Raw genomic sequence first — 52785 nt, forward strand, 5'->3', positions numbered from 1 at the left:
GCAATCAGCTGCAATGTTTCAAAAGTATTCATTGTCTCATTTTAGAAAAGATAGATGAAGAGTACAAACGTCTTGCTTCACTGCAGCAACAATAACTCAAAGAAAGTTTGGTCGTTCTGCGGATGTAAGAGACGATTGAACTCTTTTGCACATCCAGAGTTAGTAACAAGCCAGATGCCCAGAACCCTCTGTGCTCCACCTCGTTGCCTCAGAAGCCTGTGAGCAGCTCTGCAGGGGCAGCTTGATCGACTGCTTTCTGTCTCACTGTCTGTGTCTGAGCACACAGCCAGGCGTTAAGCTAACAGTGCAGATCTGGCTCTCATTAACACAGTCTTGTCTGTGTGCTCCTCCTCTCCCTGCCACAGCGGCGGGACGTATGGATTAGCGCTCAGACGAGCCCCTCAGGAGAGCAGTCATGCTGTCATGTGTAAAAATGTTACGAGACGTCGGGCATTGTTTCATAAGGTGTCGGGTTCTCAGACGTCCCTCACTTTGTCGTGCTCATTGTCAGGTTGCTATCAGGTAATTGTTTCGCCATGTTGATTCATAAGAGTTGAGAAGAGAGGGAGAGGATGATTGGAAAGATCATCCTCTGCCACAAACGAGCTGGATTCTACATTGTAGTGATGAACTGATATGTTTGCCATAAGGTCGGCTCTGTGATAATGAGAACGTGATACGGCTGATAGTGAGAGGTGTAGCAGGCCCTCTCCAAGTTCACTTTAACAGAGTTCTTGGACAAGCTTCTTCGACCTCGTGGGGTCTTTGGGTTTAACCTTAACAAAAACCTCTCTTTCCTTTCTCTTCACGCTACCTTCCTTATTCTGGGCAGGAAGTCAAGCTGTCTCCTCAAAGTCACCGATTTCAATCATCACTTAGAAAGACACTGAGTCAGGTCACATTTTTCTTCAAGTTAAAAATGCTTCAGGGTGCTGGTTTATCTAACCCTAACCCTACAGTCCTCTACGCAATGATCGCAGGTTCAACTCCCGGTCTGCCAATCATTTGGTGCATGTCATCCCCCAGTCTCTACTCCCCATATTTCCTGTCTCTCTTTAGCTGTTCCATAAATAAAGGCAAAAAGCCAAAACAATGAGTGCTTCTCCAATGCTTTTCCTCTGCAGATGCAGGGCGTCAGGAGGGGCTGCAAACCAAGCTGCCACGAGCTAAGCGTTCATGGTTACAAGGTTTTACCTGGAGCCAGTTGCCCTCCTCTGCAAGACAAACAGACCTGGTAATTAAAACGTATAAAAACCCTTGATAAAAAGTTTCACGTTTAAAATCAGTGTCTACAAGATGCCTACGAGCCAGGCTTCCACTAACATTACTCAATCGCTGACTAAATTCTTTCATCTGCTTCAGTGATATATAGATAAAAACAACTTTGAACAATTGAATAATAGTCGTCTGGAAATTTTAATGTCCTGCAGACAGCCAGCAGTAAAAAACACCTCTAATAAATGTGCGTCTTGCGGGAAAATTATGAGACAAACGAAGGTGGAAATCGGTCCATCAGTGAATGGTCCAGGCTTCGTATCTAACAGCCAAATTCAATTGAACTGACAAAATTCGGGTACAAACCGAACGAACTGACCCCGAGGATCCTGAAGGTCTGCAGCCTGTTTCACTGTTTACACTCTGAGGTGAGGTAGAGGAAAATGCCCCTTTGCTCCTGCTCCGCACTTCCTTTAAAGTCAGCCAAAGCCGAGCTCTGGCCTCTCTTAGGTTACCCTCTGAGCACCAGAAGGCTGTGAGGTAATGACCGGCATGGCCAGAACTGATGGCTCTGTCACTGCAGGTGGAAACACTTTGATTATGTGGAACCTCGTGTTTACATTGTTGCACCCGTTTACATTTAGACCCTTTGACATTTCGTCAGGCGCTGGCAGCTTCCAGTTTCAGGACTGTGATCTGTTTTGAGCTGTGTGACCTGCTGCAGGCCTCTGTGTCCTTTGGGTTACAGAGAAGTCAGTCAACCCCTCCTTTCTCTTGACTCCATCTGACAATCCTTGAACCTTCCTGTGTGGGCCTGGCTGTAGTATTTTTATATTCAATAATATTCCAGCAAAGGAGACTACCTGGATGGTCAAAGTGTTGAATGTACAGTAAAAACATCTTTGGGAACAGGAGTTGCCACACACAGCAGCTTACCTACATCCTTAGAAGCACCAGGCCTGTACTTGTACCCATCAATCATACCTGGCCCCCTTAACTTAATAAGAACTGGCCCCAGGTACGCAGGAAACCTCTCTCCTTGTTTGGTGTGAACCTCTGGCCTTGGATTCATGTAAGTCAATTCAGCTAGTAATAGAGCTGTAATTGAGTTTCCTTGTATTTGATACTCTGTCAATCTAATTTAAAGCTAAATGATTGTATTGTAACCCACCCTTGTTATTTTCAAAAACATGGCGACCTGTGTACAGACCCCTAAAGAAAGCAGGAGACAAGGACTCCTCACCCGCGAAGAGAAAACTCGTCTCGCAGTGGGGGTTGCTTTCATCCAGGCCTCGGGTTACTGGGGCAATAAGCAATAAGGGCCGCGGACAGGCCGACAGCGCGGGCGCTGCAAGATGTAGAAACAAAAATGGAAGGATGAGTTACCTCATTCATCATCCCACCACCCACACATACCCTTGTTCGAGGTGCCCCCCGGGCCTCACACCGCCTCTCCTTCTCGGATGTCGTCATTCAGTGTGTCAGGACGTCCACCCGGATCTCACTCATGCTGCCGCGACAACATGGAAGCAAATACCCATGTACTCCGGCCATCAGCTTCTATAATAAACTAATCACTCTGTATCAACACGGGCCGGGTGTAAGCTTTCCACATGCCTCAAACATTTACATGGACTCGACGCATGCTTCTGCTGCAGAGAAAAAAGACAAGAATCCACATTAATAAACTCCCCTCTGGGTGAGATGATTGGCATGTATAGAAACAAATTCATTATTTTGTATAAATAATCGAGCCCCTGTGTTGTAATTGTGCTGCTTGTTTTTCTTTGCCAAGCTGATCTCAGTTTTGGGGTTGGACCAGAGAATTTGTTGCAAACCACCAAGACTAAAGACCCCAAATTTCACTGACTTTGAAGAGACAAGGAGGTCTGGAAGGCCCTGGAAGATCTGCTGTTTCTCCATTGAAGCTGTTTTTCCACCAGCCAAGACCTCAACTTGGCCGGCTTGACGAGCAGAGTTCAAACTTTTTAGCACTTGTCGGGTCTCGAAGATTGAGGCCTTAACCTTGTTACAGGTCCACATCGCTGTGTTTTTTTCCCTGACCGTTTGCAGTCCGTTGCGCCTCAGATGTAACCCGAGTTTAGGTTTATTACTGCAAACCACAGGAAGCTCGGGCTCTTTGACTGTATAGTGGACGATTGAATTTGAAAACACACAGCCAACCTCCACCTCTCCCACCTTCCCACCAGCGGGCTAAAGTCAAATAAAGCTCCCTCCGAGGAAATCGTACCCAGGTCACACAAACAGGAGATACTTCACATGTCTGTGGGTTTCATTTGATTCAGACTGTGTGTATCCACTCTCCGCTTTGTTTCAGGATTACCTTTCAATCAGATTATGTGAAATAACAGAGGCGTGACAAGTGTTTTGTAATCACATAGCTTGCAAGAGTCATTTAGCAGGGTTCAAGCACCGGTACTTCTGTCTGTGTCATGGCCTGAAAGAGGACATTTGTTTGATCTCTGGTTACTTTAAGTTACTCAAAGATCAAGAAACAAGGAAGCAGGTGTCTAAGTGGAGATGTGTCAGACTTATCTCAGGCCTAAAATACTTCGGCATTGTTGTCATGTTCTGAAGAAATTAAAGTTGGTACTGTCCACTGCTGTGTGTTGGACTTGGAGGTAGTTGTCTTGTTTGGTATATTGTTATATTCCTCACAACATACACATCACATGTTATACAAGGTTTGGTCAGGGCTTGGCATGCCCCTGGCTAATGTGTTTAGTTTCGACCTCCTGCTGTTTTTTGCTTTGGGCAACACAACAGCTCTCAGAGGTTGACGGACAGAGACATCCTGGACACAGCAAGAGAGAGAGCGGGGACCCATTTTTGTACGGGTCTGTACTTGTTTTTTTTAGGAAATGACTAGTCATATAGGCCTTAATCCACAATGTAACACCTCTTAGAGTTTTAAACAGCTTTGGTCTGGACTTTCTGACTGAACTCCGAAAGTCCCATTCGTTTGGACAGGTGAAAACACGCATTCGAACTCTGGCCCGAATACCGGACCACGGTCCGGTTCGATTCAGGTGAGAACATAAACGCACTTAAAGTAGGAGCTAATTTAGGAAGCAAACCAAAACACTGTGCACGGAGACAGCCACACAGCCAGGCTCTCTTCTTGTTCTCTCTTTTTGTTTACTTTAAGGAATTTTCCCACGTGGAAATTCTGACTGACGCATCCAAACTTCTGGTCCGCAGCTAAAAGCTGCTGAGTGAACACACCAAACTCGGGGCAAAATGCAGCATTGTAACAATTTGGTCTTTGATTTGGATCAAAGAAACAGAGTTTAGCTGTGAAAGCACCCTACATGCATTACATTAAAATCCACAAGAGCCAGATGGTTAGATAGTAGTTACTGTTACTCTACTAAGCTAGGCTAACTTTTAAGAATTACTTTCATCATGATTGAGTTAGCTTCAGCCTCCATGGTGTAGGATACCAAAATGATTTACTGGCAGATGATGAAAATTACATTTTGAATTACAGGAACATGTTGTTTGGACAAGGATCAAGGATTGTTGTTCTATTGTTTGAGTTTTAAATGCCAGAATGTCTGAATCTGATTGAAAGTCACTTTTGACTAAATATTCTGTGTTTTGGTTTTGAAGGGAAATTCTTGGAATTTAGGGACAAACTGTTTCAGATTGTTTGTGTCAGATGTCGGAGGAAACTGACACCTTCAGATGCCTCACACTTGCTAACCAGATGTGCATGCATGTGGGCATTCCTTTATGCCTGCCTGCATGCGATGTCTTTGTGATGCTGTCTGTGTGTGAGAGAACTGGGGTGTACTGGTAGCTACAGAACCGGGGCGACTATTTTGTCTACACATCATCACCTCCAGTTTCAATATGGCTCATGTTATTACCCTGCTGGGCTCCAGCTTGTTTAACGCAGAGCAGCAGCGACTACACACCTCTCTTCTTGCCTTTCTTGCTTTACCTCCTCTTTCACAAACATGGTGCCCAGAGTGGGCTTGTAATGAAAGACCAAACCCACATCACCGCTGCTTTGTGCCCCCCTAGGGGTGTGGACAGATAGTGTAACAGTGTTGTGTGGGTGTAGCGTGATTAGGCTTCCCCACAGTTTCAACCTTGGTTTCTCGCTCGCACGGCCCGGAGCAGCTTCTAAATTCACTTACGGTGCTGGATGCCTGGGCTTGGCTTCCCAGCAGGCAAAAGTGCTGCTCTCAAATATTTACATTCATTGGATCAAGCTGCAGACAACACTGATAAGTTTCAGTGAGGTCACGAGCTAACATCCCTTACCACCTCCAATGTGTGGAAATCAAAGACTATCTCCTCTCTCCATTTTAGACCAGATTTGGAGGTGAAGTCAGACTACAGAGGATGTTCCTCTGCTTAACTTTGTTTCTTGGCGTTGTGCTTCGAAATTGAGAAAAAAAACACTAATTAATTCCCTCTTTAAGAAAAAATGTGTACGTCTTTCTTGTAGAGTAAATATGGAGCTACAGCAATGGTTAGCTTAGCTCAGGATAAAGGCTAGTAAAAGTGGAAAGCTATCCTGGCTTTGTGGAAAGGTAAAAAAATGTCCACACCACTCTCACATCAAAGTTCTTTTAAAGCTATTTCACTGTCAGATATATTTTTAAAGTTTTGCTTTTAGTAATTACCCCGAAGAGTTTCATGTAAATAAATGTCTGTTAAGTCTGTGGTGACTTTCGCGGAAAAAAATTACAAGCGGCGCCCAGTTAGTGACGTGTTTCCCATCAGCCAGCAGTGGTTGGTCTGCCAGAGAGGGTAGGCGGAGCTAAGCGGCCGCTTTTCCGCTCTCTGCAAGTGTTGCGAGTAAACAGTAATCTACTATGGCTGAACAAACAAAGAAAAGATGGATGACTACAGATACAACTTCAACAAGAAGTGAAAATCCAAAGAAAAAGAAACAAAGTCGACGCTCAGATGAAGCAAACAGTCTGAAAAGGAAAGCGACTGTCAGCCAGGAAAATCAAGAGTTACAACCGGAGCCAACCGTGGACGTCACACATGCAGCACTGTCTGGATATCTGGGAAGGGTGCTCCTGCAATTACCGTTTATCGCCAAAGATCTTCGAGATTATTTCTTTAAGCCTTTGGTGTAAAGTGGCCACAAAAAGTCTTTTCTCCTCTTAACCCTCTAATAAATCAAACATGTTTATTACTATTGGTAGTTTTAAGTCTCAGCTAATGCAAATAGTGAAGCTTAATGAACATTGGAAACATAAGAGCTGCTGCCAGCATGTCTAATCTGAATGAGGCGCGATAATTGCACGCTTGCTACCTGCTGAGACATGGTGTTAGCATGGCAGCAATTAGCTCTGGTGAAATGTTGAAAGGTGTAAGAAGGGAGCAAGTAAAATCCTTGTTAGCAGCCTGCTAGCTTGTAATGCTAACCCAGCTGAAGTTATGGCCTCTATTACCTCAAATGAAACAAAGCACTGTACAAAGGCAGCTGTGTCAGTTGTTGTTGAGTTAGTAGTGACCTTGCAAGATATCCAGTCTTTGTCAAATCTGAAGTTGTAGATCTGAGAGGGTGTCAGATTTTAGTCTTTAAAGTTTTCTAGCGTGCATGAGGCTCACTGATTTAGGATGTTAAAGACCCCCTCCACTGAAAATCAAGTGTTTAACCTTTTCAACATCTCTATGTGGTGTTCTTCATGTGCTACAAGACATATCAGGGACAACATCAGCATCATCTCCATGGCTGGGCCTGTCTGCTATTAAACTGCAGTGTACCAAGGACAGGCTGAACAACACGTTTTCAGATTGGCAGGTTTGAGACGTCACAAACCTAAGGAGCCAATCCCGTTAATGGACAGGGTGACGCTATGCCTATCATTATGTGTAACCTATGGCAACCACTTCCGTGAGCCAGCTGTAACTGTCATTGTAATTTTTGCAAACTCACTACTGACTGCTAATGTTAATGTTACTACTGCTGATTACTACATTTTAAGCTAGCTAAGTTTCAACAAGTTGCCGCTAAACGATGGCACAGACGTGTTTTGTTTTTTGAGACGGAGGGGGGTGGTTGGAAATGTGCATAGTGGGCGGGGCCTGTGCAGATTCTGGAATTTTTAATGAGGCAGAAGGAGGAGATGCTTTGGGAGGATTTAGAGGTAATTAAACGTATTTTGCAGAAAAAGACATATCAGACAATTTATTATTCAACTAGAGCATTTTATATGTCTTCAAACACGACTGGAGCTGCTCTTTAAATCTTCTTTTATATCTGTTTAAAGATCTTTATGCTAAGCTAAGCTGGCTAACTGCCTGTTTTTGCCTTACATTTGATGCATGGACATGAAAGTGGTATCAATGTTCTTATCTAACGCAGGGCAACAAAGAACAGATATATATTCTACTGAAGGATGCAGCATCTCATGCTAATGTGAGTTGGGTCAGAAAGTCACACTTACAGAGTAAACATATTATTGCCTCAGTGCTCGATGTACTCCCTCTTGTTTCAGACACATTTTTGTCTCAGACCAGAACTTCTGACTGAACTGATCCGTCTCCATAAATACAAACCAAATGGGCCATTAGGCTGTCGAACAGTTGCTATATCTCACTGCTCTTCACACTAACTGCGGCTGAGCCAAGCTGCCGCGGGTGCAAAAATTACGACAGCTGTCTCAGGTAAATGGTGTAATATTTACTTTCGTCATGGCAACACTGACACGTTCTCAGTTGAGTATCGTGTTGGTTTGATGCTTCAGGATGTGACCTGATACAGCTGGAACAAGATGCAACTTCATGCAGTTTCTTGGACTTATTAAACACTTATTTCTGTCACATATGAGAGACAAATCACACTTTGGACACTTTCTGCTGTCCTATGAATCAAAGCTAACATGCCATCTCTGTGTGTTAGTAATGCTGGTTCTCATAATGGCCTCCTCTGCGTCAGCCCTACATTGAAGCCTACGTTGGTCACAGCCAGGCGACTCTGAATAAAAAGGATTCTGTATGCGACCATATATGTCCTCATGAGGTGGTCCCACAGACATCTGCACCCAGAAATGGTATAAAGTGTGCTGATTGAGCTTAGAGGAAGAATTCAGGGTGTTGCACAGTGTGTGCTCTGTAGGCAGTGAAAGGACCGTATTATCCGAAGGCTTCGGGAGGTCCGGTGTGGTCCTTGCCAAACGGTGCTAAAGTCCCGCTGTGGGCTGTAAAACGTTACTGTACACATGGCTGTGGTACAACTGAAGATGAGGCTGCTGTGTCTCCAACAAGAGGATACTGAGACCACTCCACAAACTGGACTGGGAATGTAAGTGTCTGGTTCAGTGCTCACGATCAACATGAGTATTGAATACTTTGGGAGGAATTTATGATATTTTTTAATGTATTTTTTCCTTCCTAATATCCAATGACGAAGCAACTAATACAAGTACAAAACAAGCATTCTTACCTGCATTGTTTACACAATTTACAATATATGAAATTATCTTTCAGAATCAGCTTTATTGGTCGGGTTTGTGTACACAATGGAGGATTTTCACTTCAGTTTGCAAACACAGATAAACATGCAGCTTAAAACGTGGACAAAGAGCTCAAACTGGTCACACAAGCTTTAAACTAATACGTACAGAAGTAAATAATCTGTATTGTGTTTGACAATAAGACAACCAGCGAGTGTGGCTGAAATAAATATGTTCATGTAAGTTATGTAACTGGTTGCACTATATAATAAAGGCAAGTATTTTTTTCATGAGATGTATATATATATATATATATATATATATACTTTCATATTTTTTACTTATAATTATTACACTTTTTTCTTTTTATATAATAATAATAATAATAATAATAATAATAATAATAATGATGATGATGGTGATGCTTTAACATATATAGCACTTTTAAAAACATGATGAATCTGCAAACAACTTTTACATCATACGGAAGGTGACACCTTTAAATAAAATGTATTATTAGTATTATTATTATTATTATTATTAAAAAGCAGAATACCAAGAATGCAATGCATCAACAGGAGGCCAGCAATGGGGCTACGTAAAACAAAACAATACTGTTGAGATGAAGTTAAAGCAAGAATAAAAACGTTAAAATGCATGGTGAGCGCACAGAAGGATGATGAAAGACCTCAATATAAATGAGAAACATACACATTTGTAAAAATAAATACATTTAAAAAAGGGGTTGCACGGTGGTGCAGTGGTTAGTCGCCTCAAAGCTAGAAGGTTCCTAGTTCCAATCCCAGTTCATGGCTTCCTCCTACAGTCCAAAGACATGCTCGTTAGGTTCAGTGGATACTTTAAATTGCCCGTAGGTGTGAATGTGAGTGTGACAGGTTCTCTGTCTCTGTGTCAGCCCTGTGATTGACTGGCGACCAGTCCAGGGGGTACACTACGAAGCAGGGTTTACAGTTATCGAGCTGCTCCGGAGCAGGTTATGTGCAAGATCAACCTGAACCACCTACTGACCAATCAGGTCTCTCGATTTAGGAGCTCTATGAGCCGATCATGAAAGGGAGGAGGGAGAGAGAGCAGTAAAACACTTCCGCTTTACCGTATGACTTTTTAAAGATATGTTCATGAAAGATATTCATCATGCTTTACTGATCTATCTATAACAGAGACTGGTAAAAACTATAAAGACTGAAGAACTATTGTGCATATAAAAATACATCTGTGCAACGTATTAATCTAATGTAACACACATAAATATATGGTGCCCTAATGAGGGAGCAGTGATATTATTATATTTGCACATTTACAGCCGAGTGGATTTTAGTCTGGATTATGTGTAAAGTCTTCATATCTTTCTAAAATCTCTGCTCTTAGTTTGTAAAATATGCCGACCAGCTGACGGCAGACTTGCCTGTGTTTTGATTTGTCATTTGCTCCAAATAACGCCCCTTTAATGTGAACGCACTCATAGAAACCCTTGGTTGACTTATCGAGTTGATAACCAGCGTCGTGTGACCGTTTAATGCGATCTCCTTTGTCAGGTTAAGTGAAGCCAGATCAGGAAAAGAGACCCTGGTGATGTTGGGTGTAACCCCGCCTCTCGCCCGATGACAGCTGGGATAGGCTCCAGTCCCCTCTCGACCCTGAACAGGACACGCGGTAAAGATAATGGATGGGAAAATGGATACAACTATAAAAATAAAAAAGCAATTAAAAGATGTGTTTAAAATATACAAATGAAGTTGTCACTTGTTTACATCTTTGTAGAGAATGATTTGTAAAGTTAATGTCTACAGACAGAGACAATAAAACATGCAACACAGACTGTTTTTATCCTATTTTATCCTATAAATACTCCTCCACCTTGTTTCTATCACACAAAAAGGGTTTCATTACGTCATTATTAAGCACTAACATCTGACTGAGCTTCTGATCAGAAACAGTTGTTTTCCATTATGGTTTATGTGTGACTAATAGTTCTCTTCAAATCATTTAAAAGTGCATGAGATTGGGGTAATTTTTCAAATTAAAACCAGTGCTTAAAGATACATTCGTTACATGGAGGCAGCGTAAATAAAGATGAGACAAAGAGGAATATTTTCTCCTGCAGCGGCATCATTTGAATCCTCGCAACATTTACGGGCTGTGCATCGCAAAGGATTGAGTGTTTGATGCAGTATGCGGTCAAACCAACCCTCCTAACTTATCTTTACCCACCAGCTCCTTCATCACCAACTGTACAGAGTTATAGCAGAGTGGTTGCAGCGAGCGCAGACGTAATCTGACATCATCAAACGAATCACCCGTGACGAGATCGTCAATCCAGACAGCTCCTAAATTTTACGCCTAACATGTGTGTATGTTTATCTGATGGCGGGAGTAGAAAAATAAAAATAAGACTTCTATAACTAACATCTGGAGGACCGTGTTGGCCGCGTGTGCCCATTTGATTCGGGATTTATGGTAACATTACAGTTTTGGCTGCGTCCGTGTGCTCGAGCAATGTGAGGCCTGTTTATTTGCTGGCCTTCACAACTGGCTGCCACACTGATGCCATGCTGCCTGCCAGGTCTGCAGCCCCTCTCTCTGTCTGCGTCCTTAAACCTCCCTGTGTGTTTAAACGTCACAATATGCTCTTATAAAATGTGTGTGTGGTTCTGTGTTTAATGCCATTCTTTTCAAATATGTCCTGGGAGTTTCACTAAATCTGCTTTATGTGGGATTTTTTCCATGTGACGATAAAAGAGACAGGACCCACCACCCTCTCCTTTACCCACACACACACTGACACAGGCATATATGAGATTGAATCCCACTCAGTCCATCAACAATGTATCTTTGTGTTCCCAAACACAAAGCGTTAACGTGAAAGGACCTTCCCGTCTCTCTCCAGGCCGCGCTCGCTGCCAAACCGCATTCCTCCGGCAGCTGCCATTTCTTACATCTGCTGCATTGACGTGGTTTCACTTCACTGTAGTGAGGAATTTATTTAGGTTTTCTGTGATGAAATATTACACAGAGACACCCGGGCCTGCTCTCCTCCATGTCTTATTTGTGATCCCCCGGCTGTCATTATGTTATGAGTGGTTGTGGCTTCTGTTTTACTCTGCTGTCTGCCTGCTGCTGCTACGACTAACACTGCTGCTGGAAATACTCTCTGCCCTCGTAACATTTCCAGCAGCGTCCTGATGTGGACATTGGCTCCAAAATACTGTGAAAACAGATCAATCAGAGAGAAATTAAACTATGCACTGTAACCCCCCAGCATCAGCATTTATAGGTGATTAAGTTTTTCTGTCAACCAATAATTTAACGAGATAATAGTTCATAATAATTAAGTTTCAAACAGCCATAAATCAAATGATTAAAAACATCAGGTGAAGCTGCTCTTGTACATATTTGTGTATTTACAAAAGAAAAGGTTATCACCCATTTCTGCAGACTCCCAATCAGAGAGATTTAGCTTCTTTATGCTCTTTTGTTTCTTATAGATTTTTTGGTCTGATCACAGACTTTGATATTTTGGATCATGAAAGTGTCAAAATGTTTTTGAAGTTGTAACCATGGACGATATAAGAGTGTAAAAAAGTGTACGTAGCCTCTTGATTTCTGAGGTGAAGCCAGCACAGAAGTCTCTTAAACCTGCACTCTGTCTAATGACTGTGATGAGTTATTATTGTTTAGTTTTGTATCTTATTTATATTGTTGCGCAGATATCATCTCCTGTTTTACTTTTTCACTTTGTATTGAAATTGCCATACTATACTAGCAGTACGCACTGATTTGGCCAAAGTGTAGTATGTAGTATGCAAACAAAAGCAAAATGTGCAGTATGCCAAAAATACCCGGATGTCGTACTGAGTCGGAGAAAATCTCCAGTATGCATCGGATCAGTCTACCTCACCTGCTGTATCCCACAATGCAAAGCGCTGGAACGTCACAGCTGCAGTTGAAATGAGGGACAGCAGCAGCATTCCAGCAGAAGGGGGCGCTATAGCTAAAGAAGCGCAACTATTGTTTACTTCCGCCTGGCGTAGCATACTGAATTTGAAAAGCTCCTCCATACTACATACTACCACCCAACACAGTATGCAGTATATAGTACGTAGTATATAATAAGCAGTATATAGCATGTAGTATATAGTTCATTGTATATAGTATGTAAACACAGCCCTCATCTCCTGTGTTGATCCACTCTCTGCCTTTGTGTGTTTTCCCACTTGTTTGATTATGTGCTCTGCCCTTATTGTTTTCACCTGCTCCTTGATTGTCTCACCTGTGTGTGATTACCGTCACCTCCTCAGCGTATTTAATCCATCTTCCCCTAAACTCTATTTACAGATTCTATATAGAAATGTGGAATCTGTAGGCAGAGACGTGGATTTTAGGGATGGCAAGTGTTCTGTTTGTACGTTTGTCACGTATCAGCAGGCTGCGGCGTATGCAGGAAAAACAGTCCGTGAGGAGAGCAAAAACAGGCGGAACGTAATGTGCCGTAATGACATCCCAGCTCCCATCAGCGCCATCTGACAATGTTTTACCTTCTTATTAATCTCTATAAACAGACATCTGCATGCTAACAGCCAACAATCCGTTTTACTAAAATTTAACTAGAGATAAATTCCTTGACGCTGTGTCACGAAAGTCGTTCAGATTTCCCTACTTCCTCGAATGCATCAGAGATGATCGATCGGACATCCATTCAGCAAACGAGCATTTTAAAAGTCGTTTTCTTCTCCTTTTGAGGACAGACCTGACGAAGCTTCATTTTTACTTTTTACTAATCTGCATCATGATGTTGAAATTTTGTCAAAGGTGAGACCCGTTAATTACAGTCAATCACGAGAAAAACAATGCAGCACGCGAAAAAGGAAGTCGCTTACCGCATGCCTGAAATGTTCACCGTTGTCCCCAAAGGCTGTATCGTCGTCAGACTATAGCCAATGGGATCCGAGGTTCATTAATAATGTTGTGCAGATATAATTTCTGTTCCTGTTTTACTTTGTCACTCGTGTTGATACACTTCCTGCCTATGTATTTGATTATGTGCTCTGCCCTTATTGTTTTCACCTGCTCCTTGATTGACTCACCTGTGACTGATTAACCTCCCCAGTGTATTTAGTCTTCCCGTCTCTGTGCCAGTTCGTCTGTCTTCAACTTTCCGCTTCCTGCTCCAAGTGTGGATTGTTCCTTGTGGCTCTCCTTGTGTTTTCACCTGTTTTGTTTGGATTTTAAGTTGGAAATTTTTTGGGACATTTGATTCCCCAGACAATTAACTGTAAGCCTTTTGTTCTGCTTTTTTGTTTCCTTTTGTTACAATAAATCTTAGTCTGCGTCTTGGTCCTCTCCCTTTGTTAGTTTACCAAACGTGACAAATAACCAGCAAAGGGGCGACTCTGCTGGTTGCTAGTTCAACCGATGGAAGTCTAGCAGAAAATGAGCCTTCTTCACACTTAAGTTATTACTCAGAAAACATTTCCTGAGGTGTTTATGGTCTCAATTGCTTATTTTAAGTCAGCAAAACATGTATTCAGTATATTATGGTCCCATTAAAAGAAAAACAGACAATAAAACAGGGTATTCTCTAAGGTACCTGTGACTGACAAGTTGCTATCGTGTCGACCAGTCTTGCCGATTGGCATTAGCCAAATAAACTGATCTGATGATATTCAGTTATTCATGTTTCTGTGCTGCTCCAAAATGAAAAAAGTACAGGTGTGGGGTAAAAGTAAATCATATAGGGCGCTGGTTTAGCTCAGCGGTTAAAATCGGCGACAATATACAGAGGCTTTAGTCCTTGATGCGGCGGCCCCGGGCTCAACTTCTGCCCTCGGCCCTTTCCCACGTGTCATCCCCACTCTCTCTTCCCTCATGTCCGGCACTATCCACTGTCCTCTCTCTAATAAAGGCATAAAAAGCCAAAAAAGTCAAACATATAGCAAGATTTATAACAATTAGTATTATAAACATGAAGTAGTCTGTTCTAATTATTATTAGGTTATATTACTTACACATACTCAAATAGGTTTAATGGTTTCAGTGTGTGTAAAAGTAGGTATGTAATCATGATACAAGAGATACATGGAAAACTGTAAAAAACATACTAGGTGGACCTTAAATTGACATTATTTCATCACAAATGCTCATCCTGAGGTCAGGATGAACTTCCTCACCCACGTGATGTTATCAAGCTCTTACTGCCCGCTTGAACACCACGTATAAAAGCCTCACGGGGACATTGAGCTGCTTCTTCTGTCTGAGGTAAAAATCCAAGAATTTCTTCAAGCTGTCCTTGTGAACGTGGAGGGATGATACACCGACCTCAATGAGGCACTGTCTGTGCAAATTGCACACCGTGCAAGATCCCACTTTTCCTTAACAGCGCCATCCATCAGGCTGAACCCAACATTTCAGTGCCTGGTTGAAGGCAAACCTCACACACAACGGCCGGCCTATCAGCTGTGGAGGATGAACTCTGGAGGGCAAAGTGGCTCTACTGGTGACACCACAGAATGCGAAAACAGCAATCATGCAATCATGGCATATGGTGCTGCCATGAGTGGTATTTTAGAATTATGCTGCCTCTGCGACTGGCAACACCCAATCTTCATTCATGGTAGCTGAAATAAGACTGCAATGAGAGGGTTCCTCCATGCAAAAATAATACCTTTTTGAAAAGAAATATATTTGAAACATTATGATCATGACCTTCATCTGTACACCAAGACTCTAGATCCTCCGTGTCCCAATATAATTCTTCTGTACTGAAGCCTTTGTGTCTTAAAGCCACTTCTTTTTGGATCTCCTCATCACTGGTAAATATTTTAACTTCAATCATCTTGTGACCCTTTGACCCAGAATTTGGAAAGCGCTGCCCTAGACTTAACACCTGGCTCAGACCAAACACAATATGTCAGGGCTTAGCTTATTTAAAACATTGGCAGGAAAGAGTAAAACATTGTTTACTAGTAATTGTTGAATCTGAATGAAAGATTGGGGAGAGAAAAGGAGCCAAGTGCGCTCTGATCCGAGGTAGCATTTCAAATCTGAGTCACTGACGTTCCTTGGCCCGACGTTGGACCTAAAATGAGACGCACTTTGGTGGGCCTGCATCCCTTGAAGCCAACGATGTGTTTGTGAGTTTCAAACAATGACAATGAATGAGTTTATGTCTGAAACTTTGAGAGGGTAATTTTCGTGCAATGAAAGGCCGAGTTGTTTGCTGTCATCTGGGGATTTCATGTGTATATGAAAATAGATATGTCATCTTAACGTTTGTTTGCACCAACAGAAGTAATGCACCGGTTCTCACCCTTCAGCTTGCATATCGTTCTGCCCTTCACAGGTTCTTCTGCTTTGTCCTGATCCCTTGTTGGCAGCTGTGCGCTGGCTTGGACCAACAGCACCTCTGGATGGGGGCTCTTTGTTTGTAGCAGCTGTTTAGTCGATCTGTCTCAGGAGCTCAGAGATCGGGCAATTACCGGGATTTAGGCTGTTAGGAAACAGCTGAGATGCTCGTGCGGCCTTGTTGCTGTTGCCGTGACTCTTGGATGGACTTGGACACGGGATCCAGGGAGGAAATTCACAGGCATTACCCTCCGATAAACAAACAGAGATGTGTGCATGGTGGGCTTGTTTGGATGTTGGAAGGCAAATGAAAAATGATCAGACTAACCTCTGAACAACAGCACCGAACATGAGATCTGTAATGTTGCACGGCTTTGTGGTGAGACTGTGACTTGGATCATGTCCGTTTACAGCGAACAGGAAGAAATGTTTAGCGCGGTTGGAGTTTGTGTAATCGTCGTCTTGCCGACAACACGTTGCGGTCGATGAAATCATGTGAATGAAAACATGACACCAGGTATCGATAAAGAGATTTCCTGCATTCCCTTGCCCCTGAAGACCCATTCCTCTTCCATGTCATGTCTCTCTTTCTGTGGGAGAAGTTTACTCTGGCAGCCGAGCAGAGTGTTTCTAAACCATCTACGTTTATCCATTTCCCAACGCTCTCAGGTCAGAAAAACGTGCATGCCTTCACAGTCTGCTCTTACAAGCCCAATTGACCCTTTTTGTTAAAAACAGGCATGTGTCACATTTTTTCCCCTTTTTCAGGCGGACTTACAAAACAAAACAGAGATGATGTCCACCTGGAAAAACAGCCAGCATGGCCTTGTTTGGCAAACTCAGCATTTTCTTGCGGTTTCATGTAAGCATAGCTCTCTCTCTCTTGTTTCTGGTGGTTTCTGAAGTTCAATATGAGAAATGAAGACAGGAAATATTTTTCAACTGCCTTAGGTTAGCTCAACATGGACTCAGACGCCGCCTCACAGAAAAGATTGATCCAGAAGGAGAGCTGAAGATCGAGGCTTTAGTACAAAAGTGGAATCAAGAAGACAAACAGGGGATGTTTTTTAATGACTTGAAGAAGTGATTCATCAAAGCTGGAATATAAGGAATATGGAATAATGGTGTATAAGACAACAAACATGTTCTGTCTAACAAAGAATAAAGGAGAGGGGCTCCACTGCTGCATTCACTTTGATTCAGGCCTTCTGACCGGCACAGGAAAACAAAAGGTCAGACAGAACGGCAGAACACTTATCCTGTTCAGGGTCGCGCTGCTGGAGCCTCACCCAGCTCAATCACAGGGCTGACACACAGAGACAGACAACTTTTCACATTCACACCTACGAGCAATTTAGAGTCACCAATGAACCTAACGAGCATGTCTTTGGACTGTGGGAGGAAGCCGGAGTACCCAGAGGGAACCCACGCATGCACAGGGAGAACATGCAGACTTCACACAGAAAGGGACAATTAGTACTAGTATGAAATCTGGTGTGTTTGTTCTCTAGAGGTTTTTGATGAAGTCTGCCCAACTGGCCATTAAAAATCCAAGAAGGTGGCCATTTTTTTTCAAGATTTTTCATATAAATGTGTGTATATTTAGCAGGTTGTAGCATCTTGGTTTGTACTTTCAAATCCATGCTACAACATTTTCTGGCTTGTGAAACACTGGTTTAATGATTGCAGTGTTCACAGAAAGGCCCCCTTATACGAACTGGGATCCAGACCAGGAATCTTGTAGCTGTGAGGCCACAGTGCTAACCACTGCCCTAACAGATATCAAATGAAATTACTTATTGTCTATTATTTCATGGAATTATTCTAAAAATTGGTGCATCTACAAATACGTTTAATTCACTCCTAAAGGAAAGGTGATTCATTATTTTCCAACATTGATACTATAAGTAGAACTGCACTGGGTGTATTATCTTTTCATGTTTGTCTGTAAAAGAGATCGCGTTTTGTTGCAACAAAAGGATTAGCTTCTTGTCGTCCAGATAGCACTTGTTTAATTCTTGTTGAGAGAGGTACGTAACATCCAGTTGTACATTTGTTCGTTGAAGAAGGCAAGAAATTAACATATTCTAACTTTAGTAGGCAATGCTGACTACTGTTACTGTCAACGGTACTCTCTGCCACCGAGCTGACTTTTAGGTCTTACCCTCAAATTCCACAGGTTCCGTCTCCGGTGCGTTACATATGCGTCACGACCTCCAGAATCGATTGCGCCCATTCAGGTCAATGCTCATGATTCCACAGCACACGTCCCAGAAGCGTCTCTCCGCTCTGCTCCACTAAAGATACACGCCAGGTCTATTTTTGACAGAGGCCACTTCAAGCACGCGTCAAGCTGAACAGAGCAGATCGTTCCAAACAGGTCAGACACGAAAACCGCACACAGCATCGCTCATTGCAAAATAAAACACCATGTACAGACCGGTACAGACTCCGTTTTTGTCCGTTTTCATAACAACACACTGAAATAGTGAAAAAAGAACACTTTTAGTAAAGTAGTGTACTCAGCCATGGAAGAAGCACAGAAATCATGGAATGATGAGCAGATAATCAACCTCGGATCCTGTGGGATCGAGGTGTTACCCTGATATCTGATTCACCGTCTACCATCTGCCTGAGTCTGTATGACGGCGGCATGATTCTTACTTGTCTGTGAAGGTTCTCAGTCATCCCGGTCATGGGGATTCAGTTGTGAAGAAGCTTTTTGGATGCGAGGTGAAACATCTTCAAGAACTTCAACAAAGTCCAGTTGGCTTTTTGGATTAAGCTTCGGATTCAGATTTGGAAGGTTTCCCTCATTCTGAACATATTTATGTGAAGGAATTATAAAGAATGTCAAATGTCTGTAGAAAATTCAGAAATCAGAGCTAATAAGAAATAACAAATTGTTCCCAGCGCATAGCTCTTCATTAATGTAATTCATTTAGTCAGTAATCTGTATAAGCACTGCTCGGTAATTCAGAGTCGGCTAATGTTTTCTTGTATCATCCAGTGGAAGTATCATGCAAACTCAAACTGCTCTCATCACAGTCATGCCCTCTGGGAAAGGATGCTAATTTAACGGGTGTAATTTGTCTGCAGAGTAATAAGGCTCCTCTGACCCTTTGTCTCCTGTGTGATTAGCTCCGGTTCACACACTGTCCGTGATCTGAGCTGCGGCCCGCATGCATCACCTCCTCAAACATCCATGAAGCTACAGCTGATCCAAAACAGCCCCAGTCTCAAAATGATTGCAAGGCCGGACCAAGTTTTTAATCAGTCAATTCTTTCAGGAATCTAACAATTAGCCCCGGCAATCTTTCTCATATTTGTGTCCAAGGGCAGGAGTTAGCAAAGAGACAAAGCCCTGGCTCTAATGAAGCGTGGGCTCCGTGGAGCATCCTTCACAGCAAGGTAACTAATTACTTCAGCATGCCATGGGAGTCATATTTCCTCATCAAATGGGAATTGATTTTCAGGACGTCTGCATTCTTAAATTTCAGTCCATGTGGTTTTGCCCGCTGTCGGTGACGTTGAGTCTCTGGCAGACTAAACGGCCAAGGTGAAGTCTGGAGTCTGTCAAGCTCCGGGTCTCGCCAAGCGGGAATCTCCGCTTGTCCGTCTCGTGCACCGAGATAACCGTGCAGTTCCTCCACTCCTTTCAAATCTTTCAGCAGCACAGAGAGGAGGCATGGAGAAAAAAACTGAAGCTATAGGCAGCATGGAATATCACTTAGTTTCTCAATGGAAAATGTGGCTCAGGGAAGGAGGGGTTTGGACGGATCAGAGAGGAGAGGAAAGAGAGGTCAACAAACCTGATAGGATTATCAAAGGAAGTGTCAGGTTGAGCCGTCTCACAGGGACACGCCTCAGAGGAAAACCAGCAGGGCATCAAGTTGGGTGTTTGACCGGTGCACAGGCTTCGTCCTGAAAGTTTCTGAGTGACAATGGAAAAACAGGATGCTGGGTCTTTCATCACTAAAGTGATTTGTCAGCCACAAACAAGTTGGCTCTAAGAGGCAGCTCCTTAAACTGATCAAGGGCAGCCAGTCCTACCAATAAAAGTGATCCTATTACATATTTGTACAATATAGTCCAGAAACATCTCACTATGAGACGATAAGACTATGTGTGCGTTATGCTGTTAGTGCTAACATACACTGATCAGCCATAACATTGTGACCACTGACAGGTGAAATAAATATCATTGATTATCTCGTTACACTGGCACCTGTCAGTGGGTGGGACATGTTAGGCAGCAAGTGAACATTTCGTCCTCAAAGTTGATGTGTTGGTAAAAGTAGGCAAGTTTAAGGACTTGAGCGACTTTGACTAGGGCTGTATTGTAAGGACTAGATGACTGGGTCAGAGCATCTCCAAAACTGCAGGTCTTGTGGGGTGTTCCCGGTCTGCAGGGGTCAAAACCAAAGTGGTCCAAGGAAAACCAGTGAACCGGCGACAGGTTCAGGGGCGGCCAAGGCTCATTGATGCAAGTGGAGAGCGAAGGCTGGCCCATGTGTACAGAAGAGCTACTGTAGCTGAAACTGCTGAAAGAGTTGATCCTGGTTCTGATAGAAAGGTGTCAGAACACACGGTGTGTCACAGTTTGTTGTGTATGTGGCTGTGTAGCCGCAGACCAGTCAGGTTGCCCATGCTGACCCCTGTCCACCTAGGAAAGTGGCTGGAAGAAGGTAGCCTGGTCTGATGAGTCACGTTTCTTTTACATCGCGTGGATGGCCGAGTGTGTGTGTGTTGCTTACCCTGGGGAAGACATGGCACCAGGATGCACTATGGGAAGAAGGCAAGCAGGTGGAGGTAATGTGATGCTTTGGGCAATGACCTGCTGGGAAATCTTGCCACGTGAATCCTGCCATTCATGTGGATGTTGCTTTGACACGTACCACCTACCTAAACATTGTTGCAGACCAAGTACATGGAAACGGTATTCCCTAATGACAGTGGCCTCTTTCAGCAGGATAACGCACCCTGCCACACTGCAAGATTAGTGACTGAATTAGCTGAAATCTAAGCATAAATATAATTAAAATGAGGGAGTGATAAAAACAGTTTTGCAGGCTGTGAACATGTTTATTTCTGCTGTAAAGTTTTTAAAATGAGGCTCTATGGGGATTGACTCACTTTTGGAGCCAGCCTCAAGTGGACACTCGAGGAACTGCAGTTTTTGGCACTTCCATGTTGGCGTCATTTCTCAAACCTGGAGGTATTGCTGCTTGCTCCAAATACACACCTTCCATTTTGGTTGCCTCATTGTCCCGTCGTTTTCTATAACCTTAAATATGAACGGAGACAGAAACTCACTCTGGTCTAAAAAGTAACTTATCTTGAACCTTTGTCTCCACTGCAGAGAGAATTAAAATCATCTGAAACTATCCACTGAATTGGATCTATGAAATATTTTTTCTCCTACACTCTGCAGTCTTTCTTCTTCAGTGTTCTGTTCTGTCTTTACTGACGTAAGAAGAGGCCTTGGCCTCAGCTTTGTGGCAGAGCTCAGGTTCAGAAGGAGCGGTGGTGGCATGGTAGAGCCATTAATACACAGGACACAGAAAGGAGACCAAGTCCTGAGGAAAAGGGACACACCTAGGAAGTATGAGACATAAATCCAGTCTTCCTCTGGCCTTCCTGAGATGCCCACAGACTCATAAATTGCACAAAGGCTCGGCTGTCCATTGACGCTATCATACAGGATACGCAATACCACAAGTGTTTAAATTATATGTACAGACTTCCCAGAGGTATCCACAACACGGCAGCGGATATAGAACAACCCAAACTTTATAAAATCTTTATTTAAAACCATTTATCTCTCTGGAACTCCTCAGAGACAGATTTCAATCTGATCCCGGGTCAAACAAATAAAGCAAAAAGCCCAACATCCTTCTAAAGGTAGCAAAAACACACAGGAGATAGGAGACGCTGGGGCCCAAACCACTAATGTGTGGGATGTGGTTGACGCAGATCGCTGCTGTATACATTCAGCTCTTCCAATGGTTTGTCATGATTAGATTGTTTAGCTCTTAAAAACCGCCCCGCCTTGTGTGCAGTAAACAAACATCTTCTATATTGTGCTCAGTGTCAGGCTGCGGCTCATGGTTAGAATTAAGATTTCAGCCTGATGACATCAACAAAGGAAACTAAAATAGCCAAACAGACTAACATTGGTGTTTGCATCATGTTGTTTCTCGCTTCTTTAATGATGCATTCACTGAAACCCCTGCATACAATCTGAGGCTCTTAATGATGAAGTGGAATGTGTGATAATAACCTGTAAAACTGTATTATTTTTAAGTTTTTCATTATAAATTATACATGTAGCTTAAAGTAAAAGGGGTTGCTTTGAGTGAAACTCGCAGAATTTGCCAACTCTGCAGTCGCTCTCAGCTACAGGGAGTTTGTATTAGCATTTTAAGCTACGTGCTTTGATGTATGGCCCAAAATGTAGAACCATCTTTCTATCTGCATCATGTAGCAGCTGTTTTCAGTGAATAACAATGATAACCCCTCTCTACACAACCTGCCCAGCACAAAACTGAAGACAAAAGGTACCAGGTGATGAACACAGTGAAGCATTCCACAGCCAAAGAACTAGATATTTTTCTAAGGTGTTGGTAGTGAATGAAACAAGATTAAAAGGAAGGAATGATGAACTTTTTAAATAAGAAAAAACATGAGCAAACGTCAGATTAATGTTAATAGGATATTGTTTAAGAATGCTTTTTTTTTTTTTTAAATCAACAAATAAATAAAAACATGGAGTCAGGAATAAGACAAACTTGTTTCTTTTAAAAATCAGCTCTGTTCTCCAACTGAAGTCCCGCCCCCCCCTTGGTTACTGTTGCTACACCTGTCAAGCTTTCGCACCGGCATGTGAATATTATGGCGTTTTCAACATTAACAGTGAGAGATGTTCCATAAGGTAAAGAACAGCAAATTCCTGGTCAAATAGTTCCAAATATCAGAGAGAAGTTGACAGAAAGGACGACAAGACGCAGGTGAAAGATACACCCAGAATATATTGTGTCAGCTGAGTGTTGAGGATGAAGAGGACATTAAAATCGAGGATGTCTTGACAATTCATGTTAAGGACAGTCATATACAGGAACAACAATGTTCTCACACAGCAGGGTAAGTCAGCATATTGTTTTATTTTAAGCTAATATTTAGTTATGACTCCCTATCTTTCATTATCTAATATGTTTGAGCCCGTTGCTAGCAAAACTAAATTATCCCACTTTTTCAAGTTGTTTAAAATGCATCAGGATATTTTGCTCGCATATCGTGGGCTTGATCCAAACACTGGATCTGGATTAAACGAAGGAGTTTTTGTTGATATCTGATGGATTAAGCTGCGAGTGCGGTCTTCCACAATTTATAATCCATGTTCGACATCTCTCCTCTCCATTTTTTTCTTAGGGAAAAGCTAAAAATATGACAACCCCCTCTAGACTTTGAAGAAATCTGCTGTCGGACTTGACAGGCCTCCCATGCCTAGTTACTGTTGCTAATGTAGGATTGGACATTGGCCGTTCAAGGGAGGGGCTTAGCGAAGGGACAAAATCCTTCCAAAACGTCTCCAAAAAGATGTTGCTCTGCATCGAGGGGATGTATAAGAAATGCAATTTCCGCTAACACATTAGCAATTAATAAGGTGATATTTGTCAGTGATGAGTAACAGCTTCTTTCAACTCCAAAAATAAGACGTGATGTGTTTCATTTCATTCAGAGGTTTATTCATTGCTTTGACCACGAAACATCTGTTTTTATAAAAGAAACTTTACATGAGAGCAACAAGGAGATATGCATTTGGTCATTGGATTGAAAATCCAGTCTCTATCAAAACAAACAAAAAGAAAAATCTCAATTTATATAACTTAACAATAAAAAAACAAACTTCTTTGTTTTTACAAAGTCTGTAATAATAATTTATAGGCTTTAATACATACCATTGCTTTCCATTTGTCAGCGTGGTTGTGAGTAAGGCATGTACAGTACCAGAGTGTGGCCGTAGAAACCTCTTTGTTAGTACTCGTAGTGTCGTTGTTGGGGAGTGGCTGCAGGTAGGAACAACAAAGGCTGCTCTGTCGAAGCCTCCTTCCCTCGCTCCTTCTCTTCCCAGCGAGCGGGTATCGTGTGAGGTGTGAGGGTCGCGAGTGGTCCAGAGGTTCAGAGGTGCGATTAGAAACACACGGCAGCCGGCCCGGCACTACCCTGCAGCTACCCTGCCTGGATCAGGTGTATAAAAAACACATGTGGGAGCCCAAAACCCCCACTGCATAAGCAAATAGTGCCTGGGGATTGGCTAGTGCGATTGATTTCATTACACATCCATAGGCACGCTAACAGGAATAATATAGAGTTGTCCTTCATTTCTTTTACTTCTCTTCATTTAACCATAGGTTCTGAATGGAGGCTGTGTTTTCTGATTGAAAACCAAGAACTGTAAGTGCAGCTTTTTTCAAACAGTTTGCACATTCAATACATAGAAATCAGTCAAAAAGTCTCTTTGTGCAGCTCTTTTAAAGTCTTTGACCAGAAGCACAGTCTGGGTCGTCGGAAAAACAAAAAAACTGCACATTTGATGAAGGAGTGTACATTTTGACACACATAAACAGTACCTTGAAGATATACATAACATTAAAAAGTCAGCACAAAGAGCCAACTTCAGTTTCTCCCAAAAGTCCAACTTGATTTCCCCCCAGTTTGTGAACTTGGCTTCATTTGCTACAAACGCTTTAAACATATGCACCGTACACGAGCACTTTCCATTGGATGACAAAAAGAAGCTCTTAATGCCGCACAGAAAAGCGAAACCAAGAACAAAAGTTGCGATTGAAAACAAAACGACCACACATATACAGACTGACAGTAACAAATACTCTGAACACTTGCTAGATAATACTGGAATGTGTTTTTGAAGACAAACCAAAAAAGAAAAAATGACGCGAGAGGGGGAGAAAGTCAAACGCTTAAGTCTGTCCTCTGGCTTCTTGTAAACAGCAATTTGAATGTAATGCTAAACAGCTGAGAGGGCTGACGATCAAACGGGCGGGCGGGGGGAGCTGGTGGTGGCTTTGCTTTTTCTCGTACACTCCGGACTATCTTGTTCTGAGCACAAACATGTGAGAAGGCAACAAATGTCCACAGAAAAAAAAAACACTGATAATGCAAAGCGAAAACATCCCTTTTAGGTCATGGCATTCTTCTGTTAGAACAGATACTGTCGTGAAGCCTTAAAGTACGCATGCAGATCTACGCAGACGTGGGTGAACGTGACTTCACTGGGTCCAGCTGAGCATCTGTGCACGTTTCAGCTGCTAAGATAAGAAAGAAATCCTCCGCTGCTTGATGAACTCCAAGGCCGAGATGTGGACAAGGTGGAGAACACTGGCTGCTTATTGCCTGCTGCTTTCTTATCTACGTGCGCAACAGTCATTGTTGTCCTGCCAGCAACGAGAGGCCGACTGAGACGAAACAGTGTTCGGTTTTAAAGACTCCAGTCAAAACAAGCTCAACGCCTTCAGGGAAATATTGCTGGGAGTGTTCTGTGTGTGCTTTTTGAGCTCATCAGTGCCTCGGATGGTGAGCTCATTCAGTCTTAAGGCACAGGCTGTTTGTCAGGGGGAGTTTTCATTCACAAAATGAATCCTGAATCAAGACTGCGGCTCTAAACTCGAGGCACATCAGTATTTGTAACTTTGCAATGACTACAGTCGGTGAGTTCTTCGTCTAAAAATAACAAAGGCACTTTGGCAAAATACAAATTTCGTAGCATAAAAAAGAAGAAATAAAAAATAATCAGAAAAATAAGTTAACATTAGAAAAGTGTCTTGTTTTAGGAAATACTGCATCATCAACGCTTGGCTGTCGCACATCAAGCCAGCACAGAAAATGATGGTCAAGGCCTCTTTTTGCACTTTTTTTTTTGACACCAAAAATAAAGAGTGTTCTCTTTTTGTTCCAGACTTCCTTTATAAAAAAAACAGTTCATTCTCTCGAGCAGGGGAGTTTTTTGGACTCCGCTGAGTTTGCTGGAACGTGAGTGTTTGCTGGTTTGCATAGAGAGAGATGTGAGGATGACGTCAGGGGCTAATATTTCTGCACCAGCGGCACTTTAACAGTCTTGATCTCTGCTATATGGGAGGACTTCTGGATGATGCAGCTGGTGGTCCCGGAGGCGCTGTCCTTCCCCTGCGCCAAGTTGGTCAAGGCCATGGCGGCGTTGATCTCCCTCCAGTACGTCTCGTCTTTGCCCTTCACCTTCTCCTTCTGCGCAGCTCCGACGCCACCGCTGCTGCTGATGATCAGCAGAACACGCAAACATGCAGAGGAAAGAACAAAACAGAGAGCGAGGGAAGTTAGAGGTCAAGTTCAGCTTGTAATGAATGAAATAAAGGATGTAATCCGGTAAGAGAAAGTGAACTCACTTGTCACATTTACTTGATCCATGCTCTGTGGTTTCTGAAAGCACAAGAGAGGGGGAAAGAAAGGTTAATTTCTCCGGGTTAATGAGGATTTATTGGAATATAACTGAATATACAGGCTCAGGAAATGTGTGTGTGTTAGTCTGTGCTGTATGTGTACGCAGCGTCCTGTGCAAACATGTGTTGCTCTGTTTTCTCTCCTCACTCAGACGCTGGACAAAAAGGACGTTTTTGCAAGAAGCCGTCAAGAAACAAGGTGACTAATAGGATCGAGCTGAATGATGTTTCTTATGACTCATAAACTCCACTCTGTAATATTTAGTTTGAAAAACAAATGGGCCCAGGCCAACCTAATTGACTTGTCTGAGGAAATCAGATTGAAAATGACTGAGCGTAGAAGATTTGAGTGGGAATGAAAGAGCAGCAAGTGAGTCAGTGAGAGGAAGATGGATGTCTGCTCGCTTTCTTTCCCTCCTGATATGCGAGCAGTCTCTATCTCATATGTGAAACATTAGTGTGGAATAGCAAAGCTATTAAACAATGAAATCGAACTTCTCTTCAAGGCAAACTGTGTGTTTACTTCAGAGGGAGACCATGTGCACGTCGGTGAACCTGTCTTCTGTCCTGGGTCAGCTCTAGGTAGGCTTTGCCTGGCAGTGAATATGATGACACAGGCTTGGCAATTCATGAGGCATTAAAGGAGAGCAGAGCGTCTGGGTTTTCTAGCTGTGCAGCCTCCAGGCGCTCTCTTTAAGTCAACCAAACAAACAGCTAAGGCCCGGTGAGCTCTTAAGAAGTTCAGGTATAGATGACTGGCCGACTTAAGGATCTTCAAAAGACGGAAAAATTTCATGATATTTCTGTGTAGTTGCAGGGATGTGAACAGACATTTAAAGGGGCAGGGGCTCAAGAAAAAAAAGGGCACTCAACGGACCCTAATGTTTCCACCCCATCAGTCCTTATGACACATGATGCATTGGGAAGTCCATACCTTTTATCATATTTAAGTGGAATTGTCAGGTATCTCTGACCCTCTACACCCCTATAAACGGCCACATTTGTTGTCCATCTGTTCACGAGCCCGTTCAAACGTACCAAAGAGTTTGTCTCTTAGGCCCATTGCTCAACAATGGCCTCTCTTCCTGCTCTCTTGCACTGACTTTGTTTCTTCAACCTTGCAGATGTCCTACCACAAACACATCACCCAGGAACAGCGAGTCCCTTGCACACCTCCCCACACCACATATTCCAGTAAAGCAAATGTGAAAACCTGAGCTGCCGTTTTAACGAGCCCCTTCACTGCGCCACCAACACCGCAACACAACCGTCGACGGGCGTTTCTGACAGTTCCCTGCTGCTAATGAAAATCTGCACCCGTCATTTTCACTTGAATTTCATTCCCATGATTGTTAGAAGGGACTGGAAAAGGTTGCACAAGGACATTGTGTTTGGGGTTTAGCATCATCTCAGACAGCCGCAGAGACGGAGAGCCAAACTCCTCCGGGTGTTGGAGAAAGCACATACGAGGTTTGTACCGTTCTGCTTTGTCACCTCTAACCTCGCCTAAGCCCTCCATAGACTTTCCAAAGATCTCGATCCAGTGTTCAAGCTGCAATAAGCGCCTAATTATCCCAAACGTATTGCTTTGTTCCTCCCTTGTTTTCCAAAAATGTTCCCTTTTAGTCTGACCCGTGCCGACGGTGCCGAGTTTGCAAGGCCTCAGGCTAATATGTGCCTGATTATGAAATTTCCTGCTCGTTCTGTAATAGGTATATTCCACAGAGAGAGATAGACTTCCCTCGCCGCAATTTTCTTCTGTTGATAGTTCTTGACAGAAGGAGAGAGGAATGTGTGTGCACGTGTGAGAGGGAGATGAGGACATGATAACCCAGAAGTACAAACCACAGAATGAGATCTTAGGTTTTAGTGCGTCAAAGCGCTGCAACTGAATCCTCACGTTCTCGTCCGACCACAACTCCCTGCCGTCCTATCTTTCCCTCAGCCTTTATCTTGATTTATCAGCGAGGCCTTTTCCCTTTATTGATATTCCTCAGGTCCCAGAGCCTCTGTCCTCCACTTGTCCACCGCTGTCTGCAGCAATTTGCTCTTACACCTCCTGATCCAAGTACAAATATTTCCCTTCTATGTTTTAATAAAAGGTGACTCCTAGCTTCCTCTTCTTCCATATTTTCAAACCATCTCCTACTTTCTTTTTTTCTGTATTTTCCAGCCAGTTTTTCAAACATCTTCTCTGCACTCGCTCCATCTACTCTCTCGATTGTTGCCCGTGCTCAGAGGCAGATTGTTCCTGATTAAAAATATGCACCATTCTCCATAATCACAGCTCTGTAATTACAGGACAATTACTCTGTTTCCAGTGTTTTTTATGTCCCCCAAAAATATATTAGGTCAGTTTTTACTGCTGCGGTGTTAGGCGTATAGATCAGTTGGTGGCAGCAGCACGAAGGTCAATGCCAGCCACATCAACAACAACAGAAGAAAGTGTCTCTTTGTGTGTTGTGGACTTTCTGTGGGCTGTGAAGTGCAGTGTGTGCGAGTCTTTCCATCCACAGCCTTAAGTGTTTCCAGTATGTGTGAGGCAGTCACTGTCCAGATGCTCCGTTTAGAACATACAAAACAGTGTTTTCCGAGGTTTACAGCAGGTGGAGGAGGTGGACATGCAGAGGGCCACCCTGATCCCAAGGATCCCCCACCCTGGATCAGGCAGCGGTCCCTGCCCTCGGGAACGCCGGACCCCATGATCTGGAAATGCACCACTGCATACAAAAACTCTATTTCCAAAGCTCTGTGCCTAAAACATCTAAAACTCAGATTTTTTAAAACAAGAGCAGAGCCAAAGACTCAATAAAACTGCAATAAATCACGCAGGACCTTTTATTATTTTCTCTTTCTTTTTTCCACTTTTTTTCCTTTGCTACCGAACGCTCAGTCCCACTTTTCTGTTGCCTTTGGGCTCCACTGACAGTGGGGTTTCACAGACCGCCACGGGGGAAAGCTAAAGAGTCGGATGGTTTCTGGCGGCACGCTGGAAGTCCAAAAATACTAGCTCACTTAACATCACCGCGGGGTAATAGAGGGAGAGCAAAAAGAGGGTAAAAGACAGAAAAAATCCTGAGTAGCTTTAACACAACGCGGTGAAAATGAGAGAAAACAAGCGGGGGCCGACAAATTAGAGAGGGAGTGAGGTTACACCTGTTAAGACGAGTGCGGAGGAGAGCGGTCGACTATCATCATTACCATCTGCTGCTGTTGTTAGCAACATACAACAATAAACAAGGCAGGCTCTGTTGCACAAACTGAGGGCTGGGCTGAATTAGGCAGACAAATAAACACAAACACACACACACATAGACATTCAGGCTTTTTAGTTGGTGGTCTCAACCACGAGTGACTTAGAATAAGTGTCAGTTCTTACATCACCGACAATCTCATGCTGCCAAAAACATCAGAGGCTTTACAATGTTTCCATAACTATAAAAACAATTGAGTTAAGTGGTTACAACAACAGAACAGATAAAAGGAGGGACGGGAATTTAAAGGAATAGTTCGACATTTTTGGGAAATATGCTTATTTGCTTTCTTTTTGGGGGGTTAAACAGGAAGGTTGGAACCACAGTCATGTCTGCGGCATAATTATGTGCAGGAGCCAATTAGCTTAGCTTAGCCTAGCGTTAAGACTGGCAGCATTGAGAAACAGCTAGCCTGATCCCCTCCAAACTACCAGCAGGAATATTGCTTATTAATAAACACTTTTTAGTGTGTTAACTAACAGGCATGTTCAAATTTAACTTTGTTGGTTTCAAGAAGTAATATAGTGGAATTATGTCTTGGCTATTATTTCTTGACAAGCAGGTACCAATCACAAGTTGTTTATTACATTTCCACATCTAAACGAATCTCTGCTGGAAGAAAGACAGCAGGGGAAAAAAAACCTTTGAAAGTGTGAATGAGAAAAGATTCTCATAAACCACGTCCACTTTGTAACTTTGTTCCCAGAGCTGTAGAGCTTTCATGATCTAAAGATAGAAAAAAGTTCAGTTCTTAGGTCATGTGAAGAAGATAGAGCTGACTTCATCTGCTGATGAAGACCAGGACGTGGTTGTAAGCTGCGGTACAGGCCAGAGAGTGTGCCTTGAGTTACAACCACCTGTCAGCTCCGTGTTGGTTCCAAAAGTAGTTTGAATGACTGTAAATTATGTTGTAACAATTTCTAAATCCGTACGATTAACAAGAAAACGTTGTTAAAGGCGGATTTAGAAAGTGGTTTCGAACAACACGTCACTTGGCAGGAGGTGAAGTGCTTTAACTTTGACCAGAATAAGATTATTACAACACTGACACACACACACACACACACACACACACACACACACACACACACACACACAAATTCAAACTCGATTGTTAAGTAAGGAAATGAGCTAAGCTGATTTCCTCATAAGCCCCCAATGAGAAGCAGAGTGTTGTTGCAGACTCGACAATCTGTTCCTGCTGACCTGTGCAAGTTCAGGTCAGGATGAGAACAGATCATCACACGGATACTTTGATTTGTCAGACGGACGGTAAAAAAGAGTCAGGACTTACTGTCACCAGGTGAGTCAGACCTCTTCAGTGGACTGAAAATGCAGCTGAGCTTAATCTCCAGCAAATGTGCACTCCTCTCTCGTCTGCAGACCATTCAGAGAGCTTTACTCGACTGCAACATTCAACCTTTCATACACAAAGATGGAGGCAACCTGCCCATCAGGATCTAATCCAACTATTTCACACACATTTACACGCCGACAAGAGAAGTTTTGTTCAACAACACTTTACATATTGATCAGGAAGCGGAAATTGAACTGCTCAGGGTCGGGGGGCTGGAGCCAATCCCAGCTGTCATTGGGCAAGAGGCAGGCTACACCCTCGACAGGTCGCCTGTCAATCACAGAGACACATAGAGCCAACCTTTCACGCTCACATGAGCAATTTAGAGTCATCAATGAACCGAACGAGCATGTCTTTGGACTGTGGGAGGAAGCCGGAGTACCCGGAGGGAACCACGCAGGGTTTATGATCTGACCTGACAAACTGGTCATTTAAGAATTCAAGATGGCCGCCAAATTGTACATTTGCCAGATTCTATAATCTTGGTTTTATTTGTACGTTTTAAACCACGCTTCAATATTTTTGGCTAGTTTAGCTGCTATAATGACTGTATGTAAGATTATATCCGTAACAAAACAGTAAATGAAAATACACCGTTATGACTTTATTGGAAAGATGTCAAAATAAAACTGCAGTGTAACTGTGTTGATCTGATCTTCAGCTACAACTGAACATGAAACTACTGACTTTCTGTTACTGGTCCGTAACTAAAGGTCATGTTACATTACTGCAAACATTAAACCAGTGTTAAACTAGTAAAAGAAATAAATTCTAGCATGTTTTAAGAAGACAAAGTTATTTCAAGATCATTTAAATTGGCCAAACTCTCTTTTTAGACGCCATCTTGAAATAAAGCGCTATTTTGGATTTTAAAAAGGGCTAATCAGGAACATTTGATCAATATTGGAGAACAACCAAACCAAATATTATGCTCGGAACATAATGCCTTATTTGTTCTGCTATCCGCTCCACTTACAGCCTCACAGAGCTCACCGGATGTAAAGTCACAGTCTAATTTGTGAAGACGTGACTTCATGGACCGTGTACTTTTAGCCAAGCTTGTTTAGTTCCGACCAAAGAGCAGACGAGGAAGCCTTCAGGCGATGTCTACTGATGCTATCTTTAATTTGACACCAAACCAAGCCGCAGTCTGGAGCAGGAGGTGCGACAAAGAGCCATCACTCATGCTTTGAGGCTTCCAGATCTTTCTTTTTTTCTGTATTACTTTAATGATCTGTGCTTTTTATAATGTCAGGAAGAGTCTGTAAATGAAGTTAGAGATGACTTGGCACTCCACTGCCTTTCTGTCTGCCAACGCTTCTTTTATATTACCCCTCCCAGCCATTTTTCTGCCTCTCTTTCTGTCTCCACGGGTGGTGAATAAGTCTGAGTCTGACACTCCAACGAACCAAACTGTCAGTTCCACTCAGTTAGCCAAAGACATCATACACGCTGAGAATTTAATGCCTTCTCCGTTTGTCTTGACAACACTTTCATCACTTAAGAAAATATTGAACAATTAGCCCTTCCACTATTGAATAGAACATACACACAGTGACAGAGCCAGACAGATACCGATCTGCTGCCCAAAACGACTCCCCCATCCTCGGCACGTCTTCCTGTGTTGATCTTTTCCATGTCTGCCCGGCAGATGACACAGTGGTGTGGCTGCGGTCGGGGCAGATAACTAACATCCAGCAGCGAGGACCTCGCTTTGTGTCTTCTTGCTAGATGGGGAAATAATAATAGTGTTTCAAGATGCTTAAGTGCTGCCAGGTTGTCATTGTGTTTACGAGTGCCAGTAAACACAGTGTAATCAGGGCCCCAGTAAATCAGCCAAAATGGGAAGATCGTCTCGACGGAGAAGTAAATATGTTGTCATGGCGAGCGTGTCTTTTCAGCGTGTGTGCGTGTGGGTGTGACTGCCAGGGTGTCACGGACAAACTAAAAAAGATCACGAATTGGGATTTGGCGTGACAACAGATGATCGCAGGGGGAATGATCATCACACCAGATTTAAAAGAGGAGAGTGATATCATCGGAGCATCAGAGCCAGGGTTTCCCTCAGTTGAACATCCGCCGGGCCTGAACTCTCTGGGTTTGTTTTATCAATTTAATATGTTTTTAAAACTGCTCCATTACATGTAATACACTTTTAAGAAACACTTTAGGAGAACAGCAGGTCAAAAGATAAGTGTTCTTAACCGTCATTGGTGTAGACAGATGTTTAACACTTGGTGCCCACAAACTTCCACAAGCTAATGCTAGCAACCATAGCTACCTAGCCAAACAGTCGGTCACATATATATGGCAGAAGCCAAAAATGTATCGTCGTCCTGACTTGTGCAACACAATCATCGATAGGCTAGTGCCAAATATTTATATTTTAATTTATGAATATTTGGCGCAGATTTCCCTGCGATTTTGACTCACCGCGTCACTACTCATGACCCCTAACCCTTAACAGTAGTTCAGACGGCCCACTACAGGAGGTAAAGGCGATGAGGAAGAGATTACTATCATTTGCAGCTCGACAGAATGAGCAACGTTAGCCCAGCCTTGGGTCGACGAAGCAGCAGAAGCGCAGCTAGCGTATGTAAATGCTACAAAATGAGCCCCATTTCAATTACGCTTTAGAAGCTCATGTTCTTTCTTCTCTTCATGTTCTCTCACCAACCTACTCGGTCTTTTTTGACTCCATAAAACAATTACATTGTAATCTAATGGCATGAATGTGTTGATTTTTCCTCTGGCTTTACAGTGATCCGTCTATCACATCCATCCATTTTCCTCCACTAATCCGAGGTCGGATCACGGTGGCAGCAGGCTAAGCAAGTTAGCCAAGACGTCCCTCTCCCTAGCAACATTTTCCAGCTCCTCCCGCGGGACCCCAAGGCGTTCCCAGGCCAGGTGAGATATATAATCCCCCCTGTGAGCTCTACGTGCCCCGCAAACCTCCACAGGAACCACCTCAACCGGCTCCTTTCGATGCGAAGGAGTAGCGGCTCTACTCCGAGCTCCCTCCGGATGTCCGAGCTCCTTACCCTCTCTCTAAGGCTGAGCCCAGACACCCTGCAGAGGAAACTCATTTCAGCCGCTTGTACACGCAATCTCATTGTTTTGTTCACTACCCAAAGCTCATGACCACGGGTGAGGATTTTAACGTAGATCGAATGGTAAACTGAGAGTTTACAGTGATCCATTTGGTATTTAGCACAAGACTCAGTCAGGATTTGAATTCAAGTCTGGTATAGAGCGCAAAAACGTTCAATCAATGTATGCTGATTTTGTTATAATGTGCCCAGCATTTTAAGCCTGTACAAATGAGCCTGTACTTTTTCACTTCAACAGCATTTAAAGAGTTTACATGCTTTGATTCTTCATAAGAGTCTGCTAAAGTTGTTGAGATTTCAAAACAACTTCCTTACAACTTTTCTGGGGGAAACCTCGAGAGCACTTGCACATGAGATGCTGACTTCGTGACAACAGGGACAAGCTGCTTGATAAACAATGAACAGACAAGCCTGTTATCGACGCTTTGACACGACAGGTAAAAAAAAAAATGGAAACACGTCATGGGTGATTTTCCCAAGTCGGACCATTACATCACAGGTTTCTGAGTATCATCCTCTGGGAACAACCGCTGCTGTTTGCGGTGCCCGAAACACACTCACATTAGAAGAGAGAAAAAAGCAGAAACCGCGAGTAAACATTATTCCGATTTTTAACTGTTTTCATGTGCCTGAAATATCCTCTTTTGGGGATCTGGATGCCAAATGACATGTTAGCGCTGCTCTCACTGCATCATTATGTTGCAATTCTTCACAGTGGTTGGTTGAACTGCCCGCTCACACTCTTTGGGGATTTCTGTGTGTGTGTGTGTGTGTGTGTGTGTTCTGTGTCCTCGCTGGGTCACACCTCTGCTCTCTCATTAAACCTCCCTCTGCTCTCCTCTGTCCCGTGGGAACGCACAATGGCAGCCTATTGTTCTAGACACAGCTCGGTTTTTTAAAATGGAAACAATTTGTGTTTTATACGGGCCGAGGCAGCGCGGCTCGGTTTCCCTGACTGTGAGTCTGAGGACCTGATTGTGTGTGTGTGCGTGTGTGAGCCCTGCCGTGCTGTGGATTTAAAAACCATCATATTGAGAGAGCCCATTATTCCTTCCACTTCTATGTTAGGGAGTTGTGTTGTGTATAAACAGAGTCGTGCTGATGTTGGTCTGTTAACACGTCCCCGCAGGATGAACTCTGTCTCAGTCTGCTGCTGTCTCCTCTGTTTGCCTCTCACCCAGACTCTGTTTAGTGGTCAGAAGCCAATATCCCAGCCTCCACTGACAGAGACTCACCATCACTTTAATTATTTTCTGTCTCTCTCTCTCTCTCATGTCTCTCTCTCTCTGTCTTTTTATCCACCTTTCCATTCACATGAAGCTGCACCACAGATCAGTGCCAGGTTTATACCTCATCTCTGCCAACTCCCTGTCGTTCCCACCGTCGGAGCAGCCACGCCCTGAAGGACACTTCACAGCCTCTCAGACTCATCACTGGAGCCTCCACATTGTAAAGACAGAGCGTAAAAATGACTTAAGAGAATGTCATGTCATGTCGGGCCTTTATATAAGTAAGCCAACACATTCCCACTTTCAACTCGTCAAATACAGCAGCTTTGTCAGCGGCCCTACGCTTCAAAATATGACGATATAGGTGCCACTCTACATCACTTGCAGAGGTTCTGATCAAGTGAGCAATAATGAACAAGCTTTAATGCTTTAATCATTAGCGAATCTAAACTATAAGCTTTAGGACAGCCCCATTTTGAGTTGGACCACATCAAAGTTGTTCAGTTAGTTTGTAGCTTTGTGTTCGAATACAGTCTTCCACCAGAGGAAAAAGTTGGCCGAGAGGACTCTTAATAATCCAGCTGTTTTTGGAAAGACACATCGCTGTTAAATTATGAAAGAAATGAAATTTTAAAATGCTCCGAGGAGCACAAATAAAACTTTCATCATCTCTCAAACACTGGAAGAAGGTTCAGATGGGGGATATTCAAAGAAAAACTCTACATGGACAGACACTGTTTAAAGCAGGTGCAAAAATATGAAAAGAATGCATGTGAACTTTAATCCGAGGCTTAGTTTAATTGTTATTTTACCAAAATCCCTAAATTCAAGTCCTATTCCTAAAACAGCTCTGTAATAAAGTGAGGTTTAGTCCACTGACCTCAGTCTGGCGGATTTCCCTTTTCTCCCTATCTTTGTGAGAGGAAATACAAGAACGCACACTCGTCTCATTTCTTCCAACCACAATCTCTGTCTCTTAGTCATGGCCACCATGCTGCCTTTCTTCTCCCAACAGGCCACTGCTGGAGAAACTCAAACCAAGATCTGGATGGAACAAGTGCCTCCCTCTCCTCTTTTTGTCCCTGATTCCTGAAGTCCAACCTGAACCAAGTGAGTTTTGGCAAAATGCAGTCTTGGATCAACATCCATAACCCCCTCCTCCCTTTCTCTGTCTTCCCTTTCCCCGTCCTATGAAACTGTGGAAAGAGCAGATCGTAGCCAGTCTATCCACATCTCTGGATTCCTCACATGATGAGTCCTCATTTATCACTGTCCGGGGAGTGGCTCATTGTCACCAAGCGGCCTCGTGTCAAGCATTGTCTTCCCCATTGCTCTGCGGTTTACATTAAATTACACAGCGGCTCATCAGTCAGCGAAAGTGACATCTTAAATCAGACACGACAGCTTCCATCCCTTAACAACGCTGCCGTATAAATCATCACAGTTGGGCTTTTCTTTGGAGAGCAAACAAGAGACACATTAATGGTAAAGGAAATCCAGTTAAGTGAATCTTGTTAGGCAGAAATATGAAAACAGACATGATAGAAATAATTTTTTTATCACATCCGATCTTTCAACCTTTCTACCACTGGACAAGAAATCCAAACATTATTTTATTTCCACATTAAGGTAACTTTTCTTCCTTTCACCTGGACGAATCCAGACCTCCTTAAGGGCCACTGAACCCTCCAGGATTCTAAAACTGTCTGGCACTCGCTCTAAACTAATCTGAAAAGCCCTCGGTGACTGCCGTCAAACGCTTCTGTTTTCATTGACTGTATTTCTAAGAAAAATACGTGTTGAACAGCAACTGACTGAGAAATAAGCCACTTTAATGCTGGAAAATAAAGGTGTTCTTGATGTTTTTTAACACAGACATGGGTGGAATACAATAAACAAGTCATTTTTAGCCATGAGACATACCACTGCTCCCTTTAGGGATGAGTCCTTATGAATTTGGTGCACTTTCATCTAGTTAGCGATGGTGACCTTAACATTTTACAGTACAACTACTCAACATCTATAGGATGGATTGGAGTGAAATTTGGTCCATCCATTTTTGTCACCCTAAGGATAAATTGTTATAGTTTTGGTGTTTCTCTGACTTTTAATGAAGTTGCACCATGGGATGAAAGATTGTAAAATATTATGACCGAATACCAGCAAAACTATCTGTTCTTTGTGTTCACTGCTAAATAGCAAACATCACATGATAATGCACTTAACTAAGGATTTTAACATAAAAGATTTAATGTCTGCATGCTAGTGTTTTAGCATTGTTTTAGCATTGTTGTCAATCACTGTCTCAATTCAAGCTCTACCACATGGATTCTTTATTTTGTGTTCACAAGTGAATTCATTAAGGCAAACTGCAGCATACTGTGAGCACCAGGAAGGTGTTTTTAAAGTGGTTATAAATTTGAGTTTGGAAATCTTGACACCTCTTAACCTCAATGGACACCATCTTGGCTACATAGCTTAAGGGTAGCACACGTTGGTATGGAACAGCGGGCACACAGTGAGCAAAGAAGCTTATAGATATTTTGGTAGGTGGCAATCAAGGTCAAATGTTGGTGATAATGGTCTGCACAGTTGCATTTCCCCTTTTAAAAGAAGAAGTATCAAATTGCGATTGTCTTGTTCACCAAAAAATATGAGGAGTTTTTCGCTGTTTATGAAACAGAGTGAAATTATTTTGGATTACTCTACACGACCTACAAAAGCAAAATAGTTATTCTTACTGCCTGAAACCGCTGGCGGGGGGTAGGTGCCTGACGAAGCGATTAACTGCACGCTGCCTTTGTTTACATTTTCCATGGGTACGGCTTTGTCCACAGGGGGCGCCAAAATCAAAACAAACCGAAAATTCCAAAAAAAAAGCACATCCAAATCTTATAATAGGAAACTTGCTGGTGGCCACTGAGTTGCTTTCAGCCATCAGTGCTTTTCCACATCAGTAGGATCTTTGGCAAGCTTTCTACTTTCACCATCAGGCTACTGCAGCCAGCTGTAACCAGAGTGCATAAAGGAGAGAACCTGAGAAAGTGTACCACTGTCAACCTCGTGTAAAACGTCTGACCGAGATCTCTCAGTCTCCGTCCGCAGAAACGTTGCGAGTTATTTAGCGTATAATGATCTATATGATATCGGACGGGACTAAATCTGGTACGGAGCAAGAAGAAAAACATTGAGCCAGATTCCTGCCATTTAATATCCCATTAAAGGGTAATTTGGCATGAAACCCCTGGCATGTGTGATGGAATTCTACTGCTCCTTGTGTTCAATGAAATTCCCCACAGGCTTTGAACTGTAGGTGTGTGTGCGTGTGGGTGTTTGTACTGGATGTGTGTGTGCATTTGAATGGTGCTCGACTGTGTGTGTGTGTGTGTGTGTGTGTGTGTGTGTGCACGAGTGTGTGAGTCCTTTCAAGCCAGCAGAAGTAGTTTTCCACTGGGGTAAATCTACACTCTCCATCTCCTGCCACGTCTGACTGCCCTCTGTAGTCACAGATAACACTGTGGGCTCAGGCTGCGGCCTCAGCGGCCAACTGGCCCATTAATGTACTTTTAGCCAATGGGATGATGGTTGCCAGGCACGCCACTTTTGCTTTGACCAATCAGAAATGTCGAACAGGCAGGAATTCGGAAAAAGAATGTTCCAAAAGACACCGTTCGTGCTCTTTCTTTCTTTTCCTCCCTTCTGCCTGAAAATGTCAGACATTTTGTCACTGTCAGAGAGGAAGCAGGGGAACATTCTCCGAGCTTAAAGCCGATTTATTCTCTTTTTCCCTCTTTATAACAGATACAAGTCAGATTTATGGGAAATCTGCTACTTGGGGTAAGATTTTTCTGTTATTACAAAAACACAATAAAACTATTTGTAAGAGAGGAATGCGTTCACTATGAAAATATTTGGAATGTGCTGCCGCTGGATGAAAAACGACAGAGGAAATGATGCAAACCTGAGCCTCACATTGTTTCTCCCTCTTTCTTTCGCTCTGTCTGCGGCGGCGAGATCAGATGTGGAATTAAAATTTCATTTTCTCGACTTTTCTTTGTTTCATTTGTTCAACTGGGCGATCGGATCGGAGCGCCCCGGCAGGTGTTCGATCCCATGAGTCAACACGGCCTCGGAGAACTTTCCGTGTGTGGATTCAAAAGCTCCTCTTGCATGTAACAGAGTAACACTTCTGTAAAGGTGCCAGGGCCCCAAGAAATCCAAGAGGGAGACGTCAGCGCCAAGAAGTTATATTAACCATAGAGATAAAATAGTTACTCTCTATTAAAAACAGCAGGCCAGCCAGGTGAATTAATCCGTTTTGGGGGATTTGTCTTATTAAAGTCTGGTAGAGAGGGAGTTATAAGTCTCACTTGGTCTATCCATCTCTCTCTTTTATTTCTCCATCTGTGAGCCCCAGCAGGTGCTTCAACGTGGAAAGCCTGATGTTCGTTCAGGTCACAGGGTTTCAACTCCTTCGATCAGGAGGACTGTAACCGTCACAGCCCTCTGATGCATTTTATACTAACCCCACACATGCCCCCTCCCTCCTTCAAGCTCGCATAATATGAAACACATTCGTCCACAAGCGCAGCTTTGAATGAAACACAATAAAATCTGCTCTTCACCACACAAAGCCCCCCATTCTCTGTCACTCAATCACCTACACCTTTAAATCCGGCCCTCAGGGTCCTGTCGTGCCGAGCAGAAAGTGAAAACACAACTATTGCTTATGAAGTCAGTCCGAACAAAAGATGCAGTGTTCTGAGCCGAGGAAGAACTTGGACGGGTCTGACCGTGATTGTTCACAGCTCGGACGGGTTGTGAAAGACTTTACAGCATGCAGAGTTTAGTGATTTGTGAGGGCCTGACACTAATTTCACAGTAAAGAGAACGGCAGTGTTAATTAAAAATAAAATCTGAGCTGTGTTGAAAATGTAAATTTGCTGAACTACACTTTAATATTTGGCTCGAATGCTGCACACGAGTCATTAAAATGTCAAACGAAGACGACATATGAAGCTGCTCTTTTACAAAAACTACAAAGTAGTTTTCAAACTACAAAAAAAGGTGTCTCTAACAATGCATGCTGGGAAGTCTACTTATGTACTGATGATGCTTCTTTTGAAACTTAAACTCATGGTTATAAGTTTAGAAAACTTAAAACTACAAACTCTGAGTGAATTAATGTGAGATTAATGAAACATATCTACAGAAATGATGACAAATGATAAGTGATTCTAATAATAGTAAGTCTCTATTTGCTGTATAACTGCACTACTTTATGTTAAATGACTCGTCAGTGCTTTCAAAAGTTTGTTGTAAGTTTGCTGCACAAAAAATATGAGAGAAATACAAAGTAATAAAGTAATAAACTCGTTGAACCCTCCTTTTTTCAGGATTATCTTCCACTGAAACGTGTCAAAATCAGAAACAGAACATTTTGTGCAAAGGAACAATAAAACAGTAGCTTCATCTGGAGATATCTCACTGTGGAATGTGTTTTTCTTCAGTCCACAGATTAATAACAGAAAATGACTCTGAAGGCAGAAACACCTCCAGCTCCACTGACCAGGAGAACATCACAGTAATAATGTGAACCACTGACCCACATCAAGAGTCTTTCTTTTACATGCCTGTTTTTGCTTCTACTTTCCTTTAAAGGTGATATTTACTCAGTCTAAAAACAGAAGTGTGTGCTTTTACATGTCACACGCACAGTCTGCAGGCACACAAACACGCAGCCGGCTCTCCTCGCCCCTGCTCGCTCTGCAGGACCTCATGGCAGGATCAAAGGCATGCCAAACAGTAGCCTGAAAGTGAGCATGTTCCACATGGCCTTGTTGTGTCTGGCCGGCTAAAGCCCGGTCAGAGGAGCTGGCTGGGGGGAATTCCTCCTCTGCTCGGCTGCTCGGAGTGGGTGAGAGAGAGCCAATGTGTGTGTGTGTGTGTGTGTGCAGTGACAGTATCTGGGCTCCTCTACAGTGGAAAGGTGAATGTGTGTAAGTGTGTTGTGAACATACTGGGCCTTGCTCATGTCTTATAAAACATTGTCTCCTTTTTTCACTGCTCTGGCATATCAGTAACTAAAAGGTTCACAGTCTGCAACATCAGATATATTTTATACAATATTAAACGATTGTAGGGAGGTGGAAGAGCAGAGTAGTACAGAGAGAGGCAGGAGGACGGGCAGCGAGGCAGACAGTTTGAAATAATGGACCAGCTGCAGGAATTAAAACAAAATGTGCAGATGGAGGGGACAAAAAAAGAACAAAAGTGAAGGATGTCGTGTGTGCGAGGGAGACTCTTGAAAGGAAAGAATGTAAGAAATGTGGCTCCTTACCAGCCCGATAAACAAAGTTCGCCTCGGCCTCGGAGGAGGACGGCGAGAGGAGCTCGTCGTCGTACTCGTTGGAGCTGAAGGAGCCGGAGTGGTTCCTCTTGCGAGCGTCCATGACGGCGTTGGCAACCATGACGTGGCGCAGAGAGTCGTTCAGGTAGCGGTGCAGCAGGCTGCTCTTGTATTTGGGCGGAGACACGTAGTCCTCGGCCAGTGAGGCGGCCTCTGCAGCTGAGCGCAGCCCTGCGCCCATCCCCATTCCCATGCCCATTCCCATCCCCATCCCCATCCCCATTCCCATGCCCATCCCCATCCCCATGGCCATGCCCACCATGGAGGAGCCCTCCTTCTTGATCACGCTCTGGTACATGGGCTTGTTGAGCTCCTCGGGGCCGCTCTGTGTCCTCTGAGGGTTGTCCCCATCTGTCAGGACAAAGGAAATAGTTTAGATGCAGAAATACATTTTCAAAGAACACAATAGTAACTTCTTCAGACTTTTATGCTTCCTCCAGGTCAAATGCTACTCTGACTTGTGTGCACGTTCTTCCCTCTGACTCACAGTCTGCTTATTTTGAGCTAATCTTGAATCTCAGTACCAGCACAGGGAGATTTTAACTAGGCGCTCCTGCCTGCCCTCCTGTTGGCATCGCCTCAAGAGCTGAAAGCCCAACCGAGACTGTAGACGCATTACTAAACCATAACGGATTGGTAGCCTATTTCCTCTCCATCAAGAATCAAGCACACATTGCCCCCGTATCCCCTGAAGAAATAAATAATTTCCAGAGTGCTCTGCAGCCGGAGAGATTGAATTAAAGCACAGGTCCGTACCTGATGAAAGAAACGAGGAGGGAAGATAAAACACCGGGCTGAAAAACCAGATATCCTCTGGCAGGAGGGAAATTAGAGAGAAGTTCACTCTAGAAACTGTCCCTGCCAAGAGAGTAATTTTGTAATTTTGAGTCAGTCTGGGCCAAATTAAAATTATGGCTGCCATTTATCAGAAACACATGGAGGGAGCGTTTCGCTCTCCTTCCCTTTGTGCTGCCTGAGGTAGAATTAAGCAAGACCTTCAGCATCTCCTGTGAAACCACACGAGTGATAATAGATCTGATCCGGAGTTACAAAGCATCCTTTTATATGTAGTTCTGCCACCTCTTCACAATAAAACAACCTTTTTTCCCATGGCAGCGTGTCCTCTCCAGACCCCATGCTGAAAACAGTAATTTCTCTGCCATTTCAATTTCTTGAATTTGATGCAAAACAAGCCGAACAATTTCGGGCAGTTAGTGGAATGTAGTCGAGTCAGAGGGGTCAGGTCTGGCCCCATAAATAGCCTCTGGAACAAAAGCATAGGCTTAAAAACATAATGGAGGGCTTTTACCGCATGGGTCAGAAGTGGGAGCAGGCTGCGGATAGCTTCATAACCATAATGTGACAGGGAGAAGAGTCGGAGAGATATACAGAGCCTCCGGTGGTACAGTGGCCTGTGGCGGACACAATGCAAACACCATGCACGCATTCCTCTGTCAGCCACAAGCCCAGCCTCTCCTCCTCAGAAATTTAATTAGAGATCACTGACACCACAGCGCTCTTCCTTTCTCTCCTCTGCTCCGCTGCACGAGCATACGTGTTTTGTATTTTTTCTGACCATGTTTTCGGTGCTGTCAGCGAGTAGAAAAAGCCAGTTGCTGTAAATACACGGCTGAGAGCTACTCATTTACAATTGCATGCTGGGAGACAGAGGTTGGCTCAGCGGGGTGTTTTAATGACAGCGTGTCACAGCACGCCGGCCTCGGCGTCGCTCGGCTGGCTCACACACTCGCCATTTTTATACATCCAGAACATGGCTCTGCATAGCATCAGCCAGCTTTAGGACGGGCACACGGCGCCTCTGGCCTCACGTCAGGTCATAACGCCACATCTGAATATCGGGGGCACAAGAAGAATGACGTCAGGAGAGCTTCTCTGTTACTCTGTACAAAGGGCATCAGGTTCACAAAAGGGTGTGTGACCCATTCATCATCGTAGACCGAGCGTTTGGATGTGATGTCTTTGAGGTGATCGTCCATCAGAGTGATGATAGAACAAGTTTCCAGCATGTTCATCAGATGTATACTTAAGTTAAATCCTGCCAATCGAAAACATCGAATGGAAGAAGATGAAAGTCGTCTTTTCTTTCATCTGCAGCAGCTTTCAATTAAAGAGAACTGGAGAGTATCACCAAGCTTCACACACCCCGAATACAAGCAACCATGAAGAGGTCAAAGTTCAAAATCACATTACACACACTGCTGTTGTGTATGAACCGTTAAATCGCTGAAGATTCGTCAAGATCATTTCTTGCAAATTGCTTTAAAGCAAATGTGCATGAGGCATCAGTGTGGTGTAATCACATTATCAACTAAAGCTCGATGGGCAGTCGGAGGTCATACATAGACCTTATATACTTCCTAAAAAACATAAGAGAATTATTGATGCCAGCCTGCGCCTTTATTATATCCTTCTAAATTAGAAATATTTCACATACTTTAAAGGAAATTATAAATTATTCATAAATCTGGTCCTATTTGTACACTTTTTGGGGGTATAAATGAACAATGGGTACAAGTTTTGGAGCTGCTGAAGTAGATTGTTTCAGCCATCAAGCCTTGGAGGCTTTAAGTGCTGCCATGTAATCCTTTGGGGCAAATGCGCCTGATCAAAGTACGTCCATTAAGAGTTCTTGTTTTTGCAACTGACAGCCTCAGACTGTTATTCTAACGGTCAGCCACATCAGTTTGCTGACTCAAAAACACAAACTGATCGAAGCGGAGGTCAGCGACTCTCATCCTAAGCAAGGCAAAATGGTTTTGTCAATGGAGTTGAAAAAAAGGATCTTAGTCTTTTAAACTTATATCTCTCTATGAATCAATCTGTAATGTTGTCAGACACTTAGAATAACAGTCCGAGCCTGTCACTCACAAAAACAAGTCAGTTAACGTACGGTGATCTTGTGCATTTGCTCCCAAAGATGGCTGCTGCCCTTTTTGCAGCTGCTTGCTGACGAAATCTACTGGAGCAAATTCCAAATTCTGTTGCCCCTATTAGTAATTCAGTTGGACTAAAAATAGACGCATTTAAAATGAAAGGTTAAAAATCTGTGAATTCACCCGTTTTACACACAGACCTCATCGTCACAGACATACGGTGGCTGGCAGGGGCAATCACGCTGCAACGACACAAACGGTTTCCATTTGAAGAAACATGCTGCAAATTCAGAAACACATGCAAAAGCCCAAAACAAATGCAACGACGGGAACGTGCTGCAAATGAAAAAACATGCTGCAAGAAGCCGAAGCAGCGCCCCTACAGGTCTGGAGCGCTTCTGTGGTGACTGGATTTGGAGCCTTTTTCCTTTGCATGTGTTTTCTAGGTGTGTGTGTTTTTGACTTTGCAGACTCTTCTAATGGAAACAGTTTGGGCCGTTGCAGTGCGATTGCCCATGTCAGCCACCGTACAAACCTCTTTTAACTTGGAATGGAGCCGTACCTTCTGAGCAGCTGTCATCGCTGCTGACGCTCAGCCTCTCGGCGTTGCCCTGAACGTATTTGTTGTAGAGTTTGATCCGCAGCGCCCAGCTCAGGTCTGGCTGCCTCACTGTGTTCTTCAGTCGCCTCCTGGCATTAGCAAACCAGTTGGAAACCTTAGAGAAAGACAGACAGAGGGAAAGAGAAATAGAAGGAAGTGGGAAGACACAGCAAACAGAAACACATGTTATTGTTTGGAATTCAAACACCTCCACATCCCTGACAAAACAAAGACTATCCTTTATGAAAACTCGCTGCGGGCCATCCGTCTCATTCACAAAAACCAAGAGAGACTCCAGGCAAAAGACAGAAACAGAGTCAGGTTGCAGAGCAGCTCTGAAACTGAGCTTTAAGAAACATCCCAGACGCTCCGGAGAGACATCCCAGCATGCATCTTTTCTGCATCAAGGCCATGTAGAAACATTTAACACCCTTCAAACACCGAGCCGCCAGCAAACGCAACGTTTCATTACCAAATGTTCAGACTGAGGTGTACTTCTGCCGTGCTTATGCTGGACTGTCTCATCCTGCCTCCGATAATACACTTTTTTCCAACACTGATTTCAGATGCAATAAAAAAGACACTTGAGCCGCCGCTCTTCCTTCACTGGGAAGGGAGACCATTAGATGTTATACTAGAATAACTTTTCATGCTCAATAGACTTCAAGCAGCTTATGAACAGGCTGGGACGGGGGCCTTATGCTAGAGTACTTATTTTTCTGATCCCTTCTTTCAGTATCGTGTTTCTCGTTAACGAAGACCATCCCACATGCTTTTGTCTCCAGCCCAGCGCTGTGGCACACCAGGGGGAAAGGCGGCATCTTGTACATGTGGCTTGGCCGGAGGGGAGGTGAGACGAGGCGAGGAGAGGAGAGGGGCTGCACGCTAATGAGGACTGGAGGAAAGATGGCCGTCAATGGGGTGAGAGAAAAGAGAAAGGACGGCACTATTGCGGCGGCTCAGATGACACCCAGAGAGATTAAAAAAAGAGGGAGGGAGGGGCACAGCAGCCAAACCAGCTCCTTCACCCGTGCACTGTCTGTACTGTATGTACCGTAGAGGAGACGGCATGCAGGCACGGGAGAGAGAGATGGCACCGATGGCACAAACTTTTAATAATAATTTACAACATGTACATGGAAAAAAGGGGCTGTTTGCTAAAACATGACAGATTTAGTTGTTTTAAACACCTGGTGCCAGGTGGGTGTTTCCAGGGAAAAAGCACAGGAAGTGATGCGTTCTACAGTACTGGCTGCAGCAGCTGCTTCGGCTGGACTAAACAGTGGAAGATCGGCGTAGTTTGTGGCCTACATGACTGGATAGGCAAAAAAAGACACATAAGGCTGCAAATAACTTATTTTTATATTTATTATTTTGTCAATTACATGCAAATATTAATTATTTTATTTTGATATGAATTTATTTCTCTTCTTTGACACAACCTTTTATTTGATGTAGAATTTGTCTTTATGTTTGTAAGTTATGTGTTGAGTAAGTGATCCCAACTTTATATAGTACTTTTACCCAAAGCAACTTTCTCCTCCAAGAGAGCTAAGTATGTATCTTATGTTATTATTAACTTGTATCTTGTCATTATGATCTTAATTTTCTTTTCTTTTTTTTTTCAATAGTGGATGAACTGTTTACTCTATTAAATCACATGTTTACAGGACTAAAGGTGAGTCTTCACATTCCTTTTTTGTCCGTCACTTGGTCTTAAAATTAAGAATGTAAAAAATGTCATATAAAAGGTAAAAAAAATAGAGTAAAGCTGGATTTTCTCAAATTTAAGGGACTACAAACAAACGTTCTGATTAGTCAAATTAAAAATCCATTTGACATAAAAAATTGAGTAAATAAAATCACAAATAAACCTGCAGAAAGTCTCTTTAATGTTCGAAAATGTGAAAATAATTTCATCACCCTTGTTCAATTTCAAGAAATCATCCACTGACCTTTGACCCTGCTGCAGGTATTTGGGTGTCAGCCTTAAAAGTATGCGTGTGTGAGGCTGTGTGTGTGTGAGGCACCCCGGTGTCCAACACAAAGCATTCCTGCGCACTCTGCTCACCCTCACCAAAACAAACAGCTCCATCAGGCTCCCAAAATGAGAACCAGATTAAGCATCGTGGCCGGCGGCCCGAGAAATCTGCCGCAGACGCTGCGAGGCCGTATCAGTGACCTTGTCAGCCAGATGATACTGTACATACACAGCTGCGAGCGCCAGACGCAAAACACACACTCAGATGCACCGCTGGGCTTTCCTCTCAGCGGTCCGTTTGTCAGGTGCTGAAGTCAAGACGTCCACCGTGCTCTTGTATTATCAGTAGAGGGTGCAATAGAACTAAAGCATATGTTCATAGCTACAGAACAACTACACCTGCGTCTGGAGATACATACGGGGATAAAAAAGAAGAAAATGTTCTTCTGCTTCACAAAACTACGGTTATTTTTCTGCATTTTTTTAATCTAAGAAATTTAAACGACTTAAAATCACTGAGATGAAAGTAGAAACTGTTTTGGAAAGGTCGTAAATCAAGCAGGCTGGGAAACACTGACATCGATTAGTCCATATTTTATTTATGACTGCAGCCATATTTCACATTTGAGTGCAATTTTTTAAAAAAGGGTTGCATGCTGTAGCCTTTGGAAGCAGGCAGAAACAGCATTAACCACTCCTGCAGGAGAGCTGTAAAATAAACAGCTCAAGATGTAAAAACACTTTCTCCTCTCAGCCTGTTAATCCCATAACAAGTCCAGTTTTCCAGACCTGATTAGACAGAAACTCAGACGCAGAATGCAAATGTTCCCTCACTGATCACACTCATGCCTGCAGGAATAATTAGACATACATCACTTTTATTACTAATTCAGCTTTGTTTTTTCTGCAGCTACCACAAAGTGCACTCACCTGGACCAGGGTCATCTGTGAGCCCAGAGCCAGCAGGATTTTCTCCGTCTTGGTGGGGTAGGGGTTGTCTCGGTGTTTGTAGAGCCACTGTTTGAGCGGCCGCGCCATATCCTGCAGAGCCTGACGCTTGTGTCGCACTTTGCCGCCGCTCGGACGACCTCTGTGGGGAACAGGTAGACAAATGTCAGCCAGAAAACACACTGTAGGGTCATTACATTAAAACCTTAACCTGGACTGTTTGGTTCTTTTCTGACAGTGCATTCATTCTTTTTATAATCTGCCAACAAATAAACATGCAGTCTTTCTTTAGAGGTGTAAGAGGGATCAATTGACATGCACCCTTTCTGCGTTTGTCAGTGACATCATGCTCATAATTTCAGGACAAACTGTTTGTAAACAGTTTAGATTTAATTTCTCCTTCTCCAAATTAAATCTGGTTTGAAAGCAATAAAGAGAACCAGGATTATGTTGTTTATTGTAGTAAACCAAACCAGTGGAAACCTGCAGACCGGCATGTTGTCTGAATCCGTCATGACACATAAACTGAACACTCTCTACAGTGTACAATTTTCTCACCCTAAGCTGCAATTAAGCCGAGAGAAGTTTGATTAAAAGAGAGAGAGACACAGAGACGTAACAGGAGAGAGAGACGGAGGCAGGGAGAGAGAGGAGCGGACAGTTTATTTTTCATTGCGTGTCCCACAAACCGCCAACACGTTGCAATGAAACAAACAAAAACATTTCGCTCAGGCGGACATTTTGGCCACATTAACATTTCACACCCGGGAGAAGTGGACCAAGAACAATGTAGCTGGGTCACAGTCACAGCCAGGCCTGCACACAGGGGACTGACCCAAAGCTGAAATTATAGGCTGTGATACATGTCCAGAGAATGGTCTAAAAATATCACAGCAGGGATATAGCATTGGGTGGAGATAAAATATACATACTGTATATATTCTATTGTCTGAAACTCAGAGGTACAGCTCTTAAAAGAATATTGTAGTGATGCTATATCAGATAAAACACCACAAAATGTCATTAAATCACTAATAGAGGCTCTGCTAATTCTTCAGGAATATTAAAGCTCTATCGCTAAAGAAGTTTGAATCAGTCTGTTGCTTTTACGTCTCTGTGAAGGTCTCAGCCTCACCTTCCCTCCAGGTTTTATGAACCTGTAGATGTCAGTATGGTGCTGTGCTCCGCGTCTCCCTTTATCTCACCATAGAGCTCCACCGGCTGCAGATGTAACATATTTTAGTCTAACCTCAAGTCTGCCTGAGGTTCATGTTCTACAAATATTTTCCTTGTAATCTAGATCAGTATGAACATCCGAAAGGACGTTTTACTCCGTGTTCTGAACATTGGTTTAAACACTCACACGCACACACACACCTCTGTTTAATAATCTAATGTTCTTCATTAGGACTGATGCTTCCCTTGAGGTGACACCTTACAGCCCCATAGGTTCACTAACTCATAATATTCTTCTTTATTATTGAAGCTAACTCCTCGAGGAGGCTCCTTAAGGTCACTTTTATTCCTCTGTTCTGATCCATATGTGCTGAATTAAATCCAATTAATACATAACAAATAATTAATACATGATCTTTCCTTGCACCTGCTGCCTGTCGCATGAAAGGGAAACCAAACAAAGTAAAATATACATTTAGAAATACAACTGTTGGCCCTGATGTGATTGACTAGACCACACAGAGAGTTGAAGGGCACATTTATTTCTTGGAAACAGATGGAGACCTCTAGAAGACACGCTACCGAACAGGCTGACCTACTTATTAATTTCAAGATTAGCTGTGAACATCAACACGTTAATGAGGACCAGATTGGGAAACGGGAAATATTCATTCCCTGATCCATCAGATCCTGTTGCATTAAAGCAACGTTAAAAAAGGAAGAACGGATGATCAAATTGTGTGTTTGAGTCTTGAGATGTAAAGCTTTAAGTTGGGTTACTATCAGACTATCAAGAGACCTTACATGTGGATATTTCATCCGCGCGTAAATGTCTCTTTGTTTGTGCGTAAAAGTGTAATTTACGCACAGCTGCTGAAACAATTTGATCAATTTGAAACTGAATGAATAGATGAAAATTACAGCTTAATCACGCGTGTGCAAGTAAATACACCAACGATTTAATTTAATAGAAATCTGTCCAGAGCAGCACTCTCCTGAGCCTGATTTTTCTCATCCTGTCTTCATTTTGCGCACAAGGAGGAAAGAGAATCACAGACAAAACCATCATTCTTATCCACGCTCTCGCTGTACTAACGTGTGCCAAGTGAAATAACAGCTAATCCACATATTAACACAAGCCTCGCATGCCGACCAGCAGCGTTAAACACAGCAGACTGCTCCACCTACCCGCTCCGCCTGTGTCTGATGGCTTGGTTGTCTCTGATGGTCTGGTTGCTGGAGAGGAGGTCTGGATGTTGCCCGTCGATGACTTCCAGATAATTTCTGCTGCTCATTTCCACCTCCTTCGCCTTCTCCTCAAACAGGACCTGGCTGCTCAGCTTGTTAAACACGATGGTGTTCATCTTTGGCCAGATATTCCCCAAATTTCACAGATGTGCAAAAATGTTAAAAAGAAAAAGAATGTCCTGGGATGTGTCACAGCGTCCCCCAGTCTCTCCTGTGGAACAAGAGAGGATATTTTACCCAAAAAGTATAAACAGAATACAGAACAAACTGTCTTCAAATAAAATGTAATCCTCGATTAGAAATAATCATAATAAAAATACCTTTAATATCAGCTAATAACTTCCTGATAAGCAGATAAAATTCAGAGAAAACACGTCCTTCTGCTAAAATAACAACTGGACACCTTCTTGCGTGTGTGATTAGGTTACCTTCCACTATATGCCTGCCCATACAAATACACTGTATTTATCAGCACGTAAACTATGCAGCGGACCATGCGTAACAGAGCTGTTGTGATGCGTCATTATAAGGTCGCTCATTGTAAACATATGCATCTGCAATTCATAACAGGGGATTTGTTTTAGGGCATAAAGCCTTTAACACTTAAAGTAGCTGCTGTTAATTTCAGGGCATTTTCATGGGGACAGAAAGCAGGTTCTTTATGAGAAATATGTACAAATACATTTCACTTTACTTATGCCGAGCTGCAATAAACCTAACCGACATTATTTATTTAGTCTCAAACCCAATTTGTCACAGAAAAGCAGAAACAGATTCCTCTCATGTCTATATAACACAGTTTTACTCTATTTTCTCTGAACAAGTAGGAAAACTAGACTACAGTGCTTCCTACAGAACATTCTTCAGCCTCGGTGGTCTGAAATGTAAAACTTGTTTTAAAAACGTGTTTTATAATTCCAGTTCAAGCATCCTGAATATTCCTGCCCTGCCTCCTCTGCACTGTGGTCGCCCGTCGCTGTAAAGCCTGAATGGTTTATTTTGGTTCGTGCTCTCCTTTTTAAATGGAAAGTAAACAACACTGTAGGCTGCACAAATGTGACATTTTGTTTTTCTCTTCGCTTTCAATTTAGAATTCTTCCGTTCAGGCTGCATATTGGATCTGTCAGGGGGGAAGACGCACCGTGATGTGGTGCCATCAGCAGCTGCCAAACATTTACAGTGCCATGTAAGGATGCGCACTAGAATTAAAAAAAAAACATCTGGCAATGGATGAAGAACTCATATCTATGATAGAATATATTCTGGCATTTATTAGAACTAAAGTAAAAATAAAAGACTGATATCAGAATAAAGCGCAGCGCAAACTCACTGCGCCCATTCAAACTCGGGTAAAGTGGCTTTAAGTGGGTTTATCCTTCACTACATCCCTGTTTCCAAACTATCGGTCCGCTCCTAAAACAACCATCAGTGTGTCCGTGTATCTCGGTCACTTACCTGTCCCGCGCCCCTCCTGCGTCTCTCTGCTGTGTAGAACAATAATCCTGTTTCCAGTCCCCGCTCACATGTTCCCTTCCTGAGATCCTGAGCTCAAACCACACGGACCGCCGTCTCCTCCTCCGCTTTATCCAGCGGCCTGCGCCGCGCCGCCCGGGACTCTGAATATCTCACCCTGCTCATGTTTCCCAGTACACAGCCCGAGCCTGCGAACATACTGTGGATGGTTTACACCAGTTCTGGGGCCGCGGCCAGCAGGAGGAAAGAGAGGGAGGGAGGCAGCACGCTGCAAAAAGTAGGCTGTCTAAATCATTGAAAGAGTTGAAAACGGGACTCATCTCCAAACAAATGTATCCAGCTGTCATGGGAAAACGTCTCCTGCTCCCTGTGCTAATGCTGCCTTCAGGGACGGTCCTCAAAAAGTTACATTATTTAAACAGTTCATTTCTCCTTCTTTGAATTACTTTCTAATGAGGCGCCCTTTATAAAGGCTTTATAAGTTAAGGTAGTTAGTGGCTAATAGATTTAATAATGGTACTTGAACACTTATCAGTTACAAGCATTTAAAGAAATGGTTGAACATTCTAAGAAAAGTTCAA

General features: G+C 43.2%; 1 protein-coding gene across 1 annotated transcript; it reads right to left on the reverse strand.

The window, feature by feature from the left end:
- Positions 1–23774: 23774 nt before the first annotated feature.
- On the reverse strand, positions 23775–52254 carry mkxa (mohawk homeobox a). The gene is made up of 7 exons (XM_069667471.1): positions 52187–52254; positions 50672–50942; positions 48290–48449; positions 45340–45493; positions 41815–42234; positions 26468–26501; positions 23775–26337 (listed from the first exon to the last, which is right to left on the reverse strand). The coding sequence occupies exons 2-7, from the start codon at positions 50845–50847 to the stop codon at positions 26130–26132; spliced, it is 1152 nt and encodes a 383-aa protein (XP_069523572.1). The 5' UTR covers positions 50848–50942; positions 52187–52254; the 3' UTR covers positions 23775–26129.
- Positions 52255–52785: the final 531 nt, after the last annotated feature.

This window comes from Semicossyphus pulcher, unplaced genomic scaffold, assembly GCF_022749685.1.
Source record: "Semicossyphus pulcher isolate SPU_LCO1_2020_fin unplaced genomic scaffold, fSemPul1.0.p SCAF_18, whole genome shotgun sequence".
NCBI classification, from domain to species: Eukaryota; Metazoa; Chordata; class Actinopteri; order Labriformes; family Labridae; genus Semicossyphus; species Semicossyphus pulcher.

What these genes read in the sequence shown, in the direction of transcription:
- mkxa (XM_069667471.1), bottom strand. Translation starts at nt 50,847, where the DNA reads ATGAACACCATCGTGTTTAACAAGCTGAGCAGCCAGGTCCTGTTTGAG. An exon ending in CGATGACAGCTGCTCAGAAG is followed by an intron (nt 42,235 to 45,339) that starts GTACGGCTCCAT and finishes TTGTCCTGACAG; the next exon opens with ATGGGGACAACCCTCAGAGG. An exon ending in GAACTTTGTTTATCGGGCTG is followed by an intron (nt 26,502 to 41,814) that starts GTAAGGAGCCAC and finishes TTGTGCTTTCAG; the next exon opens with AAACCACAGAGCATGGATCA.